The 72,089-nt window shown below is 41.3% G+C and overlaps 1 protein-coding gene across 1 annotated transcript; it reads right to left on the bottom strand.

Annotated features, from left to right (window-relative positions):
• Positions 1 to 27,162: 27,162 nt before the first annotated feature.
• On the bottom strand, positions 27,163 to 52,222 carry IBSP (integrin binding sialoprotein). Its single transcript, XM_070948824.1, has 7 exons — positions 52,202 to 52,222; positions 48,629 to 48,693; positions 41,171 to 41,221; positions 40,996 to 41,067; positions 33,862 to 33,930; positions 29,316 to 29,432; positions 27,163 to 27,736 (listed from the first exon to the last, which is right to left on the bottom strand). Exons 2-7 carry the CDS (start codon positions 48,680 to 48,682, stop codon positions 27,182 to 27,184), a joined length of 918 nt encoding a protein of 305 aa, XP_070804925.1. The 5' UTR covers positions 48,683 to 48,693; positions 52,202 to 52,222; the 3' UTR covers positions 27,163 to 27,181.
• Between the last annotated feature and the right edge of the window lie 19,867 nt (positions 52,223 to 72,089).

A 72,089-nucleotide genomic window follows, 5' to 3' on the forward strand; every position in this document is an offset into this window, starting at 1 on the left:
GGCCCTCCTGAGCTCAGTTTTCATTAGCAGAGGCACCGTGGGCCGGGCCTTTGCTGATTCCACGGTGGCACCGCGGGCCAGATCTAAGCATCCCAGGCCTTGAGTTTGATACCTCTGATCTAAAAAGTCAAACCAGCAGGCATAGAAAGGCAGAAGAAACAACCTTAAGAAAGAAGCAAAGGAAAGAGCCTGAGTGGCGTAGGAGGCTAATGCCTCCTACTAAGGCAGCATTTAACATCCAGCTGCCTGCAATTACTGCGAGTTCAATTCTCACCAGGCTCAAGGTCGACTCAGCCTTCCATCCTTTCTAAGGTGGGTAAAATGAGGACCCGGTTTGGGGGGGCAATAAACTGACTTTGTATAAAATATACAAAAGTATGAAGGCTATTGCTTAACACATTGTAAGCCGCCCTGAGTCTTTGGAGAAGGGCGGCATATAAAAATAAATAAATTAATTAATTAAAAAAAGAATCATTTGAAATCATTTCAAAGAGTGAAAACAATAACAACGAGAAAAGGTTTAACAGTCTAGTCCAAATTAAAGATAAGTGTTTTTAATCTTGGAATACAGAAATCAGCGGTCAGCTATAAGTGCATTGGAAAAACCAATTAGCTTGTAGTTCATTAGCTCACATTCCAAATTACAAGTGAATGAACTTCATCCCACTTTACATTTTACAGGTAAAAGCAACCAAGCATTATTAAACTTACGCTTTATAGTAAAAACTACACATGGTTACTGGACAGGAATTGGCTAAACATAACCCAGAAAGTACCAGTCTGGGGAAGATCGAGTAACAGCCATTAAATAAGGGCCCACTTTTACCGCCAATGAGAAGGGATATTGATTTCCCTTTCAAAGCATCGTAGTTTTATGGCTGATGAATCATTTTGTTGGCTGACTGATTCCAGATTCATCAGGTGAATGTTTTCCTTAGCTTGCACAACATAATTTTCACCACCTACTAGAACAACATTTGCACATTCCAGGTCAATAGTGCTTCCTTGAAAAGGCATGTTGTGTTCCGTACAAGAATATTGGGTAACATTCATATCTGAAACTGTAATTAATGGCAGTAAAATATCCACTCCACCACCCCCCTCTCTTTAGTATATTCATTACCTTAAAGCTCCTAAATAACAGAACAATAAGAATTTTATATTTGTGTAAATGTAATTTTATTGAAATAATATATTGTACCAAACCTGTGAAGATAGGGTAACAGATAATCTATATGGCTAGATTTAATATTATGTTAAGAGACTGAGCAAGCTCTATGTTAACATTCTATGGAAATATTTTTAGTTTCTACAAATGCCACTCATTTATTCATTATTCTACATATTCTTTTCCGATTTTCTTAGCACTATTATATCTTTGATTGCATTTTATCATATTTTCTGGTTGTTATACTTACAAATAATACATATACATTATCGGCAGTGTGTGAAAATCTGGCATTGAATGGAATGCCTAGGAAATCTATTGAATGTGCGACGTTTTTAGGTCAAGTATGAAATGGCTGTGTTATTTTAATATGCTATATACTGTACTTTCCCTAGGCAGTGTATATAATAACTAGACATTATGCAGAATGACAATAACTATTTAGGTGAGATATGAAAAGAGAGTTGTGAAGAGGATTAGGGTGAGGGTGAGGGTTAGAATTAGGGTTTGGCTAACCCTAACCCTAACCCTAACCCTAACCCTAACCCTAACCCTAACCCTCACCCTCACCCTCACCCTCACCCTCACCCTATCCCTATCCCTATCCCTCACCCTCACCCCTCACTCTCACCCTAACCCTAACCCTAACCCTAACCCTATCCTTATTCCTCACTCTCACCCCTGACCCTAACCCCTACACTCACTCTCACCCTAACTCTTTATTGAAAAGACATATATGAAAATGAAAGAAGAACTGCAAAATAAAGTACAGACTTTCTTACTAATAATAATAATAAAAAAACAAGCAAAAAAGACCAGTATTGATTGACTTGTTGCAAGTAGAAAGGCCAGAATGGTATTTTTGTGGGAATATTTCACACTTCGCCAGTTTGTCTTTTGACATTGTGTAGAATGTTTAGGAAACGTGTAAAATATTAAGCATTTCATACTTTGATGTCCCATTTTTGGCATTCCATAGGTTTCCTAGGCATTCTATAAAATGCCTAATTTCACACATCGACGGTAACATACTGTATATATTAAAGAAAAAATTAAAAATGCTGACCTCACATAATATATCTGGAATGAACCCTGAGGAAAGTTCACAAGACCCAAAGCATGAAACCATTCCCCAAACACCTCCGGTCTTGGAGGAAATGAAATGTGGCATGATCCAAAGCCACATATGAGAGCAATTTAGGGTGTGTGTGTCTGTGTCTGTTTGTGTGTGTGACTGTCTAAGAACATGCTGGCAATATTTATCTAGACATCCTCATCATGGGAGTGTTTTTGCTGTTGCTTTTAAATTTAAATTTAGGATGAACTGTTTGCCCTGATCTTCGTGTATTGATACACATAATTGTCCTTTCCAAAATCTGCCGTTATCTATTTGTAGCTAAGATGGAGATAATTTCTTCACCAATCCCAAAAATAGAAATACAGACAGGGCATCTTTAGTTAAGTGAGTGTATCTAAATATCTAGTTTTAAGGATCTACAAAAGATATGAGTTGGGAACACCAAGAACCTGTGAGCCCTTAAGATAGTAACAAGTAGACCCTGAAAAGTTATTTTCCTTTTTTGTTCTAGGAAATATCTCAGTGGCAAAAGTCTCATCACCAGTTTGACGTTTGCAACAAGGTTATCTTGGGTTATTTTAGTTTTTTGCCAAACCAAACTCTGCATAGACAGGAGCATAAACAAGAAATTAAGGATGGAAGGTTTAATTAAGGCGTGTATTCTGAAACACAATTTAGAGTTCTGGGTAGAGCTTCAAATTATTATTTTAGCCCACCATTGTAACCATTCCATAGAAAAACATGGAAGGGTTTGGTCTATATATCAGTGAACATCTGAGCTGGCTAAATGCACATTAGTGACAGCTCATTAGACACCTCAGCAATTTCACTAGATCTGGCTGTTTGTCTCTGCCATTTCTTAGGGTTTCAATTACCGTTAGGCCTAATAAAGCCATCACTAGGATGTTCTTCAATTAATTAAGATAAGGAAATTTGCTTGATGAAAAACCCTTTCATAAAGTGCACCGCATGCAATTTGATCTTTGCCCGTATGTAATTATAGGTCAAGTTTGTACAGCTGATATAATATAAGAGCTATGTACTATTTATGTAAGTAATTGTGAATTGTAATCTTTTGTTCAGAAAGTCCTAATGGATTGAAAGTATATTAGTCAATTACATGATTTATTCCATCAATCCAAAGTACCAAGGAAAGTTGTGGCAAGAGCTGTTGGCTATAATTAATGTCTTCTATTCTTTTTCCTCAAGAGACAGTATATTGTATAGTAGTATACACTACATGGCTCAGGGCCAGGCTATCTTCAAGACCATCTTCTACCGCATAGCTCCCAGCGACCGGTAAGCTCCCACAGAGTTGGTCTCCTCCGGGTCCCGTCAGCTAAACAATGCCGGCTAGCGGGCCCATGAGGGAGGATATTTCCACCAAAACAAAGGAAAGCAAAGCAATCTCATCAGAGGTGGGTTGTACTTATCTTTACTACGGGTTTGCAATGGGGCCACTCTCTCTCTCTCTCTTCACTCACACTCACCACCCCTGATGACGACAGGGTTGGTGGGCAGAGCCTCCCACCAGTTTTACTACTGGTTCTTGCGAACCGGTCCGAACTGGGGGCAACCCACCACAAAATCTCATGGTGTCCAAAGAAAAGTCACCTGACAGCCGTGACCAGGAGGGCCTTTGCACAGCTTCGCCTTGTGCACCAGTTGCGCCCTTTCCTAGACAGAGATGCCCTTCGTATAGTCACCCACGCTCTTGTCATCTCTCGCCTGGATTACTGCAATGCCCTCTACATGGGGCTGCCCTTGGGGTGCACCCGGAGGCTCCAACTGGTCCAAAATGCAGCTGCGCGGGTTGTTACGGGAGCTTCCTGTTACTCCTGTGTTACACCTCTCCTGCGCGAGTTGTACTGGTTACCAGTGGTCCTCTGGATCCGCTTCAAGGTGCTGGTGCTTACCTATAAAGCCCTTCATGGCATGGGCCCGGGGTACTTGCAGGAGCACCTACTGTCAGCCTCTCACCGACCAGCGCACTCGCATAGGGCAGCCCTCCTCTGGGTGCCGACGGCCAGGCAATGTTGGCTGATGGCGCCCAGGATGAGGGCGTTCTCTGTGAGCATGCTGACCCTCTGGAATGGTTTACCCACCGGGCTCCGCACGGCTCCCGACCTCCGGTCCTTCCTCAAGGACCTAAAGATGTGGCTTTTTAAACAAATCACCTGACCTGCGGGGTGTTTTTAGTTTTGGTTTTAATATGGGTTTTAATTGTTGTATTTTTAATTAATCTAAATTAATTTATTTTTACTGTTCTACAATTTTAATCCTTTGTGAGCCACCCCGAGTCCTTCAGGAGAAGGGCGGCATATAAATTTGACCAAATAAATAAATAAATAAATAAAATATTCAGTCAGAGTCTGTCACCTATCTGAAGTCCCACCATGAAGTAATTATCTCCAGCAATCAAAACTAAGGTGGATCTTCTTGCACACCTTTATTATTACTTAATATATTTTATTCAATTTCAATGACCTTGGATAAAAATAGGATATGCCTGCCCTCTAGTGGAGATTTAAATTGCACTGATTTATTTGAATAGTTCTCAACACATGGCTGCTTCCAGGATTTGTCCATGAATACATTATGTGTTCTCTGCCTGGCTGGGACTATAAGAATTGGATGATTTTACTGAATTCTTCAAAGAATGAGCTTTCCCACCAGTCCCAGAAAGGCCCCGATTTAACAAAAGAATACAACTTTTAAAACACGATGTTCCAGATTTGATCTTGGCGCTTCCAGCTGGGACAGAGAAAGAAGCCCCTAGGCCTGTGATGGTGAACCTATGGCACGCATGCCACAGGTGGCACACGTACCCATATCAGTGGGCACGCGAGCTCAGCTCCGGCAGCTGATTTTCAGGCTTTCTGGGCCCACTAGAAGTAGAGAAACAGGTTGTTTCCTGCCTCCGGAGTGCCTCAGGGGGTGGTGGGGAAGGCCCATTTTTCTCTCTCACCTGGCTCCAGAGCCCTTCTAGGAGTCTGGGGAGGGCAAAAACAGCCTTCCCCACCCACCTGGAGGTCCTCCGGAGGCCGAAAACAGCCCGTTTGCCAACTTCCTGTTTCTGGCCTCTGGAGGGCCTCGGGGGGCGGGGGCGGCTGTTTATTTATTTATTTATTTATTTTGTCGCATTTCTATGCCGCCCAACTCCCAAGGGACTGGAGAGGCTCTGGAGCCAAGTGAGAGAGAAAAACGGGCCTATTGGGCCATCGCGTGCCAGGAGCAGGGAGAATGGGGGAGGGTCACACGCACATGTGTGGGGGCGGGGCGCATAGAATTATGGGTTTGGGCACGCGCACACGCAACCCCCCCACCCCACCCCTCCTGGCACGTGATGGCAAAAAGGTTAGCCATCACTGCCCTAGGCAGATCATGTGGAGATCTCTGAGCTTTCATGACTGTAGACCTAGCTTGGTCTAAGGCAGGGGTCTCAGAATTTGGCAACTTTAAGACTTGTGGTTTTCAACTCCCAAAATTCCCAGCCAACCATGCTATGTAAATTGAAACCAGAACAAAATGATCAGATATACTTTGCCTTTAACCTTGGGGTCCCCGCTGTAGCATAGGGAGAAACCATGTGCCATGAATCCCCTTGGTTACCCACTAAACATCTTGCCCCCACACAATTCTTCACTTTTTTTGGGGGGGAAAGGGGAAGTTGTCCTGCTGCTAAGCAAAAGAATCAGCCTCTAGCACTGCCTTCAGGGGTGAAATCCGGCAGGTTCTGACAGGTTCTGGAGAACCGGTAGCGGAAATTTTGAGTAGTTCAGAGAACCGGCAAATACCACTTCTGGCTGGCCCCAGAGTGGGGTGGGAATGGAGATTTTGCAGTATCCGTCCCACAGGAGTGGGGAAGGAATGGGGATTTTGCAGTATCCTTCCCCTGCCATGCCCACCAAGCCACGCCCACCAAGCCACACCACACCCACCAAGCCACACCCACAGAACCAGTAGTAAAACAAATTGGATTTCACCACTGGCTGCCTTGGTTTCGAAATATATCTTTGAGAACTAAATAGGCCCCATCCACTTAATGATGGGCAGTCATGGTCCCTCCTTTTATATGTATGACCACCTATTCAGCAAAAGAAAAGCAGGGGGAGGCAAACAGATTAATAAAACTGAACACGTTCAGCAGGCTGATAGGAGTGAAGTTCATTGCTTTCCTCTCTTAGATTGGTAGAGATTAACTAAAACTATTTACCCTTGGTTTAGTACTGAAAGATGGGACAGTACAATGGGTGTAGAAACTGAAGTAGGATGTCCCCGTTTCAAATATCTTTCATGTAATTAACTTTCTATAAATTTAATTTGTCATGCTGACAACTTTCCAGCAGAGGGAACAAGATTGAAATAGAAAAGCTAGCAATAGCACTCAGATTTATATACAGCTCCATAATGCTTTGCAGCATTCTCTGGGTGGGCTTACAATGTCAGCATTGTTTGCATATTGCATCCAACAATCTGGGTCATCATTTTACCGATCTCAGAAAGATGGAAGACTGAGTCAACCTCGAACCCCATCAGGATCAAACTTCAGGCTGTGGTTTGCTTAGTTTGCTGTATACTAACCTCTGCACCATCAGGACTCCTAAAGCTGATATCTAGCTACTAAATTCTATCCTGTTATCAAAAAACTAACTAACAAAAATTTTCATAATAAAGCTGCTGGAATGTGTCTGTCTGTCTGTCTATCTATAGTCTACAACTTAAAACCATTCATTTTGCAACTGTTTGAAGTTATCACAGTGCTGAAAAAAGTGGTGTATGACTGGTCCTCACACTTATGACTAGTCCTCACACTTATGATCCTCATAGCATCCCTTCAGTCACATGACAGCAATTCCGACGCTTGGCACTCTATTTTCAACTTTTTGTAACCACATAAGATTCCTCGGATTATTCATACAGATATGGCCATAGGACCGTCTACTGAAGTCAATGGAGAAATGCAACTTATTATTTTCAAAAATGACAAAAAGTTGGTATTCTTAAATACTTTATTGGTATGCAATAGCACCGAAATATCAGTTGTTAAGAAATTGACAGATATCTAATGTTTCATAATATAGTTTTATTGGTAGAAAATTAGAATGTCTGTCGTATGATTAAGATTACGTTGGTATCCTGATATCCAGTCAAAGAACATAAATGCATAGCTATTTTATTATATTTACAAGTTGGGATGAATAGATTTCATCCATGGTTTTAAAGGATTTGATGGAGTGGAAATGCTTCAACCAGACGTGTAATTTCGCCCTCCCCCCAAGAAGTCATTTCTCCTGGGTGACTATTAGGTTACTAATCTCTATCCATCCATGTACTTGTCAACTTCTTTTGTCCTGGATCATGGGAATCTGCTGACGTGATCATGGCCTTATGGTCTAAATCCCACCTCTTCTGTGAGGACATAGGTCAATTTATATGAACAAGCCAATTTGTTTTGACGCTCCTTCCTTCAACTAATCTCTATTGGGGTTTTTTTTTTTTTAAAAAAAGAAGGCATCTCACTAAATATTTATGACTTTTAATAATGGCTTTTAGACAGCCGTCATATACATCCAAACCTGATTGAAAGCCCCATTGAACTCAATAGGAAAACTATATCTAGGTTAGAGTTATGGTTATGTGCAGTCAAGTTAGAGTTCACTGTTAATTGACCATAAAACAGACTTTGTCTGAATGATCTGTCCCCAACCTCACCTTTTATTTATTTTATTTATTTTATTTTATTTTATTAAATTTCTATACCGCCCTTCTCCCGAAGGACTCAGGGCGGTGTACAGCCAGAAATAAAACCATGACAGTAGAAAATTTTAAAACAATTTAAAACAATTAAATCAATTGGCCGAAAATTCTAATAAAACAACCCATTAAAATAGTAAAAATATTATTATTATTTAGGCCAGCCCTGCTTGTTGGAATGTTTTTAGGGCACGGCGAAAGGTACGCAGGTTGGGAATCCTATGAATCTCCAGGGGCAGCTCATTCCAGAGGGTGGGGGCCCCCACAGAGAATGCTCTCCCCCTGGGGGTCGTCAGCCAACATTGTCTAGCTGACAGCACCCGGAGGAGCCCCTCTCTGTGGGAGCGTACCGGTCGATGGGAGGCTATCGGTGGCAGCCGATGTCTTATAACTATGTATTGTGAGACTTTGGGTAGTACCTGGGTAGGAGACAACCATTGGAAGTCAGACTGGGTAGTCCAAACACATTCTGGAAGGAGGCAGGGGCAACTGTATTATTGCCAAAACCCTATCATGAAATGACTATGAAGTGACTAGAACTTAAGCTTGACCTGAAAAAACATAGATGCAGTGGTGGGTTTCAAATAATTTAACAACCAGCTTGCCCAGGGTCAGGTTGGCTATCATGGGAGCCATGGCCCATTCCCGTCCTCCAGCTCCGCCACACATGTGGGACGAGCCTCATGCGACGGCCAACCTGACCCTGGGCAAACCGGTTGTTAAATTACACACACACCCCCGCGCTATCAAAGTGGATCCTGGGCACTGCAATGGAGAAACGGGCAACGGAGCAGCCGCCACGAGGGAAGGAGGAGGAGCAGGGAGAAGAAAGAGGGAAAGCGGCCTTCTCCTTCCCTCATGCTGGCTGCTCCATTGCCCGTTTCTTCATTGCAGTGCAGTGCATCGCCCAGGATCCACTTTGAAAGCGGGGTGATGGTGGTGATAATTTAACAACCGGTTTATGTGAACTGGTGCGAACCGGCTGAATCCCACCACTGTTTGGATGTATATCTTTTTCACGTCAAGCTGAAATCCTAGCCACTTCATAGTCATTACTTCATATATTATATGTGTGTGTGTGTGTGTGTGTGTGTGTGTGTGTGTGCGTGCGTGTGTTTGTGTATATATATGTATTAAATTTAATTAATTAATTGAATTTATTAAGTTTATTTGCTGCTGATCTCACCACAAGGATAGATAGATATTTATCAAATGTAATTGGTAGTTTTTTAAAACAACAACAACAACAAATTTAATCGCTACTTCTGAGCTCCTTGGAATTTTCTTGAGAGGCAGTCATTGATTCTTCCACGTGGCTATGATGGTCACTCAGATCCCTCTCAGCTGACCGGTCAATTTCAACACTTTCGGATGACTGATAACTATCCGGCTGGTCATTCTGATAATCTTTGGACTGGCGACTGTCATTCCGGCTATTTTCTTTACTCTCAGAGGATTGGCTGCTGTCACTTACATGGACTTTCCTCCCTGAGGGCGGCTTTTTATTATGCTCACTGTTCTTTTTCCTCAAAATCTCATGTCTGCGATGTTGCTTAGCTGCATAGCTTCTGTATATTCCAGTACTAACTTTAGCAGATTTTTTGCCTGCCTTTGGAACTTTTTTCTTCACGGTGGACAAAAAATGTCCTTGAGCTGCGAGGTGACCATTCTTTGGAATATGAGCAGTGTGTTGTATATTGCTATGAGATCCACGAGATAAAGACAGGGCAGCTTTCCCCCCGTGATATTCTGCCTCTGTGTTGGAAGATTCAATAGTATTTCTCTTCTTGAGTTCTGCAACAATTCCAGTGCCTACCTGGAAATGGATATTTTCTTTGTTATCGTTATCCATGTCTTGAAACGTAACACCAAATCTCTCTCGACTTTTCTTGTTCAATTCTGGATCGTTCAGCGTGACTCTATAATTTTTTTGGCTGATCTTTTCACGATTGGCAAGCTCTTTTTGAAAAGCTTTGGGGAAACCAACATCTCCTTTAGACTTTTCATTGGTGAAATCAACTTTAAGGGTAATTTTCTTGCTTTGTTCTTTTGCGTTAGGCTCTGATCTTCCATTGTCAGGAATTCTTGTAAGGAAAGTAGCTTCACCCTTCAGAGGTGGTTTGGCGATCACTTCAAATCTACCCACAAGACTGTTGAGCTTTCCATTCAACGTAACTTGATTTTTGTTTGTCGTATCTGGACTAACCTCTTGATTTATTAGCCTTCCTCTGACATCAACATTCCCATAATCCTTTTTATGTTTTCTGGAAGAGACAGCTACTTCCATATGCTTGTTGGACATGGAAGTAATTACATCTTCAGTTGTTCCATCTTTCTTATGTTCCTTGTTAACATTAGTTTCTTGCATACGGCTGATACTAATGATGTCGACGTTCGCTTCCACCTTTTCATGTGGCTTGCTAATTTTAGATGTATTCATTGGCCTATCCAATTTCCTAATGACAAGAGTGTCTTCATCTCCCTCTTTCTTGTACACTGTTGCATTGCTCATACTTTTTTCATGAGATGCTTTAATTCCACTAGACTTTGAAACATTAATGTAATTGTCTCCGGTTCTTATGGGTTCAATTTTCTCCAGGAACTCGGTAGAAAGATTGCTTTGTGCATCAAGATGACTAGCTAATTGGGAAGTTTCTCTGCCCTTTTTGCCCTTGTATAACAGATCGACGGAATTGCTTTCACCTTTGTCTGGCTGCTTGTTGGGAGCATCAGTTGACTCTTTCAGAAAGACCTTTGAGTAATATTTCCTTTGAGGGGCCTTAGTTTTCTTAGGCATGGAAATGTTTATTTCTGGAGAGATTATGACATCGTTTTCTTTTACTCCAATTTTGATATCGCTATGTTTTAATGGCTTGTTATTGTTGGCTACCCCAGAATGATTATCTTTCTCTTTCACTAGGACTGGGTAGTCTTTATCTTCCTCGTGGTCCTTATTACCAATAGTGACAGCATGATGGAAGTCAACTGGATCATGGAAATGATGCCCGCTTCCTTCTATTTCACCAGTCATATATCCAGTAGAAAATTCATTCCTTCTTTTATCTTCAAAAAATTCTACAGGACGCTGGTCCAAATCCCACTTTCTAATGTTCCCATGATGTCCAATCAAATCCTGATTGTTTTCAGGAGTACTTTCCAGACTGTTATTTTCTATTTCAGTTAAATACTTTTGCTTGTCATTTGTCACTTGTTCAATTTCAGTATGATTGTCAACCAGATCTCTGGATTCCGGCACAGGATCAGGAATAGGATTGGAAATATGCACATTGTCTTCCTTCTAAGTTGGATTTCCCCAAAAAGTAAAAAAATAAATAAATTAAAAACTGGTTATTTTGGCAAGAGAATACTATTATCTGGCTCATTGTTAACAGTGAACAAAGGCATTATTAATCATTAAGGCTAAGATAAGTAGAGGTGGTATTCAGCCGGTTATGACCGGTTCTGGAGAACTGATAGTGGAAATTTTGAGTAGTTTGGAGAACCGGCAAATACCACCTCTGACTGGCTCCGCCCTCATCTATTTTCTGCCTCCCGAGTCCCAACTGATTGAGTCCCAGCAAATCGTCTGGGTCTTCTTTTGTTGCCCTGCACACGGAGCTGGAAAGCAGGTTAGTGGGGTGGGGTGGAAATGGAGATTTTACAGTATCCTTCCCCTGGAGTGGGGTGGAAATGGAGATTTTGCAGTATCCTTCCCCTGCCACGCCCACCAAGCCACACCCACCAAACTGTAAAATCTCCATTCCCTCCCCACTCCTGGGGGAAGGTTACTGCAAAATCCCCATTTCCTCCTGATCAGATGGGACTTGGGAGGCAGAGAATAGATGGGGGTGGGGCCAGTCAGAGGTGGTATTTACCGGTTCTCTGAACTACTCAAAATTTCCGCTACCGGTTCTCCAGAACTGCTGAATACCACCTCCGTTACAGATTTGCAAAATTCTGTTAATGAAAGTTTGCAATAAAGTAGAATTAAGTCATCTAGTTATGTTTCCAGTGTGGTCAGTCTGGGAAGGCTGACATCTGACTGAAAATTCCCTTGGCAACATCTCTTTGCCCAGTTGACCCCGTCCCCCAAGTCCATTCCCACACACCATTATAGCAATGGATAATGGCTCCTTTCCATCCCTGACTCCCAAGCTCCCCACAGACTTTTTTAAAAAAATCCTGAATGCAACATGGGGATGTGGTAGCAGTGGGAAGCACTGGTTGGGAAGTGTAGGAATTTAGCATCCACCCCTCTCCTAGAAAAATGAAATATTGTAGGAAATATTAAAAGGGCAGAATATTTTCCCCAAAAGGGACGCAGAAACTCAGTGCCCCCACCTTTGTCAATGGGCCATTAAGGCCTGGGCCAGTCTATTCTACATAACAAAGATCTACCTCCTTCAGGCAGAGCCATAATAGGAATCCCAAAGCCTTTTCATTACATCATCACCCAGCAAGAGTCAACCAAGCTTGGGACTCAGGACAGCCTACAGAGTTGCCCCTGCATGGTCCCATGGAAGTCTGACAACCAATCAGAATACAAGTTCAAATTCAAAAGCCCAGAGAGGGTATAAAACTCAGGCACTTTCAGCATCTCTTCCTTTTTTTTTTCTTCACCTAAGATCTTCAAGGCATGTGATCCTGTCTACCATTAAAAACTATCTTTCCAAGCAGCCACCATGTTTCCAGTGTCTTTCTTCCCCATTTGGAACTGAACCCAGATGGACATTTCTTCCAACAGAAGAAAGAACATTACCTATCCTTATTAAATAAGATAACCCCCCATTTTTTGCTGGGATCAATTTTAAAATATTTTCCTTGCAAGATTTTACACTTTAGAAGCGACAGTTGCTACCTTGCCAGTCAAGCCTGCTTTACAGATAGTAGATGTAGCATCTACAGTACATAGAAATTCTTGAATGAAATTATACAGCGTATACACGCGATGATAAAAATGGAGTTAAAGAAAAAAAATGCACAAATTAAAACATTATTTTACCTTAATCTGTGTTTGATTGTTTGGCTTTGAAAAGGAATACATATAATTGAATATGTAAAACCCATGCTTGGAATGACGACTTTTGACTGTTATCTGTGGACAAGAGAAATCAAGTGTTAGAAGCATTTTTTTGAACATTTAAGAATAGAAGAGGTCAACTTACACCCTACGATACTTTTGACTTGAAAGCATCAAGTCACTTTCCTGAACTTTGATTTCTATTTATTTCAGCCATGGGCAGGAGGAAAAATAAAACAGAAACCAAAGTTGCATTATCAACAGTATTGGTGATGATCATAAATAAACACATTCAAGTTTCCACCCTAAGATCGTAGTTTGTATCAATTTTTTACAGATTTAACTTTTCTCTGATTTTCTGGAAATTATTAGCACCACTAGAGGGCAGACTTAATCCTTTTTCCCATCCAAACTTGATTTTGTTGTTATAGAAATATGTAAAATAGAGTTCCTAGTGTAGGCACCAAAACAATGTTTTTAAATGCTGTAAATCTCAGGGGTTTCTCAAATCTGTTAAGATTTTAGTGAACTCAATGAAAATAATCTCAGATTTTAGGAAAGAACATTACTGCTGGGTTTTTTTAATTATAGCCTCATTGTTTCATTAAAATAAATGAATTTTTAAAAATCCAAGAAACTTGCAAATAAATACAGATTGCATTATTAGAACCACTTGAAATACTTGAAATGAATTTTGAACTCTTCAACATTCCAGCGGCCAAAGTAGCAGAATTGCTTCTTTTTTGGAGAAGACCTGGCCTCACTTTCTCCATCACTTAAAAATCTATTCTCATTGAGATAACTCAGAAGAGATACACACATGACTCCATCTTGACGTGGTGGTGCGGTGGTTAAAATGCAGTATTGCAGGTTAATTCTGCCGAATGCCAGCAGTTCGATTCTAACCAGTCAAAGTTGATTCAGCCTTCCATCATTCCGAGGTCGGTAAAATGAAGACCCAAATTGTTGGGGCCAATATGCTGACTCTGTAAACCGCTTAGAGAAGGCTTTAAATCAATGTGAAGCAGGATATAAGTCTAAGTGCTATTGCTATTGCTATTGACATGGAATTGTTTGATTCAATTAACAAATGCCTTGAATTGAATTAGCTTTTAGTGAACTGAGATTCAGAAAGTAGGACATTTCATATTGTGGAAATGTATATTTAATAAATCTTGAAATGTATATTTTTCTCTCTCTTCTTTGCTTGCACAGACTTGTAAAGATTTGTACGAGTTGTACAGAATGTACAGCAGCGCCTCTGAAAGCTAATTATGATTTTGTCCTGAGGTCATGGCTGCTGCAGTATCCCTGTGGTTGTTCATCCATATGACCTACTGCGAGGATGCTGCAGTGCCCCCCATCTCCCACCCCCATCCCCCACACTGGATTCCCACAGGCATTAGACCTGCTTTCCATTCCACTGGGCTCCACATCTTCCTCTTCAATTATCTTTCCTAGATGTCTGGGAAAGGGGAAAGCTGGCAGAGACCCTACGTAGGGAAAAGGAGGTTCAAGAACTATGGGGACCCCAAGGGGCAGAAAGTGAAGCAAGGGGTATCTCAGAGGTTGTGGGAGGCATTGGGAAGCCCAGAGCAGGTGGATGTGGGCCTCCCCCTGCCTCCCTGACCCTGAGGAACCCTGTGTTCCATTGAACAACCCAGCATGGTCATTTAACAACCGCATCAACCGCATCAGGGAGAGCAGGGAGTCAAGGGCAGTAAGTGAGGCCATCTCACTTAGCCATCACCTCTTGTGACTGTAATGGGCAGGCTCCAGTGGTGGTATTCAGCCGGTTCGGACCGGTTCGGGCGAACTGGTTCTTAAATTGCTGGATGGCCCCTCCACTCCCTGGCCCTTCCAGGAATCCCCACGTGCCCCATTTTGGCTCCCTAGTTGGCCCAAAACAGGGCACGGGGGTACAGCCTGGCCCCCGCAGCCCATTTTTGCTCCCAGGGGGGTTCAGAAGGCCGAGTGCTGCCTGGGCCATGCCCACCATGGCCACACCCACCCAGCTGGTCATTAGGGCAGAGAACCCTAATTGTTAAATTATTTGAATCCTACCACTGGCAGGCTCCATTACGGTTGTAAGTCACGGACTACCTGCATTTCTTTATTAGCAAGAAATACGGTAGGTGGAAACTATATTTTTGTCACAGCGATTGTTAAACTTACCTGATGTTCTCCAACACATTTCTGCTTTCCTTTTCTGTAATGGGTGTGAAGCTCCTGGAAGAAAATGGAGGAGACCGAGAATGACAAAATCATTCATCACCAAAGTTAATAATTTCATGTCTTGTTTCTCAAGGTAAGGTGCACAAATTTTGGAGGGGCTGAGATAATATGCTACAAAAGTTGGTTGTAACCAGGAGAAAGAATTGGATGGAGTCAGAATAAAAATGGAATTTGATTGAATTTCAGTGTAAATGAAGAAAGCTTCAATTCTATACTTTTTTATAATTACAATTTTTAAAAATAATTATAATTACAAATAATTCCCTCAACACTGTCAAACTAGTTACTAAGTCTGCATTACTATTAATCTTCTCATTGTTCCTATCACCCATCTCCTGCCACTTATGACTGTATGGCTGTAACCTTGTTGCTGGTATCCTTAAGATTTATATTGACTGTTTCCCTATGACTATCATTAAGTGTTGTACCTTATGATTCTTGACGAATGTATCTTTTCTTTTATGTACACTGAGAGCGTATGCCCCAAGACAAATTCCTTGTGTGTCCAATCACACTTAGTGTTGTGGCCCACCAGCGGCCTGCGCGGATCGTGGCTGATCCCGACAACGAGGAGGCTGGTGTGGTGTCGCGCTAGCAGCCTGCACAGCCGGCGCTCACGTCGGACAGCGAGGAGGCTGAAGAGGATGTGGTGCCAGCCAGGGCCTTCAGAACTTCCAGAGGCTTCTTCAAGTGGAGAGAGCGAAGTGGAGGAGACTCTCCTCAATGCTCAAGCACACCAAAAGGCAGGAGTGGCTACTCAGGAGGATGGTGGTGTTATTAGCCATCAAACCTCAAAAATACACTTTTCCCAAAAGTTTTCCACAATTTTGGCCACTATTGTACCTATATGCAAGATTCTGGGTATTTCCCCTTCTTGCCCTAATCATTGCACAAATATTATTCCAGCCTTTTATCAGCCTTGATGTCTTTCAGATATATTACATTACAGCTGAACTATTGACTCTGTTAATGAATGGACACAGTGGAAGAGTTAGCATAGATGGACACAGGAATCTTAGCGTAATACATATAACAGTGTTTGGAGGACAGAGCTAAAGAAACCTACTGCATATAAACCATACAAACTCTTCAGAAGTAGGCTTACGACTGCAACTTAAAATTACTGATACTTACTGACTGTGCCCAAGCGAGGCTGCAGAAGCAAAAATACAGCAGGACAGCCTTCATGTTAAGAATTCTCTAAGGATAAAGCAGAACAACGCAATACCGTTTACTGTTCATGTTAGTCAGCTAGCTAGCTCCAGGATGTTTTTATTTTTATGTTTAAGTATCATTAGCATGCCATTTCTTCTTTTGATAAACTGGTTCAGTAAGGTAAGTGGAATCCACATGTAAAGAATAGAGTAGAGTAGAGTAGAGTAGAGTAGAATAGAATAGAATAGAATAGAATAGAATAGAATAGAATAGAATAGAATAGAAATTCAACATGTATTCATTGATTTGTTACATCTTTGATTGCCCTTTTCTGCATTTGTAGGTCCTTCCAACTTTTAACCTGTGCGTGGTGAGGTAAGTGAAGAAGTTATGGCTATCTGAAGGGTATCTGATAAGGATATTTTCCATAACTAAGTGGGGATTTGACACACACATCCCTGTCTCCAATTACTGGGTTTACAACAGCATACTAAGCCATAGTTCTCCATATGGACATAATTGTTCCACATCGCAAAAATTGCTGTGAACTATATGATTGGGTTATGGTTTGTTTTATGTCAGATAGCTTCCTATCTGATGTAGATTGAAAGTAAGATTTCTTACTCCATGGGTTGAATTCAGATGATAAGTATCTTTCAATTTATATTGTTTTAATTGTTTCCTAGTACGATTTGATAGCTTATTAGTAACCTTGACTATCGCTAAGTGTTGTATCTTTTTATTCTTGATGAATGTATTTTATTCTCCTTATATACACTGAGAGCATATGCACCAAGACAAATTCCTTGTGAGTCCAATCACACTTGGCCAATAAAGAATTCTATTCTATTCTATTCTATTCTATTCTATTCTATTCTATTCTATTCTATTCTTTTCGATTCGATTCTATGTTTTGGCTACCTACGTAGGTAGGCACACACAAAATTGCATAAGGTATATAACTCATAAATATTTGACAGAAATATTTGTCTACTTAGGGACCAAGCAGTCTGATATCTTCTAAAACCCATTGAATTTCAGTATCCATCCATGATGTCAGCCAGCATAGCTAACAGGGGGAGTTATAATCCAAAATGTCAAGGACATAAGATGGTCTTCCCCTGCTTCAGATTATTTAAATTCACAAAATTGCCTAATTGCAATTGTATAGCTGCAATAACAAATAATAAAAGTGCATAACTGCCGCCTTTCATAACAGAGAGAGAGAGAGAGAGAGAGAGAGAGAGAGAGAGAGAGAGAGAGAGAGAGAGAGAGAGAGAGAGAATTATGATTTTATGTCTTCTACACCTCCCAGATTTGCTCTGTGCATGGGATGGGCAGTTTCTAAATGTGATAAACAAACAAACAAACAAACAAATAAACATATAAAATACCCACTTGAATTACTTGATTGAGTTGGGTGACTATAGAAATTAAATGAATGAATGAATAAATAAATAATAAAATAGATAAATACATAAATAATATTGCAGAATTGTTGAAGAAGGAAATTATTCAGACTACAATCCTAAACATACTAATTTCGTAGTGAGGATTACTCACACTAGTTCTTTTTAATATGCCTTTTAAGGATTGTGTTCCTAATCTCATAAAACTTGCGCACATTAAACTGCATCCACTAACAGTTAGTTTGAACATATCTTAGTAAAATGTTAACAACATTTTAAGTTAATAAAAATCTAATATATCACAAACCCTCCAATATAAATCATACCAACAATAAAATAAATAAATAAATACTTAATCAATACTAATACTAGCAGTTAGATTCATTATGCCAGCATAGTTCAAAATATCTTTTCCCAAACTCCAGATGCAACAATTAACAAATACAACAAATGATTTATGAAATGTTGATAGATGTTTATTGACCTTTATATAATACTATAAAGAGTAACATATTTGCCCAGATTCTGTTTATCCTTCTATTTATCCTTTTAATTAACCTATTCACAACATACTCCTTATGCTTTGGAGTTCAAATCTCTTCATTTTTAATAAACACAATTAATATCGGCTTGGACTTGGTGATAATTATAGTCCAAGGCATGATTGTGTTTAAGAGGAAGGTTATGATCCAAACAGTGACCTGGGTTTGTTTTAAAGGTAATTCAGCTCCTTCTAGCAAAATACCCATTTAACCAATCTGAGTAATTCAATCAGCTTAATGCCTAGTTCAAGTTCCTTTTAAACAGCATTCAAGATAGTCATACAGACGATTTGTGCTTAGCCTAATCAGAGGGGAAGGAAGATTTTTGTAGGACAGAAGAAACAAAGGGGTTACCTCCTCTCTTTCTGAAGACCAGATACCTCCAGCAGTTGTCTGCAATCCTTCACACACCTTGTTGAAGTTTAAATTATAACAGCCATGCTCAATCTGGCTACTTTTAGGACTTGCCCACAGATAACTGGGGGAGGGTCAATTTTTAACCTAAAAATGGTTTTGTGGTGGAAGACAACCACCTAATGTTCCAGCTAGTTGAATAAACAAAAGGTAGTTTATAAATATCTATTGTACAGCTTAAGAGGCTTTATTGTAAGAATGGCAGTCAGGGTAGAATTTAATATCATGTCAGATAAGGTAAAGGTAAGGGTTCCCCTCGCACATATGTGCTAGTCATTCCCAACTCTAGGGGACGGTGCTCATCTCCGTTTCAAAAGCCGAAGAGCCAGCGCTGTCCGAAGACGTCTGTCCTTTCACGTTCCTTGATCTAAGTGGTTTATTTATTTTAAGTTTAATAATAATTAATCAGAAAAGCTGGGATACTGCAAAACAGAATGCCAGCTTCAAGTCTCATGATTTTATTTAGCTGTTTGGGGACGTGGTAGTTATTTTACTAATGTTCATGATTTTTAAAAAGTAACATTGGTTGAAAGCTAAAGGCAAAGGTTCCCCTCTCACATATGTGCTAGTCGTTCCTGACTCTAGGGGGTGGTGTTCATCTCCGTTTCATAGCCAAGGAGCCAGCACTGTTCAAAGATGTCTCCGTGGTCATGTGGCTGGCATGACTAAACGCTAAAGGCACACGGAACTCTGTTACCTTCCCACCAAAGGTGGTCCCTATTTTTCTACTTGCATTTTTTTTATGTGCTTTTGAATTGCTAGGTTGGCAAAAGCTGGGACAAGTAATGGGAACTCACCCCATTATGCGGCACTAGGGATTCGAACCGCTGAACTGCTGACCTTCTGATTGACAAGCTCAGCATCTTAGCCACTGAGCCACCGCGTCCCTTGTTTAAAAGAGCAGAGAGGGATGCCAGTAAAAAAAGGTAAACCTGTATCATGACTTTAGACCAGTCATCTTCCCTCACCTCAAAGGTGTTGTTGTTATGGGGGGAAAAGGAGGAGGAAGGAATATTAAGTAGGTTTGCTGTCGCGCGCAAAGTGCGAGTGCGAAGAGAACCGGTGGTAACACCGGTAGGAACCCACCAGTGGCACCGGCGCGATGCGAACCGGTAATAAGTAGAACCCACCCCTGGTATGTATGTATGTATGTATAGAAGAAGCGATAGATATCACGATCTCCGGAACGTTTAAAAGTTTTAAAATTTTTATTTTAAAACTTGTGCTAAGCTTTCGTCGGCCCCTACCAACTTCGTCAGAGTATAAAATCCCCATTGATCGCCTCTTCTATAACTATACCTGGAACTCGCATCTTTAGGACAATTCTTAATGTATGTATGTACGTATATACATACGTACGTACATACATACATACCTACGAGACCGCCTTCTGCCACCAATAGCCTCCCACCGGCCAGTACACTCACACAGAGTGGGCCTCCTCAGGGTGCCGTCTGCCAGACAATGTCGGCTGGCGACCCCCAGGGAGAGAGCCTTCTCTGTGGCGGCGCCCACCCTCTGGAACAACCTCCCCCCAGAGATACGTACAATAACAGACCTCCGGATTTTTTGTCGGGCCCTGAAAACCTATTTATTTCAACTAGCTGGGCTGGCTTGAGTTAAATTTTAAATTGATTTTAAATTGGGTTGTTTTAATTTACGGCCAAAATATTTAATTATTTTATTACATTTTGTATGTCCTGTTTTTTACTTTGGCTGTTCACCGCCCTGAGTCCTATTTGGAGAAGGGCGGTATAGAAATTGAAACAAATAAATAAATAAAATAAATAAATAAATATATGTATGTATGTATGTTTGTACATCTTCCACTTACAACAGTTCATTTAGTGACTGTTCAAAGTTACAACGGCACTGAAAAAAGTGACTTATGACCATTTTTCACACTTAAGACCTTTGTGGCATCCTCCTGATCATGTGATCAAAATTCAGGTGCTAGGCACCTGTCTCATACTTATGACGATTGCTGTGTCCCAAAGTCATCCTTTTGCAACTTTTTGACAAGCAAAGTCAGTAGAGATGCCAGATTCACTTAACAACCAGGTTACTAACTTAACAACTGCAGTGATTCACTGCAACAACTGTGGCAAGAAAGTGGGGCATAACACAAAATGGGGCAAAACTCGCTTAACAAATGTTTCATTTAACAACAGAAATGTTGGGTTCAATTGTGGTCCTATGTTGAGGACTGTATGTATGTATTATGTATGTATGTATGTATGTATTGGTCTGATAGATGTAATTAAACTGAATATGTCAGAACTATTATAACATGTTTTCTCAACCTTGGCAACTGGCTGGGGAATTCTGGGAGTTGAAGTCCACCCATCTTAAAGTTGCCAAGGTTGAGAAACTCTTGAGTTATAAGGATGTGTTTTGACTTCCAAGGAAGGCTTTTTTCCCCCCTTCGTGCTTGTGTTACTAAACATACAAAAATAGCTATTGTGGAAACTTTTAGACACTAATTGGTCTGCAGTAGTCTCTTTTGTCAGATGCACACGGATCAGACAGAGTTGAAATGAGATAATGGAGGCCATTGGGTAAAAGAAATGACAACTCACTGGGTGAAAAGAAGAAAAATATTGTTTAAAATAAAAATGGAACATTGGTAAATGAGGGGTGAGATGCCTTTTATTGTGAAAGTACCATCCATCATCTCAGACTTTATGAAATACCGGCAGTTTCTTTTTTTAATGTTAAGTGGTTCTGTAGCCGTACTTTCACTGAAAGATTTACCGGCATATTGTTTTTTAGCAGCAGAAAGAATTCCCTCAGCTATTACTAAGAAATATAAGACAGTGACCAAATGTTAAATGAAAAATGTTCAGATCCATTGTTATTCAGGCATAACTATAGGTACATATACTCACATATATTCATTCCTAATATTTTTAGGAGGGAGAAACTGCAAACCATCTCAGTGTCAGAGATGCTTTGCAAGTTGACACTGAGCTGGATTGATTAATTTCTGTCAGGCGCTCCTACATCGGGGTGTCAAACTCAAGGCCCAAAGGCTGGATGTGGCCTGTGGGGTGGTTAGATCTGGCCCACAGGGCTGCCCTGGAAATAGCGAAGGATCAGCCCACGGTGCTTCAGCCAGCGAAAATGGAGCTTGGGTGGGCTGCATGCGGCCCCCCAAGCTCCGTTTTCACTGGCAGAGGGTTGCAGGAGACTGTCGCAGCTGAAAACGGAGCTCGGGAACCCGTTTCTGCTGGCAGTGCGCTCGGGCCACCACAGGAGCCCCCGACACGAACAACATTGAGCAGGCCACACCCACCCTGGCCACGCGCACCCCAGCCCCCAAAGTCAAACACAACCCTGATGCGGCCCTCAGTGAAATTGAGTTTGACACCCATGTCCTAGGTCAAACACATAGAAACTTTTGCAGCCTAAATTCCAATAATCGGATCGTTTTGGGGTAGGTGGATGAGATTAAAAAATGTAAAGCATATGGAGCTTTCCAGCTAAGGTGTCCTGGGTCTGAAACCAGATTGAACAAGGGAAGGATCAACTAAAGCAAATCCACAAGCAGGGAAGAAAGTACCTTATTAAAAAAAAATTAAAGTATTCTTGTTCTTGTTCTTACTCTTCATGTTCTTGTACATGTATTTGTTTTGAGTTTATAACCAAAGCTTTCTAGGTCAGGGGTCTCCAACCTTGACAACTTTAAGACTGGTGGACTTCAACTCCCAGAATTCCTCAGCCAGCTTTGCTGGAATTCTGGGAGTTAATTTAATTTAATTTAATTTCCAATTTATATACCGCCCTTCTCCCTGAGGACTCAGGGTGGTGTACAGCCAAGATAAAAAACATAGAATACAAATATTAAAACATTTAAAATATATATAAATTTTGGCCCGAAGTTAAGAATCACAAACTAATTAAAAGAATTTAAAAATTTGTTCTAAGCCAACCCGGCTTGCTGAAAAAGATAGGTTTTCAGGGAACGACGGAAGGCATTGAGGTCATGGATTCTTCTTATCTCCGGGGGCAACTGATTCCAGAGGGTGGGAGCCCCCACAGAGAAGGCCCTCCCCCTGGGGGCCACCAGCCTACATTGTTTGGCTGATGGCACCCTGAGGAGGCCCTCTCTGTGGGAGCGCACGGGTCGATGGGAGGTCATCGGTAGCAGCAGGCGGTCTCGGAGATAGTTAGTTGAAGTCCACAAGTGCTTAGATCTAGCCCGTGGGGCCACCCTGGAAACAGTGAAGGACTGGCCCACAGTGCCTCTGTCAGCGAAAACGGAGGGTTGCAGGAGACCAGTGCAGCCGAAAATGGAGCTCGCGTGGGCCGCGTGTAGCCCTCCCGAGCTCTGTTTTCGCTGGCAGAGGGTTGCAGGAGGCCGTCACAGCTGAAAACGGAGTTCGGAATCCCGTTTTAGCTGGCAGAGCGCTCGGGCCACCACAGGTGCACCCGACACAAGTGACAAGTTGGCGACATCTACCCTGGCCATGCCCACTCCAACCCCCCCGAGGTCAAACACAACCCCAATGAAATCGAGTTTGACATCCATGATTAAGACTAAGAGCTACCCTTGAGATATTTGACTGCTATTCTTAGTCATATTGATTCCATCTGTGCTTGAGGAATTAGAAGCTGCAGCTATCACTTCTTCCATTGAACTCTGCTGTTTCGCCAGATCTCTGTTCTTCCACTGCTAGCATTGCCTGCTAATTATGATCTAATTTAGGCTATCTCGTTCTATATAAAAAAATGCTTCAGATCTAATCCAATATGTTTCTTCCACAGAAGCCTTGGTGCTGACCCCAAAGTACTTATTGCTAAATTGTTATTTTAAATGAGACAGACAGAAAAAGAATTCATTATATTAATTATAATAATCATATATAGGTAGTCGTCGCCTTACAACAGTTCGCTTAGTGACTGTTTGAGGTTATAATGGCACTGAAAAAAGTGACTTATGATCATTTTTCACATTTATGACCATTGCAACATCCCCATGGTCACATGATTTACATTCGGATGCTTGACAACCGACTCACATTTGTGACGGTTTCAGTGTCCTGGGGTCATGCAAGCCCCTTTTGCAAACTTGTGACAAGCAAAGTCCATGGGAAAACCAGATTCACTTAACAACCATGTTGCTAATTTAACAACTGCAGTGATTCACTTAAACCAATGTGGCAAGAAAACTTGTAAAATGAGGCAAAACTCATTTAGCACATTTTTCACTTAGCAACATAAATTTTGGGCTCAATTGTTGCCATAAGTTGAGGACTACCTTTACATTATGATCTATGGGAGGGGTGGGCAACTGTGGCCCTTTTACAATCTGTGGACTTCAACTCCCAGAATTCCTGAGACAGCTGGCTCAGGAATTCTGGGAGTTGAAGTCCACAGATTGTAAAAGGGCCACAGTTGCCCACCCCTGATCTATGGTAAAAAATATTCCTGAGAATAAAAAGATGGGCCAATATTCTGAACAATGAGTGAGGTCTAGTAACTTCTTCTGTTTTTTGGTTATGCCTATGGCTCGGGGTGAAATCCAGCAGGTTCTGACAGGTTCTGGAGAACAGGTGGTGGAAATTTTGAGCAGTTTGGAGAACTGGCAAATACCACCTCTGGCTGGCCCCAGAATGGGGTGGGAATGGAGATTTTGCAATACCCTTCCCCCAGGAGTGGGCAGGGAATGGGGATTTTGCAGTATCCTTCCCCTGGAGTGGGGTGGGAATGGAGATTTTGCAGTATCCTTCTGCCACGCCCACCAAGCCACGCCCACAGAACCAGTAGTAAAAAAAATTGGATTTCACCACTGCTATGGCTTCCATCCTTGGAAGCTTTGGGTGGTTGTGTGGTCTTCTGGTTATTAAGATAACTTACTTTCCTTTGATGTTCCGAGAGCAACTTTCATTAAAAAATAACAACAACATAATCTTTACTACTGTCTTAATTATTTCCTGAATGTTTTCCTGAATTTTCATCTCCTTGGTGATCCTCTTGCTTTCATTCATGCTGTCATTTTTCTTTATAAATACCCACCACATTTGTGCCAGATAGTGATAATCCATTTCCAGTCATTTGAAAGCATTGTACTGATCAAAAAAGCCATTTACATGCCTTCCTAGGGCCTTTAGGGAAGAGGAAATAATAAAAATTTCAAATGATTATCTGAAAACTAAAGCCTGAGGTGTATTGTTACAAGGTATGTAAATTTACTGTCAGCCATATTGTACATCTAGGAAATAAATGTTAGAGACTATGTCCAGATTGCTCCATTAGGAACGTGTAGGAAATAGAGAAGGGGATACGGTGGCTCAGTGGCTAAGACGCTGAGCTTGTTGATCAGAAAGGTCTGCAGTTCAGTGGTTCAAATCCCTAGTGCCGTGTAACGGTGTGAGCTCCCGTTACTTGTCCCAGCTTCTGCCAACGTAGCAGTTTGAAAGCATGTAAAAAATGCAAGTAGAAAAATAGGGACCACCTTGGTGGAAAGGTAACAGCGTTCCGTGTGCCTTCAGCGTTTAGTCATGCCAGCCACATGACCACAGAATTGTCATCACACAGTGCTGGCTCTTCGGCTTAGAAACGGAGATGAGCAATCGGGAATGACTAGCATGTATGTGCGAGGGGAACCTTTGCCTTTAGGAAATAGAGATACTTGGCAGAGTCCAAATGGTTACAATTAGACAATATTTTGCATGAAAGGTATGGTTGCCATTGAGGTAGATCTGTGGACACCTGATTTCCCTGAATTTCAGATGGTATTCTTAAAACATGGCTAAATAATACAAAGCATCTCTTTTATATATCAGTCCCAACTACTTCCCAGAAAGTCAATAGCAGTTTTGGGGCTAGTAATCTTTGCAAATGTTAGATAAATCTGTGCAACAATGCAGGTGTCTCCTGTAAATATTGTATAAATATTATATCAATATTTTAAACCAAATCTCATGAAGTGACAAATCTTATGGAATTTTAGCAGGTTCACTTTGGAGGTTTTGCTGAAATCTCAGCAAAGCATCTGTAGATCCAGGGGTGAAATGCTACTGGTTTGGACCGGTAGCAATGGCAGCTCAAGCCTCCGCCCACCAACCCGCCTGGTCATCGTTACTTCCTGGTTAAAATTTGTTTTTTACCCCCTGCGCATGCGCAGAGGGTCCATCTGTGCATGTGACATGCGTGTGTGCGCTTCTGAACCGGTAGGGAAGGTAAGTAGATTTCACCCCTGTGTAGATCCCAAGCATAGACTTAATGAACTAATTGGTATCCAGCTAATTCATTCAGTGCTAATGAACTAATAATCTAACAAAATAAGACAGTGGTCTCTACTTTATATTCAACTATCTATATTCTATATTGTCCAAAAGTTGTACAAGTGTGTCTGTGCAAGTTTTCAACAATTTTTAGATCTAAATTTTTTTAAACAATGTTGCCTAGCGAATCTTTAAATGGAACTATCCCTCAAGGTTCATAAGGGACAGTTAATTTCTCTTAAGCCATAAAATTATATCTATATAATTTGAATTTTTACATTGTTTTCGTATTGCTAAACATGAACTGTTTCCGGAAATTTTTCATGTGTGCAGTTGAATTGACCTTGTTCAGGTCTATGATCAAAAAGAGTATATATATGCCAGAAATATTATGAAAAATGTATGAAAGGTGGATATATTCAGTCACCCTCTTCCTTTTGTAGAACTGTCCTTGGTTTTAAAAATATTCTAGGGATCATGATTTGAGGTTTCCACAGATAACATGAGGATGGAAATCATACTGTTTAAGTAGATTTGAACCAGAGTCAACATTCGAATGAGAATATCATCTAGATACCCTATAGATGGTAGTCTGAGCTTTCAATGCAATGTAGTAGTAGGAATGATTTTATTTTTCATCTGTGACTAATGTAAACATAATTATAATCTTTATCAGTACAAGATAATCAGAACAAAATGAAATTAGTCTGATAAATTTAACTTATTTCCTCATGTTTACTTTGAGTTAATCTGGTTGGTATATCTCAAAACTCAGTTGTAATATAAATATAAGAATGGGCCATCTATTTTATACAACAAACTTCAGTCTGATAATATTTTCATCTGACAAAGAAGTGGCTAATATGGAACCTAGTTGTCCAAGTTCAGCACCATCCAAAGAAAAACTGATGTTGAGCAAAATAATATCCATCGTCAATGTGATTATTTCTTTAAAATAAATCATTTTATAAATCCATGATGGGTACATGAATATTGATCAAAGGCAAACCTTTAAAAACAGCATATTTTCATAGTTAGCACTAATACCAGATATCAACTGTTTGTCTTGTTTTACAAGCACCATTCTATTGTGATGCATTTTCCTGAGTAGATTTTGTGAACACTTGACATGCCAAAATATATGATCAACATGTCAAGGGATGGCTAATTTTTTTCACTGATTATAGTAGTAATCTTGGCCATATACATCATATCCATGCCCTTTGTAGTAACTATACTCATCCTCATATGTTCTGAAAGTATCTCCTCGTGGGTACCCATTCTCACTGGCATAATAATCAGTTTGGGCTTCATATCCATGTTCATAACCATTTGTGGTGGAGGCATCATGCACCCATGGATCTTCAGTGGTAGTGTCATACTGGCTCTGATCTGAAGCAGTGGTTCCATCTTGCCACTGTTCACCTGTACTACTTTCAGTAGGGTTGACAGTTGTCACCAAGGTGGTTAGACTGATGGTCGTTGCTTCGTTTTCTTCCTCTTCTTCCTCCTCTCCTCCATTTCCAGTTTCTTCTAGGGTGCTGTTTGTGCTGGTGGCGTTAGCACCGCTTCCATTTTCATCTACTTTCTCTTCTTCTTCCTCTTCATTCTCCTCTTCCTCATTTTCATCACTGTCTTCTTCCTCTGCGTCTTTTTTGGGAGCATTTTCAACCTTTTTATCGCCTGCTTCTTTGCCGGGTTTCTGAAGAGGCTCTTTTACTCCTGGCACCTATATTGATGCAAATTTTTTAAAAAAGAAGGGGGGGGGATAGATTAGGAAGCTATTTTTTTTTATCATTTAATTGCAAGCTTTAATCATAATTTCATTGATATTCAAGGACCAACGCTGTAATTTGTATGTACTTGCTTAATTTTATTCCACTGTGCTCCTGTGGATTCCTGACCATTTACAATAGAAATGTGAGGTCTCCTGCCATTCCTAGCATTTCGACTATACTTTTCATTTTTTAAAAAAATAATTTATTGAAATTTATTAAAATACAATACAATACAATACAATATTAGGAAGCTAATTATGATCTGCAAAGGCACCCATTCCCAGTATGTATGATCTGGTTTTAACCTTCACCAATATGGATTGTATAAAAGTTATAGGAATCTTAAATTCATAAAGTTGAAAGACCCACTTATACCACTGAATTCTTATTCAATTCATATATACTATTGCAAGCCCAAAAAATTCCTTCTGGGTTTAGAACTACAATTCAGTCTAGATCAGATACTCAGTTTCTGTATGATTCCAATTATGTTTGATGGGAGAATCATTGTCTCTTTATCCACTGATCTACTCTAAATATCAAAGGCATGTGCACTTTACAAGATATGTCAGAATGCCCTTCCTTCTGGGCTTCCCCAGGCCAACTATCACAAAACTGCTATAACACATTGCGTGTGCTTTTGTGGCATGAAAGAAATTGAAATGGGTACATATCTCCTTCTTCAGTGAAGATCTGATTTGGGCCTTATACCAAAATATGATGATAATGTTGATGATGATGATTTTCAAGTGCCGGGGAAATCAAGAGATTCAGGCAGTTCAAATGAATATAAAGATTTATTGCAAGGTTAAGCTTTCTACAAGAATCTGAACTACTAGCAGCCAAGGGAAATGAGTGGGAGTTAAGAAAGGAATTCAAGGTAGACTGTACTTAGATCTCGTATGGGTGCACAGGGACTCATGGCTGATGACACGTTTGACTCCTCCCTCAGGCTCAGCTTGGTTATCTCCTACAATGATGACATTAGCCATTCAATTGTGTCCAACTCTTGGCAATTCTATGAGCCAGGTTTTGCATTACTTCTTTGACTTGTTCTATGCTCTGGTCAGCCTTGATGGTGTCCAGCCACCATGTTATTTGGCACCCTGCCTTCCTTTTATCTCTAACTCTTCCAAACATAATTGCTTTCCCCAGTGAATTCTCCGGCATGACAGGACCAAAATAAGTGAGATGCAGTTTTGTGATCCCCCCCCCCTTCCAGTGACATGTCTGTCTAGTGTTAATATCAAAACTTAATATTGCCTTCTTTTCGGTGATATTGCCAGGACAGTCAGATGGTTATTATATAGCTTCTTATTAGCCAACGAGAACTTTCAAGTACTGTTTAGCAACACCAAATTCTGTTCTCTAGCCAAGAATGTGGCAGATGATGATGCATTCTAAAGCCCAGCTTCATCCTACGCCCTTTTGTTGGTTTGTCTGTCTGTCTGTCTGCTTGTTTTACAGCTCTTCGCCATGACAATGTTTTTATTTGATTTGACATATTCCAAATTTCCATAACTTGCTTACCTTTGTGGGAGGTTCAGCGTTTCCATCAGTCTTCTTATCTCCAGCTGCAGGTGTAGTGGGAGCCACCGTGGTCTCTTCACTTCCCTTTCCACCTTCATTTTCTTCATTTGATTGTCCCTGTTGGGGCGTTAAACAATACGAATATCACACTGCGTATTATTTCAAAAGATACGCATAAATGAAATCATTTTCATGATCATATTTACTATCAATATTTTCATGGTACTAATGCCTATAAAGCTACTGATACAAGGCGGTACATGCCTCAACTTGAAAAAAGTCCCATCATCTCAAATCCACTCAAGCCACTAAACAACAACAATAAATATTTGAATCTAAGGTAAAAATGGGCTTGATACCTTTCCTAAAATTAGAACACGGTTCATTCATAGATATCAAAACAACAAATCCCATTCTTGGCAGAGATGGGGGTGGGTGGGTTGATGGATCATTTTTCCCATATGTCAGGGGTGTCAAATTTGATTTCATTGAGGGCCGCATCAAGGTTCTGTTTGACTTCGGGGGCTGGGGTGGGCATGGCCAGGGTTTGATGTCACTTCTGTTGGGGGCGTCTGTGGTGGCCCAAGCACTCTGCCAGAGAAAACAGGCTCCCGAGCTCCTGCTCAGCCTCCTGCCACCCTCTGCCAGTGAAATTGGAGCCTGGATGGGCCACAGGCAGCCCTCCCAAGCTCCGTTTTCGCTGGCAGAGGCACCACAGGCCGGTCTTTTGTTGTTTCTAGGACAGCCCCATGGACCAGATCTAAGCACCCTGCAGGTCAGATCCAGCCCTTGGGCCTTGAGTTTGAGCTATATGTCAAGCTCATGGAATTCTTATCTAGTGATATGTAGAAAAGGGCCTCTCATACAAATCTTAGTCCCTAGATAACTGGCTAAGCAATGAAGTTAGAAGTTTCTAGAAAGGGCAATTCACAGTGGTTTTCTTACACTTTAGGTGCTAATGATCATGACTGGTGTGGAGAACAGAATATTTTCTTTAGTTGTCCTGTGGAATCCCTGCCTTTATAAACAAGACTCTAAAATGGCAGCATTCCAATTTTCAGTGGAAATTTCAAACTACTCCCCAAAGCTTATATTAATACTTAATTGTATTTTTGGAGGGATATAATCAGAGGTGGTATTCAGCAGGTTCTGACCAGTTCTGGAGAACCGGTAGCAGAAATTTTGAGTAGTTCAGAGAACCGGTAAATACCATCTCTTACTGGCCCCACCCCCATCTATTCTCTGCCTCCCGAGTCCCAGCTGATTGGGAGGAAATGGGGATTTTGCAGTATCCTTCCCCTGGAGTGAGGAGGGAATGGAGATTTTACAGTATCCTTCCCCTGCCACACCCACCAAGCCATGCCATGCCATGCCATGCCACGCCCACCAAGCCACGCCCACAAAACCAGTAGTAATTTTTTTTGAATCCCACCACTGGATATAATGTAGGACACATGCAGAGGTGGGTTTCGGCAGGTTCTAACCAGTTCTGGAGAACTGGTAGCGGAAATTTTGAGTAGTTTGGAGAACTGGTAGTAAAAATTCCAACTGGCCCCACCCCCATCTATTCTCTGCCTCCCGAGTCCCAGCTGATCGGGAGGAAATGGGGATTTTGCCCCATTTGCTCCCCTGGATTGGGGAGGCAATGGAGATTTTACAGTATCCTTCCCATGCCATGCCCACCAAGCCATGCCACACCCACCAAGCCACACCCACAGGACCAGTAGTAAAAAAATTTGAAACCCACCACTGGACACATGGTATTAAGTCCATCAATCCATGACTTGATGTTTGTAGGATACACTGAAAAAAATTTAGTCTAAAATTTCTGGATGAAATTGAATCTCAAGCACTCGGGCAATTGCCCGGAACTCTGATAATATCTTTCTACAAAATTGGCAGAATGTCATGTTTTGCAATATTGTTCTAGCACGCTGCTGGTCAGACCAACCTAAATATTTATATGCCAGTGTAGCTGTACTTAAGATCAGATGGTTAAAATGCTTAAAAATAAGTCGAAATGTGATACCATGAAAAATGGAAGTTATTTTCCTCTCCATTGAAAGGACTTGCAAAATTGCAGGGTGTGGCTAACTATCTGGATAGCTACCAGAGGTCTCCATGACCCCCCATATAACAGCAATTATAGGACTATTTATTTAAATGTTGTTGAGGTTCGGCCTATGTCAAGAAAGGGCATAGCCTGGAATAAAACAACTGAAATGGATCTGAGAAAGATAATAGCTCCATGGAGTCATGTATCTGAAGGTGTTGAAAACTCAAAGTTGGACTAACTATTGCCCCATTGCAGGGGTGCTATTCAACAGATTCTGGAAAACCAGTAGCGGAAATTTTCAGTAGTTCGGAGAACCAGCAAATACCACCTCTGGCTGGCCCCAGAGTGGGGTGGGAATCAGTGGTGGGTTTCAAAATTTTTTACTACAGGTTCTGTGAGTGTGGCTTCTTGGGCGTGGCATGGCTTGGTGGGCATGGCTTGGTGGGTGTGGCAGGGGAAGGATACTGTAAAATGTCCACTCCAGGGTAAGGATACTGCAAAATCCCCATTTCCTCCCGATCAGCTGGGACTTGGGAGGCAGAGAATAGATGGGGGCGGGGCCAGTCAGAATTTTTACTACCGGTTCTCTGAACTACTCAAAATTTCCGCTACCGGTTCTCCAGAACTGATCAGAACCTGCTGAAACCCACCTCTGGTGGGAATGGAGATTTTGCAATATCCTTCCCCCAGGAATGGGGAGGAAATGGGGATTTTACAGTATCCTTCCCCCAGGAGTGGGGAGGAAATGGAGATTTTGCAGTATCCTTCCCCTGCCATGCCCACCAAGCCATGCCCACAGAACCGGTAGTAAAAAAAAAAATTGGATTTCACCACTGCCCCATTGATGTCTCTCCCCAACCTCTACATGTTTAGGCAAGAAATCGGAATGGATTATGTACATAAACGTGTGTATGTATTTTAGATTTTTTTTAATAAAATTCTGCCTTTATACTTTCATAGATAATTAAAGATTGCAAACATATTTAATATTCCTTCTTCCTCCTATTTTCCTCACAACAACAACATCATGAGGTAGGTTGGGGTGAGAGAAAGTGACAGCCCCAAAGTCATCCTGCCAGCTTTTATGCCTAGGTTGGGACTGGAATTCATGGTCTCCTTGTTTCTAGCCTGGTGTCCTAACCACTAGACTGGACCGTGTCTCATAAACTCAACTTCCCTTCGTACAAACTGGCTCTCATGCAGTGACGAAGTTACCTTTCTTGGTAATGATCTGCAACGAGAAAACAAACTCAGAGAACACCAGAAATCCCACAATTCAACTCTCTGAACTACATATATTCTCCACCATTTTATGATAATAAAGTCTCTTTGAATCCACAGTGGCTTGATAGCAACACCATCAAGCAAAACCAAAACCACACTCAATAGCATTGATGATGTTACCTAGTCAGGTAATGAAATGTTTTGCATGAAAACAACCTAGCTCAGAAAGCATCAAGGACCCCACAGTTCAACCCTGAGCTACAAATATTCTCTTCTATTGGTATTGTGTCTACCTATCAGGATCTGTCTGGACTCACTGGAGAAGAACCTAATGTTGGGAAAGATTGAGGGCAAAAGAAGAAGGGGATGACAGAGAACGAGGTGGCTGGATGGAGTCTGAAGCAGTAGGCATGAAGTCTGAAGCAGTAGGCATGAGTTTAAATGGACTCCAGAGGATGATAGAGGACAGGAAGGCCTGGAGGAATGTTGTCCATGGGGTCGCGATGGGTCGGACATAACTTCACAACTAACAACAATAACAAGGGCCTGGTGGCTCAGCAGACTGATAGCATTGTGATTAACACCAGCTGTCTGCAATTACTGTAAGTTCAAATCTCACCAGGCTCAAGGTTGACTCAGCCTTCCATCCTTTCTAAGGTAGGTTAAATGAGGACCCAGTTTGTGGGGGCAATAAGATGACTTTGTATAAATATACAAAAGTATGAAGGCTATTGCTTAACGTATTATAAGCTGCCCTGAGTCTCCGGAGAAGGGCGGCATATAAATCAAATTTAAACAACAACAACAACAACAACAACAACAACAACAACAACAACAACAACAACAACAACAACAACAACCAGGATCTGTCTGTCTGTCTGTCTACCATTAATCTCCTTAATTCAGGCCAGTTTCTTGCCATACAACCAAGCAGAATACTTATTCCTCATTTTTGATGGCCCATCCAGAATTTTGTTGCTTGCAAGTCATGACAAAAATAGAAAGGCTTCCATGGACCTGCAAGCAACCCCGGCAATTGTTCTTGAATAAATGGACAAAAAAAAAAATTGTTTTGTCTCCAAATTTGTGGGTTCCAATAGCTTTTACTGTATCTGCAAGGTTGCTGCTTGTTTAGATGACAAACATCAAACCAGAATAGAAACTTGTGGTCAGTTACTAATCTTCACCATAAGCATTCGCAGAGTATAGGGTTTAAAAACAATGCTCTTTGGTTTTGTTTTGAATAAAACCAGACACATTCCTTACCCCTTCTTCTTCCTCTTCCTCCTCTGAACTATTGCCACCAAAACCTTCTTCAGATGAGTCACTGTTAAACTGAAAAGAGAGACAGTTCTGAGGCATTGGCTCCCAAACAACATGAATGCTTATTTACAGAAAAGCAAAAAACTTTTGCTCTCCCATATGTATACAGTGGCCTTCAAGTCTGTGTAATTTTTCCAGTACTTCAGAGCCCAGACTTCAGATGTTTTGTTGCTGGATTAAGAAAAATAAAATAGAGACAATATGGAAATACAGGTAGTTGTTGACTTGCAGTTCATTTAATGATTGTTCAAAGTTACAACAGCACTGAAAAAAGTGACTTATGTATATGTATTTGATTATATATATTTGATACATATTTGATTATACATATAATAACAGCGACTAGAATAGTATTTGCACAAAGCTGGAAAGCAGAAAAAAATCCCTTTAGAAGGAGAGATAATAAAGAAAATTTTAGAATGTGCAGAAATGAACACGTTAACATTAAGAATAAAAGATAAAGAGGAATTGGTGTACTTCAAGACATGGGGACATTTTTATGATTGGCTAGAAAAGGAATATGAATAAAAATAAATGAGAGAAAAGACCCCAAAAAAATAGAAATCCAGATGATACCTGGGTAAATGAAAAAGAGGGAAGGAGGGGGAAAATGAAAAAAGAGGTACTATATAAATGTACTTTAAGGATGATATATGTCTAACCAGCAAAATAGAAAAGAAATTGAAAGGAAAATGTGGGTAAATATAAGATTAGGGTTGCTAAAATACCATCTTGATAAAATATTGAATTGAAAATGGGCACAACAACAGAGAGGGAAGGGAGAGATGAGTAGATGGACAGGTAGGAAGGAGAGAGGAGAAGGGAAGAAAAGAGAGTGAGAGAAGAAAAGGAAAAGGAGAGGAAGAAAGGGAGGGGAAATAAGAGTAGGAGAGAGGGTTAGAAAGGGAAGAAGAGGGGAGGAGTGGGGGAAAGGAAGGGGATGGAGAGGAGGAAAGAAGAAAGTTGAAAAGAATAGAAGAAGGGAGGGAAGGGTAAGACGGGAGAAGGAGAGGAATGGTTGTTGTGGAAGAAGGGAGATATGGAATGGCAGAAGAGCAACTCCGAATATATTTTAAAGTTTTAGGATGAAGAATGAACCAATATGGAAACCAAAAGATAACATGTGCGATAAGAATGGTTAAAGAGATTGTACATTTATATATGTTTTATGAGAAATAAAAATAAAAAACTTTTATAAAAAAAAGTGACTTATGACCAATACAATACAATTTATTATTACATTCTTAGACCAGCACAAATAAAGGCGCTTAGTATATATATATACACTTAAAAATTCTAGTATAAAATAATAAATAACATCTATATAAAATCTATAATAAAATTCAGTGTCAATTATACATGGTCTGACTATACGATAGTTGCAATCCCTCAACTGTGTGGCCCGTTGTAGGTTCAATGCTAAAAGGGAAACGACTAAACAGCGCAAAGCAGTGGTGGGTTGCCCCCGGTTCAGATCGGTTCGCAGGAACCGGTAGTAAAACCAGCAGGAAGTCCCGCCCACCACCTCGGATGTCATCATTGGCGATCTGCGCATGCGATCCCATTGCAAACCGGTAGTAAAGGTAAGTAGAACCCACCCCTGGTGCAAAGGGTTAGCCACAATTGCTATATAACATCGCTATGGTGGAGGAAGACACGCATTTGCGATGAATCCCCAGTGGTGCTGCGCAGAATCTGACCACCTGTGCTGTAGTTATGGACTGTTCATCCTTAAGCAGCCACTGAAGATAGGTAGTGTTGGAACTGTTAGGAAATGGTCTAACTAGTTGGTCAGGCAATATATAAACCAACAATTTATGTTTGCAGTCAGAAAGGTATTATATTGCTTTAAGACTGTATTGCATCATCCTGTATCCTGATTGGCTAAGCTCTGTAGCCAATGTACTTAAGGGAAGTCAGGATCATGGCTTGTGTGGATACTACACCATTTTACCTGCTTATTTGCTATAACTCTCTACCTGATCTCTCTGTATGATCACTGTTTGATCATAGCTACATGTTGTTTTCTACTATTTATTGAATGTTTTGATATTGAACTTGTTCCTGTTTTGAAACTCAAGAAGAACTGTTTTAATGTGTATGACTACAACCGGTAAGAAGACTTTGTACTTGAAATATCCCTGAATTGATCTTTTAACTCTCGTCTTATCTGTGTATGACTTGGATTGTTTTTGGACTTTGCTTTACTTTTTCTAAAAGTAAAAGACTACAACAACTCAGTGTGTTTGTATGTTGACTGTGATTGTTCACAACCACTCCCAGTCGCTTTTCATGCGTTTACTCAAAGGGTACTCTGCTCAATAACCCACAACATCGGTTATGAGCCAAGAATACCCTTAACAGGAACGGCCAGAATACCTAGCAGTACACTCATTTCTCTGGTACTTATGACCAATTTTCACACCTGCGACTGTTGCAGCGTCCCCATGGGCACGTGATCAAAATTCAGATGCTTGGCGTATTTATGATGGTTGCAGTGTCCCATGGCCTCACCTTTCACGACCTTCTTACAAGCAAAGATAATGGGAAAACCCTTTTCATTGAATGACCATGTTAGTACCTTAACAACCGCAGTGATTCACTTAAAACTGTGGCAGAAAAGGGCGTAAAACGGGGCAAAACTCGTTTCACAATGGTTTCACTTAGCAACAGAAATGTTGGGCTCAGTTGTGGTTGTAAGTCAAGAACTACCTGTATACCTTGTAGCGAGGTAGGCAACCAATGATTGCAAGTTTCTGAATCCTTTACCATCATGTAAACTGGCATATATATATTCCAAGTTCTAATTTGTATCTAAAGAACAAGTGGTGTATATATTGGTTCAGCAGTTAGCTTTCAAAGTTCACATAGGAAACTAGCAAGCCTGGAGACTTGATTTAATTGTAGAATCTCTGGATTCTACAGTAATCCTTGCATCTCCATTTTGCCCTAGAATAGGGATGGCTAACCTTTTCTGGACCGAGTGCCCAAAGCGTGCATGCGTGAATGTACGTATGCACCAAAACCCCCAAAATGCAATGTGCGCGTGCCTGAACCCCCCAAATGCAATGCACGCATGGACCCCGCACCCCTACGCATGCGGGGCAAACACCCAAAGACCAGCTGGCTGGCGGGAGGCACGCACGCATGCCCAGCAGAGCTGAACTGGGGTGACTGCTTGCGTGCCATCAGAGAGGGCGCTGCATGCCACCTCTGGCACACGTGCCATAGGTTTGCCATCACGGCCCTAGAACCATGATGGCGAACCTATGGCACACGTGCCGAAAGTGGCACACAAAGTCATGTTGCCCAGCACACGCGGCCTTCCCTGCTTGTCTTCCGGGTTTCTGGCATGCATGTGCGCATGATGATCAGTTGTCCTTCACTCGTGTGGCAGTGCCGAAAACCAGTGTGCTCATATACGCCAGCCAGCTGATTGTCGGGTGCGCATGCGTGCCAGAACCCGGACGTTCGGCTTTTCTGGAGTGTGATCCCTTCGTGCGTGTGGCAGTGCTGAAAACTGGCCTACCCATGCACACCAGCCAGCTGATCGTCGGGTGCGCATGCGCGCTAGAACCCAGAAGTTCAGCTTTTCCGGAGCATGGCCCCGACGTGTGTGCATGCATGTATGCAACATTTCCATGTGACCTACCGTATTTTTTGGAGTATAAGACGCACCGGAGTATAAGACGTAACTTAGTTTTTGGGGAGGAAAATAGGGGGGGAAAAAATCTGCCTATCTGGTGTTCATCTGGCTAGGATCCTTAGTCTGGTCAGCTTCAGCACATTAGTTTGCTGGTTTTGTATCCTCTGCTTGGGGATAAAAAACAGCTTCTAAGGCACAGCTGAGAGGAAGCAGCAATAAGAAAAGCAGGCAAAGCATGGGGAGATCGCTTCCCTCAGCTAGCACCTTGTTAGGGCTGCAAAAAAGCTTCTAAAGAACAGCTGAGAGTTGGAGCAAAGCATGGAGATCGCTTGCTATCACCTCGTTAAAGCACAGTGGAGAGTCGAGGGAGCAGGCAAAGCTGGGAAGATCGCTTCAGTCGCTGCTGCCTTGTTAGCACCTTGTTAGGGCTGGAAAAAAGCTTCTAAAGAACAGCTGAGAGTCGGAGCAAAGCGTGGAGATCGTTTCATCAGTAGCGCCTCGTTAAAGCACAGCAGAGAGTCGAGGGAGCAGGCAAAGCTGGGAAGATTGCTCGCTAGTGCCTCGTTAACGCCTCGTTAGGGCTGAAAAAAAGCTTCGAAAAAGCTACATTTGGAGTAGAAGACGCACGCAAATTTTCAGCCTCTTTTGGGGGGGGGAAAGGTGCGTCTTATACTCTGAAAAATACGGTATTCAGCACTTGTGCCGAAAAGGTTCTCCATCACTGCCCTAGAAGGATTCCTGTTTGAAACCCTGCAGCTCAGTGTAGATTGCATTGTATAAAAAACTAGCTTATTTTACTAAAAAGGCCTTTGAAAGGCAATTTTTCCAGTTTAAACATGGCTTAGCAGCTTTGTAGTGCTCTGAAGAAGCCACCTTAGATTATGTCAATTTCTTTCATGCTGCCGTAAAAGACAGAAAATATTATTTCTTTCCAAAAGTGGGGCTGAATAGGCCATGACTTCAAGCTCTTCCAGGTTTTTAAGAAAACTATTGATGTTTTAGGGTTAATCTTTGTATTATCCATAAGGAATAATAAGACAAGTATGTTGTCCAAAGCTGCAAAGTCACTGATCAATATAAAAATATCTCTGTTGTCCCTCACAGAGATGCCAAACCACTGTTCTGTTGAGGCAACATTCCCAGAAGACCATTTTTAGTTCCTTACATGACCCATATTTGAAAACATATAATTAACAGGCCCCTGCATTACTCCCAACTTGTCCATAAGAAGCCACTTCTTTATGGATGTTCTTTAACATCCCACTTGTCTCCTTAACAATGGAAGAAAGAAATCCTTCCAGAAATACATTATTTTCATGGATTAACAGTATTGTCCATCAGTGGTTCTATACAAGTTACTTCCTTTTCGGTGATTTTACTTCTGATATTTGACTATTTGTGCAAGAATTAGCACATAATCAAGTTTTCTGCACACTGCCTATTTGTCAGGTGCAAAAGAGTGAAAATAATAGTAAAAATATTACTCTCCATGGGATTTTTACCTCTGTGAAGTTGACTATACTGTATCTGGATGTCTGTACATAAGTAAAATATGCCAGGTATTTTGGGCATTTTATAGAATTACAGGTAGTTCTTAACTTATGACTACAACTGAGCCCCAAATTTCTGTTGCTAAGTGAGAAGAGTTGTTAATTGAATTTTGCAACATTTTACAACCTTTCTTGCCACCGTTGTTAAGTGAATCGTTGCAGCTGTTAAATTAGTAACACAGTTATTAAATGACTTTGGCTTCCCCATTGACTTTGCTTGTCAGAAGGTCACAAAAAGGGATCACCTGACCCTGGGACACTGCAATCGTCATAAATATGAGTCAGTTGCTAAGTGTACAAATTTTGATCACGTGACCATGGGGAAGGCGCAACGGTTGTAAGTGTGTACAACAGGCATAAGTCACTTTTTTCAGTGCTGTTGTAACTTTGAATGGTCACTAGCTGTGTTCCAATATCTAAGCGGTTGTCCCAAAGGTGTTTTTTCAGGAGGCAATTGGACTTTCTTCCAAGAAGCTTCTTCAGCTCTGACAGGATAGTGGGGAATGGATGAGAAGCGAAACGTCTTCAAAGAAAGAACAAGGAAGTCCAGTTGCCTCCTGAAAAAGCACCTTTGGGACAACCATGACCTGGATGACTGAGAATCTCTACAGACTTTTACATCTAAGAGGTTGCCACCAAGAAGAGGGAGTCCAGCTATTCTCCAAAGCCCCTGAAGGCAGGACAAGAAACAATGGATGGAAACTAATCATGGAGAGAACCAACCTAGAACTAAGGAGAATTTTTTTGACAGTTAGAACAATTAATCAATGGAATGACTTGCCTCCAAAACTTCTGGATGCTCCAACTCTGGAAGTTTTTAAGAAGAGATTGGACAACCATTTGTCTGAAATGCTATAGGCCTTCCTGCCTGAGCAGTGCGTTGGACTAGAAAACCTCCAAAGTCCCTTCCAACTTTGTTATTCTTTAAACTAAACAAACTATTGTAAGTTGACTATCTGTATTTGCGGGAAATATACAGCTTACGTAGCTTCAATTTTCATCTTTGTATTGTGCCTCAATAATCAGCACTAATGCTTTTAAAGATTTGAATCTGGAGCACGTCTGCCTACAGCGAGGGCAACAAAAAGTTAAGATGGCAGCCATGATTGTGCAATCAAAGACCTGCTTCTCTTTGTGTGTCGAGTCCCGATCCGGGGCTCGCCATACCTGGGAGTGGTGGGGATGAGAAGCACATATCGGAGACGGAGATCACAACAATGGATGAGGCCGCGATGGCGGGACACGTTGGGCCAGTGCTGACCAGCCGCTTGTCAGCAGGCTACTCTCCTGGCCAGGTCTACACAAGTGGCACTGGGCAGCAGGCAACGGGGCAGGTGCCCGGCGTGAAGAGCAAGGAGGTGACAGCAGCAACAGGACTTCCAGTGGCAGCACCACCACAGCTGCTCACCAGCTGATTGCCCCTGTGTCCATGCAAGCACCTCCGGTCAGGATTCACAGGGCCCTGAAGCAGCTCGCCGGCCTGGCCATGCCGCTTTGATCAGATGTTAGCCACAGGCGAACAGATGCTGGGTGACCAGCGGGTGTGTGAGGCCGACTGGAGGGTGTGGCCCTGGACTATAAAGTGCACTGGGAGGTGAAAGTTCTCAGAGCTGACTTTGCCCAGAACTGTGTGTTATACTCATCATGTACCAAGGCTCCGGCCTACTGTTGGGGATTAAAATCTGGGTTACTAAACTGCTTGGTTTCCTGTGTGAGCCTCCCCGGTCCGGGCCTGGACCTTTAAGATTGTGCATGTGTTGCATATAAAAAAGGGGAAGGCTTCGATTGTACTATTGGAGTTGCCATTTTGCCTTTTTTTGATTCCTCCTTCTGTGGAAACTCCTGTCTGGAGTTTAAGTTCTTTCAAAAAACTGTATTTACCTGGAATCTTTTCATAGGTGGGTAGAAGTGAGGATATCTATAAAGAAAATGCCTGTATCTGTTCTTGAACACCTGCCAGAATAAAAGAAAGACATTTTAATCATTAAATCTAAGGGGGGGGGGAAATTGCTCTGCTTAATAGCAAACTAAAAATTCAAGGATGTTGCCAACATACCGCATTTTCTTCTGAATCTTCTGACTTAAATCGTCTTCGGAAGTGCTTTGCCTACAACAGAAGGGGAGATAACTTTAGAAAGGGAGTGCTTTCATTTTATTGTATTGCTAACTTAATCTTGGTGTCAGCCTCTATACTTTTTTTCCTGAAATGTGGTCTGGATTTCCAACCCCCCAAAACTATTAAATTTCAAAAAAAATATAAAAAACAAAAAACAAAGAAAAAGAGTTAAAAGGAGGAATGAAGTAACAATCAATCAATCAAACAAACAAACAAACAAACAAAATCCTGAAGAAACAGCAGACTAAAAGGGGAAAAAAGCTAAGGAACAAAGTAACTTCAGTCTTTCTTCAATACAGATAAGAACTTAAACATCAACAATCTTTTGAACTAGAATAAAGCATAACAAACAGCACTTCTATCATCACAAACAGATCTAATAATCAAAACCCAAAGTTAAAATTTCTTTTTTTCCTCCAGTTTCAATAAACAAATCCAGAAGTAGTACAGTAGGAGTGCTATCCTGTACCTAAATGAAATGAAACTATTAGTCTGAAATGGTATAGGGCAGTGATGGCTAACCTTTTTGCCATCACATGCCAAAAGTGGGTGGAGTGCAGGGGGGGTCACACACATGCGTGCCCACACCCATAATTCTATGCGACCCACCCCCTGCGCATGCGCGCATAACCCCTCCATGCTCCCCCCGCTTTTGGCACGTAATGGTACAGTGGGCCTGGTAGACTCGTTTTTCACTCTTCCCCAGGCTCCAGAGCCTTTCTAGGAGCCTGGGGAGGGCGAAAACAGTCTCCCCACCCCTGGAGGCACTCCAGAGGCAGGAAATGGCCCGTTGGCTGACTGGTGGGCCCAGAAGGCCCGAAAATCAGCGCTGAGCTCGCATGCCCACCGATATGGCTATGCATGCCACCTGTGGCACGCGTGCCATAGGTTCGCCATCACAGGTATAGGGTTTCCTGCGTGAGCAGAGGATTGGAGTAGAAGACCTCCAAGGTCCCGTCCAACTCTATTGTTATTTTGGTATTCTGTTGTAGAAACAGCAAGTAGCATTAAAGGAATATTAACCTGGCTATCATAGAGCCTAGTAATGATATGCTGAGCATGAAAAGAGGATGTTAAAAGCTATCTATAGGATCTGAATTTGCTTTTTAAAATATTTCTTGCAAAAGTAGGACCGAGATAGTCAGGACCAAAATGAAGTTCCAGGCTGGGATCACATACGGCTAGAACCAGCAAAGGTACTTCTGGGTAGAATTAGCAGTACTTGGTTAAAGGGATGGGTGATCTAACTTAATGATATCTTCCGTAATAATTTAGAAGCATATGAATTTGCTTTATATGAGACAGACTGTTATAACTGGACTATTTCAAGCAGGAATATTTTTAGCTCTTCCAGGAAAGGTTGTGAACTGAACTTAACCTCTTACTCTAAAACAGAACTACTATTCATCCATACTAAGCATGTAATGAAGTTGAGACGGAATGTGCAAAATTCATCCATTTGTTCCCAAATTGTTTCTGAATTGATCCATTTTGCACATGCCTAAAATGAACTGATGGAGAAAAGGAACAACAGTCTTATAGCCTAAATATATGCATTTGTTGTGTATGTTTATCATAGCTTAAGTCAGATGCCCAGAAATAATGAGTGACTACTGTATTATTCCAAGGAATTGTTAGGATGCTAATTTGCATTTACTGTATATTATATAGCAGATAGCTTTGAATATAAGGAAGAGTTGCTAATCAAAAAGTTGTGCAATTTCCTGATGAAATATTAGTATTTATGTAATGCTGGTGTGGATTAGGCGATCTAGTGAGATAGACAATACATAGAATTCAATACATAGAATTCTTTTTCTTACAATTTTCCACTAGATGGCATAGCTAACTGACAAAAAAATTCAGTTGCTGGATTGAATAGGATTTCTTCCTTTACCATGGAAGTATAAAATATGATCACTACTTTTTGGGATATGAATAATTGCGCTCCACTGCTTTATCATTATCATTCAGTTATATCCTAAATATAGTGTAACAACAAGTGTGTTTTTAAAAATAAATGTGTGGATGTTCCTATAACTGCCTTAGGTCATAGATGTACTACTTACAGAACATTAAACTTAAATGATAGTTTATTCTTGGGATAGCATGAAAATTAATAAATTTCTATGCTATCAATGAGAAGCCAGCTTGACTTGTCCAATGTCAACTTGCAAAGCATCCCTGGCCTGCTCTTGAGTTGCCATAAGCAAAGCGGGATGAGAAACCGACGAAACGGCATGACAGCCAAAGACAGATGCACATTCCAGACTTATCTCTCTCAAGGCTGTATCCCAGGGTTACCCACAGTGGCCAGAGGGGAGTGGTCCCTATAACCTGTGAAATTGCTCCATTGGCGAATGTGATTGATGACACACCCTGGGGGGAGGGGGGAAACAGGGTCATATTGGGGCGTAAATTATGTAGGGTCAGAGCTGGCTTCACTTGGGAATGTGCCGACATGAAGATCCTAATAAATAACTGGACTTCTTTTGAAGCTTGGCTTGAGGCTCATGATTTAATTAGGGCATCTGTCGGAACCCTGACAGCAAGCCAGCTCTTTATCAAACCATGTCAAGTTGGCAAAGTTTGAGAAGCTAAGTGAAGTACGTCTTCCAAAGAACATATATGTATCACACCATCCAGATTCAGAATTTCCCATCTCCTTTCAGTGCAAAGTGCAAAAGGAAGCAGGATAGATCACACTTGCTCTGATGAAGTTCTTGGCTAATATTACCTCTGTACTTCATTTGTCTTCAGTTCAACATACCATGGAATTGTGGGATTTGGGCAAAGATGTTGGTTATCTAACAGGCTTACGTGAAATATTTGGTTTTGCCTTGGCAAAATGGTTTGTGCTGTGTAGGAAAAAAAACAGTTCGCCTAGTTCAGGCAAAGCAGCAACATCAATAGTTCCTGTTAGCTTGAATTGTCAACCAGCCCTTGAAAAGGCTGTTAGAACGATCAGAAGATCCTCAGATGAGAGACGCAGAAACAAGGAGGAGCTTCGTTTTTAGATGTGAATGGACTACATCATTCCATAAAGCAGCCTTAAGAGGTGCTTTTCTCAAATCTCTCTCAAAATGAAGCATCCCCTTAAAGATCTGCATAATTGCACTCTGTTTCAATCTCACTGTCTCGGATCATTCATGGCGAAGGTGTTCCTCGGTATCTGTTTGAAAACTTACAGGAAGAGTACATTTCTACAAATACTTAGATGAAGTCTGCAAAGGTGGGATTCACAAAATTTACCTACTGGTTCGCCCAGCACCGAAAATGTGAGAGCATGTGCGCACACACATTTTTCTCGCACGTGCGGCGAGAAAATGGGATAGATAACATCAGGGATTGGTTCTACTTATCTTTACTACAGGTTCGCAACTGGATCGCGTGTGCACGCTCACTTCACTCATGCGAGCGCCTTGCTTCTGCGCATGCAGATGACATCGCTTCTGGTGATGTCAGGGTCAGTGGGCAGAGCCTCCCGCCAATTTTACTACCGGTTCTATAGAACCGGTCCAAACCGGGGGCAACCCACCACTGGATAACATATCTAAATGGGATAGCATAGTGCTGGGGTGGATGGGCATGCCCATCCACAGGTCACTACTACCGGTTCACCTGAACCGGTCCGAACCGGTTGAATACCATCTCTGGAAGTCTGATCTCAGATAAAGAAGGTCCACTAGGTATCTTCTCTCTGCAATAGGTTCTCCTGTCCTCTCTCCCATCCGTCCATCCATCCATCCATCCATCCATCTGTATAACATTTCCCATAGGGTCCCTCGAAAGTATTAAGTAATCAAGTAATATTTTTACGACATTAAACCCACATAGTTCCTCCACGTTTTTCCCTATTACATTTTTTTTCCATTTTTTTTAAAAATTTTAATTTAATTTGTATACCGCCCTTCTCCAAAAAGGAACTCAGGGTGGTGAACAGCCAAAATTAAAATACATACAATTACAAAAGTTAAGATAATTAAAAGAGATTAAATCAATTGACCTCCCAATTTAAAACCCCAAGTCTATAAAATTTAAAATTCCCATTAAAAACCATTTAGGCTAGGCCGGCTTGCTGGAATAAATAAGTCTTCAGGGCCTTCCATGGCTTGGATCCTGTACCAAATTAATCCACAGCTTTTTTGTAGTATAGCACATGGGACAGGGCAGTATATCGAGGTATAAGGTTTTAATAATATGGAATAAAGCCAATCTATTATATGTAGTGACTTGGAAATTATGGCTCTTCAAACAGAACTTGCTACAAAAAGATTCACAGAACAACGTCTTATTAAGAATTCATGCTTGCTGTGGCCTTCTGTAGGATTCTCCATCCCATTCATCAGGTTCAACTAGTTTTGTCCTTCCCATCGGATGACTCAATGAGCAAAACGTCCACCAGGGGGTGACTTCAGGGTGGGGTCAAAAAGTCAAGATGGCAGCTAGGTACTTTGAAATCAAACTTCTGCCTGTATTTTTCCATGTGTGTCCATGTGCAATGCATTTTGAAAAAGTTGCACTTTGATCACACCGTTGCAGCCATGGTCTTGAATTTTGGCCATACCATACCTTGATGCCTGTTGTGAACAAACTGAGCCTACATTGGGTGGTTTAGGTTTCTATTTTCTTCTTTCTCCTTCTACCTATTTGTCTACATATTTTTTTCGTAGCTCTGCAAATCTCTAAATTACCTTAAATATGCTTGTATTTTCTTCCTGTGTGTGGGTAGAATTTTGGCCAAATGATTACTGGCATTTATAGGTGTGAGTTTTATTATAATTGTTCTACGATGAATATATACTTATGATTCATGTTTCCTAATACAATATTAGGCTCTTTGCAAGCATACAGATCGGTGGTGGGTTGCCACCGGTTCGCCCCGGATCGGCCGAGCCAACGCGCGCATGTGTCCATGAGCGAACCGGTAGCGACGGATTTTGAAACCCTCCCCTGATACAGATCAAGTTGTTGATTCATGTTTAGACTCACAGGACCAAAAATTCCATAGCCAACATCCTATCAATTTACTGTGCTTAGTTGATGATAAAGATAATAGTAATAGTAAATATTTTTAAATTAAAATTAAATTAAATCTATATGCTGCCTGACTCCTGGGGATGCTGAGTGATTTACAAATTGATAGACATTTAAAAACAAGGAGCAACACAATACAGAAAAAACAACACAAAAGCAAAGAGCAGAGATACAGTAGCAGAGAAAAGAAACCCAAATGGGAACAAGGAAAGGAAAGAAAGAGGCACCAACAATCCTCACCAAAAGTCTCAGCAAAGAGCTTTCAAAATACCAGGAGGGTGGGGACCATCCTAATCTTGGGAGGTACCTCATTCCAGAGGCAGGCACCGCTATACAGAAGAAATGCTTCCAAACTCTCGATAGGTGGCATCGTTCAATCAATGGGACTTGGAGCATGTCAATCTGCTAGATCAAATCAGCCAAGCAGCTACTATGTGTGACAGGTGATTCCCCCAAGTAACAACACCCTATCATATAATGTCCTCTACAGGTAGCAACCATCATCTTGAATCATACTTGGAAGCAAACTGGCAGCCAGTACAACTCATGAAGCAGAGGTTTTATATGGGCATACCCAGGCATGCGTGTCCCTGCCCATGCTGTTGTGGTCTGGACCAACCGAAGCATCTGAGTGGTCTTCAAGGGCAGCCCCACATAGAGTGCATTGTAGTAAGCTAGCCATCTGATGACCAGGGATGGGCTTCAAAAATTTTATAAAGGGGTTCTCTGCTTGGTTGCTGGGTGGGCATGGGCCTGGTGGGCGTGGCCTAGTCGGCCTCCTGCACCATGGCGGCAGGGAGGTGTTTTTGCCCTCCCCGGGCTCCAGAGGCTTTTCTCGAGTCTCTGGGCGGGCGAAAACAGCCTCCCCAGGCTCCAGAGGCCTCTGGAGGTTGGAAACGGACTCCTGGGAGGGGAGGGATGGGCTGAACCCCTGTGAACCCCCAGCAGCCCACCCCAGGACATAATGAAATTGGGCAAAACTTCATTTTTAAAAAATGAAAACAGACTGATATATATATATATATATATATATATATATATATATATATATATATATATATATATATATATAATTTGATTTATATGCCGCCCTTCTCTGGAGACTCAGGGCAGCTTACAATGCGCTAAGCAATAGTCTTCATCCTTTTGTATATTTATACAAAGTCAGCTTATTGCCCCCACAACTGGGTCCTCAATTTACCTACCTTAGAAAGGATGGAAGGCTGAGTCAACCTTGAGCCTGGCGAGATTCGAATCTGCAGTAATTGCAGGCAGCTGTTCTTAATAAGAGGGTGCTTTAGACCAGTGGTCCCCAACCTTTTTATCGCCGCGGACCAATCAGCCTTTGATAATTTTACCGTGGCCCGCTGAGCGCGCGCAGGGGTGGGGGCTTTGGGCCACACGTGCGTACCTGCGCGGGGCTCTCTTCCCTGGAGCCTTTGCGCACGGCCCAGGAGCTTTTGCGCACAGCCCAGGAGCTTTTGCGCACGGCCCAGGAGCCTTTGCGCTGCAGCGTTCATGTCCCACGGCCGCTGCGCGGCCCGGTGCCAGGTACTCCACGGCCCGGCACCGGTCCGCGGACCGGGGGTTGGGGACCACTGCTTTAGACCACTGTACTACCAAGGCTCTATATTACTATATTACTATCAGTTAGTTTGAAATAGTTCTTTAGGGGGCTGTCTTGCTTTTTAAAATATATTTGTTCTAAAGGATACCATATAGTTGTGCAGTTGGGGTATAAATATGAATAATATAAAGGAAATGCTTTATGAGATCAAATGCCTACTCTGGATAATTGTTAATTGCTCCAGCAAAAGCACCATGCACCATGTACCAAAAGCACCAAACAGTTTTCGGCAAACATAACCAACATGGATCAAGATGTTCACCTCAAGTATTCAAAAATCTGAATTCATAGATAAATATCCAGAATCATCAGTTGCAGCCAGTAGATTAGTAGTGTTAATTGCTGAGATAAAAGTTGATTGAAGCAAATGTAAAGAAGGCTATTTGTAACGTATAAAGGGATAGAAAGAAGAAAAACAGAAAACAGGTGAATAAACAGGTGAATTAAAAAAAAACAGAACAAAGTCAATGGGAAATAATTTATCCCAAAAGAACTGAACCTAAAAATGATTTTATTTTATATTATTTTATATTAGCATGATAAATACTGGTTAACTGGTAGATTTTTAAAATCAAAATATTATAATGGATTTGAAATCTGATAAGTTGTGGAAAAACCTCTCTAATTAATAACGATAATATAGTACTAGTAATAACACAATGAATGGACATTAAAATGAATATTCACAATACAATATATCCTAGCCAAGATAAAATATTGTTATTTTTACTCACAGAGAAGGCACAAGTGATTCCTATAATACAGAGGAAGATCAGGGCTGTCTTCATTTTTCTGGTGTCTGAAAAAGAAAGAAAGGAAAAGAAAATATATTTCCAAATAGGAAGATAAATAAAATTGGAACATATTAAAGATAGACAATTTCTACAGTTCTGTTCAAATAATACCAGAAATATATCTGTTGGGCCTCATTGTAGGATTTTGACAAATGATTGATTGATTTCATCAGTAAAGTATACAGACCTTCAATTAGTGACAGGGTAAGTTTTTTAACATTGGTCATTCTATAGTTATATTTAAGTGACTTTGATGCAGTAGTTAAGATGTTAGCCTAGAAACCAGAAACCTGAGAGTTGTGGTTATACCTTAGGCATGAAAGCCAGCTGGGTGACTTTGGGCCAGTTACTCTCTCTTGGCCTAACCCTCTTCACAGGGTTGTTGTACGGAATATAGTAGGCTGGCCCTCGGAGTTTTATATATGTAAAGTAAGATAAAAATCTAATAATAAATTGTCCATTCTCCCAGGAATTTAGAAATATTCTAAGTTGAATTTAGAAATATTAAATTTAATATAAAGATTTAAATACAGATTTATACTAGCAGTTTATGTATCATAAGATCTAGATTTCCATGGCTCTCATAGAATAGAATAACAGAGTTGGAAGGAACCTTGGAGGTCTTCTAGTCCAATTCCCTGCCTTGGCAGGAAACCCTACACCACTTCAGACAAATGGTTATCCAACATCTTAAAAACTTCCAGTGTTGGAGCATTTACAACTTCTGGAGGCAGGTTGTTCCACTGATTAATTGTTCTAACTGTCAGGAAATTTCTCCTTAGTTCTAAGTTGCTTCTCTCCTTGATTAGTTTCCACCCATTGCTTCTTGTTCTACCCTCAGGTACTTTGGAGAGCAGTTAGACTCCCTCTTCTTTGTGGCAACGCCTGAGAAATCAGAACACTGCTATCATGTCTCCTCTAGTCCTTCTTTTCATAAGACTAGACACATCCAGTTACCGTTCATATATGTTTTATCCTCGAGTCCCCTAATCATCTTTGTTGTTCTTCTCTGCATTCTTTCTAGAGTCTCAACATCTTTTTTACATCGTGGTGACCAAAATTGGATGCAGTATTCCAAGTATGACCTTAGCAAGGCATTATAAACACTTCACGTGATCTTGATTCTATCCCTCTGTTTATGCAGCCTAGAACTTGTGTTGACTTTTTGGCAGCTGCTGCACACTGCTGGCTCATATTTAAGTGATTGTCCATTAGGACTCCAAGATCCCTCTCACAGTCACCACTATTGAGCAAGGTACCGCATATACTGTACCTGTGCATTTTGTTTTTCTTGCCTAAATGTAGAACCTTACTACATGCTAACTAAATTGTATTAAAAATGGTGGATGAGGGAGACAAATCATGTCACATCATGAATTCCGAGTTTCCTTCATTCACTGATTGAGCTAATTCTCTGAATATTGGAGGTGATGAATATGGCAATGAGAGAGTTATGGGATAGAAAATGGGGGGTCCCCATTTTCTATCCTAGAGAGACAGTCCCAATCTCTCTAAGTGACACATTCAGTTTCTCCTCGTGATTGCTTTTTGGTGTACCTCCTTATGTCTACCTCAGAGCCAGCTTTCAGGCTGTGGCAGTGCCTTGAATGAAGGAAGAAATTCATAGATAACTTTATGCTTGGAACTCTTTCATGCTTATTTCTTTCTGCCCAGATGTGGAAGTATGTGAGAGCCTTACTGGAAGAAAGAATGGGCTGAGGAAGCAGGAGCAACTCTATGAACAGCATCAAAAGGCCACCATTATAACCTCTCTAGAATGTTCCATAGTCATGCAATGCTGCTTCAAGGACCTGAGGGCAAGCTCAATGATTTCCAAAAATTGGGGGGGGGAGGGAGATGAGGCCTGAGCTCATTATCTATCAGCAATTCTAAAATTTTTGCTGGGAGTTGATTTCTGACTTACAAATGTTGCAGTCCTCACATTTACGTATTTATTGATATGTTCATTGCATTTCTGGCTAATCTCTTTCGGGTCATCATAGTTGTAATTTCAGAACAATCAGCATGCATTTAATCATTTTATCAACAATGCTCAGCTAAAAGGTATATTTCTTTGAACCCAAGGAAACTAAAAAGCTAAGGAGGTATTATGGAATATATATTTTTGGAGATGGACTACCAAGTTTTGTTTTATATGAAATAACAGGTTTTTAAAATTGTGGAATAGACTTTCACAACCAGATTATACCCAGATGTTTCCAATCAGCATTTTGAAAGTTGGACACCAAAACATCTGCAGAGTTCCAAATTGAGAAAGGGTATTCCAGATCTCAGAGTCTTAAAAAACACAAGAGATGCATAATTGCATATCATTTCTCTGTTGCTAAAAACTATTCATTAAATTTCAGAATTTATCCAGGACGCTGCCCTGGAACAATTTCACCAGCTTCATTAAGGTTGGTGTCCTTCATCTACATGCCTTAAAACAAACTTCCAAGTTTGGAAAGCCAACAGAAGATGACAGCATTATTTAATTGAAAGTATCAGTAAGTGGAATAAACCTTGTTAAAAGAGTGCCATGTTAATCCATACCTAATGTGCTTTGTTACAATTTGCATTTAAACCACCATTTGAAAGAAACAAAATTCAGTGAAGCATAGCCTACAAAGGGTTATGAACATGTATAAGTAAATACAAGGATTAGTTTTACATATATTCAACCCTTCTAGAAAATATTCCAAGGCCTAACATAACAATATATTTAATTGGTGACATCCATATTTATACTTTTGTTTCTACAACACGAACAGTAAGCTACAAATTCCATGTTATGTGCATTATCTTTGGGTAGCAGACAAATGATCTTGCTTAGGTCCTTTAATAATTTCATGACTGATGAACATTTGAACATTAATTTTGTGGACTATGAAATGTGTTAAGTTCGTCTCTATCTGCATTATAGAGAATTATGTTTAGGAGTTTATTAGTCAAAGGTGATGGAGGGAAGGCAAAATTTGACCCTCCAGATGGAAAGCAATTCCTATTATTATCATCATGGACTGTGCCAACTTTTGGAGCTGGAAAACTACAACTTGCCTCATCCCTGGGACTTAGTTAATTCAGGAGAAGTGCCATAAAAACAGTGTATTGACCAAACACCAAGTTTCTTTGTTATAATAATGTTGATTCTATAAAATCATCTCTCTGTCTCTTGGCTTTCCATCACCGTGCCCTCTCCCCAATTCCTGCAAGAAATCATCTTAAATTAAATCCAGCTAAGCGTTTTTAAGAAAACTAGGCTGTCTCTGTGTTATAGTTGGTACAGTGTAAAAGCCCAGCCTTATTAATCTAACAGAAATCAAAGCAAGGAAAATATAGTGACTCATTTAAATCACTGATTTAAATCACAGAAGTAATGTGCACGAGAAAGTCATATCTGCAAAGCGAAATATTATCTTAAAAACAGAGTTCAAAAATTGAGAATTGTACGGATTAAGCAACGTCAGAAACCTCATTGCTTGCAAAGAACCAATATAACTGCCCGTCACTTACCAAGCTGCAGTCTTGCAGGATGGAGAGCGGTCTCCAAGGAGTCAGGGAACAGAGATTTAACAGAGCATCTGTTTGTTCTTGGCCAACCTACTGGGATACGCACACTATTTTTACCCTCTGCCAGCCAATCAGCGCTTTCCTTGCATGATGTCAGCAAGTGGACTCTTACCAGAAAAATCTCCAAACTTCAACCATTTCCCTAGTCACAGATGTCACTTTCAAACATAAAGAGCTGTTTTAGTGCCCAAAGTTTTGGATCATTCCACCTAATTGAAGGGTTGAGCTAGAGATGAATAGGTTTGGATGCTGAACTCTATAATGATGGTCTGGGTTTGAATTGAACTCAATATTGGGATCATTAGTTTTGTGTGTGTGTCTGTGTGTGTGTGTGTTTCTTCTGTGGGAGAGGGGTAGACTAGGCAACAAGTACAGAAGGAATGTTCACTGCGTTATAAAACTGCAAATAAAAGCAAGTGAAAAGGCTGAGGGACAATTCATCTGAACATGGATTACAGCTGACTTTGTTCTTGAAAGGTCATTTTACCCTGTATTTGTCTTACTTGGGGTTCTTCAAATAAACATAAATGACGACAAACGAATAAATGCATGTGATTATTGTTCAACTGGCAGTTTATTGCGTATTTCGTACTCACTGTTTTTCTGAGGCTAATGCATTTCATACCGTATATATCAGTGGTGGGTTTCAAATTTTTTTACTACCGGTTCTGTGGATGTGGCTTAGTGAGTGTGGCAGGGGAAGGATACTGTAAAATCTCCATTCCCACCCCACTCTGGGGGGAAGGTTACTGCAAAATCCCCATTTCCTGCCGATCAGCTAGGACTTGGGAGGCAGAGAATAGATGGGGGCGGGGCCAATCAGAATTTTTACTACCGGTTCTCCGAACTAGTCAAAATTTCTGCTACCGGTTCTCCAGAACTGGTCAAAATCTGCTGAAACCCACCTCTGGTACATATATTCCCAGAGCAAAAGAAACTTAAGCCCACAAAAATGTAGCAAAAATGTTTTGAAGCAAACATTCCCAGACGTTCCTAATAAGCATTCATAGTAAGAATATTTAAAATAATAAGAGGTTGAACTGGATCGATATTGGGTTGCTTATTTTTGTTTATTTATTCCTAACTATATGGCCCCTCATCTCACCAAAGCAACTCTGGGCAGCAGAGTTTCAATAACAATAGTATAAATAATTGTAAAAATATCACACGTAATCAAGATAAAAAGGAAAAATGGTAGTCAGGAGTAAAAGCAGGAGTGGACTTGCTGGGGGTTCGCAGGGGTTTGGGAGAACCTTTAGCTAAGATTCTGTGCAGTTCGGAGAACCCCCAAATCCCACTCCTGGCTGGCCCCACCCACCTCTCCCAGGAGTCCCCACATGGCCTGTTTTGGATGCAGATAAGTGCAGGTTGCACGCAGAGGCTCGGGGAGAGTGAAAAACGGGCCTACCAGAAGTTCGGGAAGGCCGGAAATGGGCCCGTTTCCAGCCTCCACAGGGCCTCCGGAGCTTGGGGAGCCCGTTTTCGCCCTCCTGAATGCTTGAGGAAAACCTCCGGAGCCCAGGGAGGGCAAAAATGCCTCCCCCCATAGTGCAGGAGGCCGACTAGGCCATGTCCACCATGCCCACGCCCATCCAGCAACTGGGCAGAGAACCCCTTGCTAAAATTTTTGAACACCCCCCCACCTCAAATAGCAAACCCTTCCTTAATTATGTGATTCAAATGCCTTAGGAAAAGTCAGCAGATTCAGGTCATTCTGACCTCTGATGGTAAATTGTTCCATGACAGAAAAGGCACAAGTTCTTGGGTCCTTCAGGTTGGCATTCTTTATTTGACAGAACCTCCAGCAGACTTAATAAGGATAGAGCAGGGACAGGTAGAGACAGTGAGTCTTTCGAGTATTTTGGCCCCAGGCCATGAAGGGCTGTATAGGTGAGAATCAGCACTTTGAAATGTACCTGATTGCAGTTCATGAAGCAAATGGAGTCAACATGAATTAAGAAACAGACATGTTTCTCAGTACTATCACATTTTGGACCAATTACCATCTTCCAAATGTTCTTCAAGGGCAACCCCAAGTACAGTGGATTTTAGTAGCCAATTCAAAAGACAATCTAAGTGACCATGCAGTGCCTCCTAATCTAGGAAATGATACAAGTAATACCCAACACAATGTTCTGAAAAAGCTCCCCTGATCATGGCTATTGTCATAGTTTGCCACAGGCCAATAGCATCCTTTTACTCATAGTGTCAACCAGTAGTGGGTTCCACTTACCTTCGCTATCGGTTCGGAATTGGGAGCGCATGCGTTTGCGTGCTTGCTTTGCTTGCGCACAGCGCTTCTGGGCATGTGCAGAGCATCCGTTGATGTCCAGGCAGGTGGGCGGAGCCTCCCGCTGCCGCCACTACCAATTCACCCGAACTGGGGCCAACCAGTAGAAACCAATGGTGGGATTCAGCCAGTTCGCACCACTTCGGGAGAACCGGTTGTGAACTGGTTGTTCAAAGAAATCATTAGGGCAGAGAACCGGTTGTTAAATTATTTGAATCCCACCACTGGTAGAAACCCACCACTGGCGTCATCTCAGATGTCTACAAGAAACTAAATTAAACACAAAGTGAGTTAGCATAGACATCTCTATACTCTATACTGTTCCAGTAGGGCTGGAACAATTTCTATCTGAAACAATGGAGAGCTATCTTTTGTCAGTGTTAACTATATAAAGTTACACGGGCCTATATTGGATTCCATATATTATAATGTCATATATAAAACTGCTCTTGTCTTTATTTTCCCCCGGAAAGTAGAAGTCAGCAGTATAGTGACTCAAAACTTCGATGTTTCATGTACTCAGACATAAACTTCTCCGTTAAAATAAAACTTGCCATTTTCAAAGCATCACTCCAAACTATCTATCATCAGTACACCCTATGACAGCTCCAGTTCTCTTTGTGAATTATATCTTGGGTAAAGAAATATTTCCTTTTGATGAAAAATGATCCCCAAGATGCTTCAACATCTTCTTTATGTCTTTTAATTCATTTAGAATTCTTTGGAATCGTTGAAAGTATTTATTGTCTCCATCTTCACAAAAGGGTGATAATTTTGGGCAAAGCCTTGGACAGAATGATCAAGCAGCAGGTTTGAAATCATAACCTTGTTATCAACAAATTATGCCAGATTTAATTTACTTCCCTATTTGATTTATTTTAGTAGATTAGGGGTATGCAATAAAGCTCAGAAATGTCATTTCTAGATTTGGAAAGCATAAAAGAAATTTCCTTAAAATCATCAGCTTTGTTACAGGTTCTTTTTTATTCCTAACATTGAGTGTATTTTGAAAAAAATATTAAAAAGGCTGGCAACCCAAAGGACACTTCTCTTTGCTAGATTTCAGCTAGAGTCTTCAACTTTGCCTCTTATTCTTCAGAGACATTAATCTCTCAGAGCAGAAAACAAACATAAAAACCCACACATTGTTAAACGTGGAACACCAGAAAAACGTGGTGCATTGGAGAACTTTAAATTTTAAAAGGTCTTATTCAAAAGAACAAGGCAATCAGACAGTGTGAAGCCCCAGTGTTTGGAAAATTTACCTTATTAATAGTGTTATTAATAACAGGAAAAAAAATCCACAGAAAAATGTGTAACATTTAGCGTAGGTTGAGCAATAGTGTTCCCTTAAATTGCAGCGTTTGAATGTTCTAGGTGGTTTTGGTTAGGATACCAAGGGTTAGTAGTCACTGATCTTGAAAAAAATACATTTGACCACAAGAGGACTTTGGTTTTTCTGACTCCTTTGAAAAAAAGCCATCTTCTCGAACTGTGTTCTTCAACACTATTCTAGGTTTGAGACCCCATGCTGATTCAAACAAAATGGCCACCTATATTCAGTGTAACTTTCATCAGCATTCCTTGGTGGTCTGACACTTGACTGAACTGCTAGGGAGAAGCATGTGGATGTCTGAGATTGTGGTTTAGGATCAATCCAAAATTATTAACATGCACTGTATATGCTTTTCCGTTTAGTCTTCTGTCCTGTGGCTCAACATAGCCAGTTCCTTTAATCAATCCTTGTAGGCCTTGATTTCTAGTCCATCATCTTAGTAAACCCCCCTCCTCTATGGTTTCATTGCATTCTCAATACAGATAGTCCTCCACTTACAACAGTTCATTTAGTGACCGTTCAAAGTTATAATGTGGATGAGGATCTCAACCTATAATTTCCTGGGTTATCCTTACTTCCAGTTTTGAAGACAGAGTTAACACTGATGTCTTCCAGTCTTTTGGAAACACAAAGTTTCTTCTTAGACTCAGTGATTCTGTGGTCATCTTCACCATTTCCTTCGGTATCCTAGCATGTAAACCATGAGGGACACATGACACGGACCTTGCAATTTGTTAACTAACATAGTTACTTTATATTTTACTTTGTATTTTAAACATAATTATTTTATATTTTGATTTGACTTACTTTTGTTTGCCATCCGTCTGGTAAACTTGCAAGTTTTGTTTCTCTCACCATGTATATCAGAGTGGTATTCAGCCGGTTCGTACCAGTTCGGGTGAACTGGTAGCAGAGATCACGGGTGGGCCCGCCCAACCGCCCTACCGCCCTACTGCCCTACCGTCCTGGCTCTATGACATCATATTTAGGCACATTTTTGAGGCATGCGAGTGAGCAAAGGTGCATGAAAGTGGTGGGTTTCAAAATGTTTTAATACCAGTTCTGTGGGAGTGGCTTGGTGGGCGTGGCTTTTGTGGACGTAGCAGGGGAAGGATACTGTAAAATCTTCATTCCCACCCCACTCCAGGGGAAGGGTATGTAAAATCTCCATGCCCTCCCCACTCCAGGGGAAGGTTACTGCAAAATCTCTATTTCCTCCCGATCAGTTGGGACTTGGGAGGCAGAGAATAGATGGGGGCGGGGCCAGTCAGAGGTGATATTTACTGGTTCTCCGAATTACTCAAAATTTCTGCTACCGGTTCTTCAGAATTGGTCAGAACCTGCTGAAACCCACCTCTGGTGCATGAGTGAGCAAAGCGCATGCGTGGAAGGCCGGGTGCATGCACCGAAGGCGCGCGCGGAGAACCGATAATAAGAATATTGGAAACCCGCTGCTGATGTACATGTATATATCCGAACTAGACTGTGTTGTTTCTCCGTGTCATATAATATATGTGGGTACATGCATAATTTTGTATTTATTTGTTTATTTATTCATTTATTTATTTAATCTTGTCATGTTTATGTTTATATTAGAGGTGGAGACCATTTGAGAGCTGTATGCAACGTAATTTCATTTTAATGTATGCTGATTAGTGTACATTCAAAGCAGGGTGGGTTCTATTTACCTTTACTACCGGTTTGCAACGGGGCTGCGCGCACGCTCTTCTGCGCATGTGCAGAAGCGTTCTGATGACGTCGGGGTTGGTGGGTCTGTTTTACTACCAGTTCTATAGAACCGGTGTGAACCAGGGACAAACCACCACTGATTCAAAGTGACAATAAAGTTTATTTATTTATTTATTTATTTATTTATTTATTTATTTATTTATTTATTTTTCAAATTTCTATACCGCCCTTCTCCTTTTGGACTCAGGGCGGTGAACAGCCAAGTAAAACACTTTATATACAAAAGTTAAAATAGATTTAAAATAATTAAATAATTTGGCCCATAATTTAAAACATTTCAATTTAAAACCAATTTCAAATTTTAAAAACCCCATCATAAAATCATTTCATAAACATAAACATAAAGTTATTCTAAATAACTGATTTATGATTATGTTTATTTCATAAACATAATCATAAAGTTATTCTAAGTCTAAGTCTTTTCTCTCTTTTAAAATGGTGACAAGGTTTTATAAAAAAAACTATTAGGCTGGAATGTAGGAAAACATATCCTACAGCTGTATAGGTTGATTAGATAGCTTCTAACATCCCTACAACTGAAAAAATAAGTTAGAGAATGATGACTGGATACTATCTCCTGATCAGGAAAAGTTCCTTAGTGTCAACGCGCATTTGATTATCTAACTTCAAACAACCTTTGTAGTTGATTTACTCTGCAAATGAGGGGTTGCTTTTATCTTGTCCAACCAACTTTCCCCTTTCATATATTTTTTTTTGTTATGTTAACTATAAGCTAAGGATTCTCTTTGAATGAGAGGAATCCCTTTTATCTGAATATTCTGATAAATTGTAATAAAATTATCTTCCTGCCTTGGTCTGTCTTGTTGGAAAATATGCATGCCAAGGCACAAGGCTGAAACAGCCATATTTAGCCTTCACGAGCTTTGGAGACTTCAATGCATTTAAATTAACTTAAGTATTCTTACTTAATTCTTATTCTTTCCCTGTCTACCCTGAGCTGCAGTTCTTTCCTTTTACTACAGACAAAATAATAGCCAACTCATACCCCCTTTTAAAGTACAGACATTCTGCTTTCTAAGCATTACATTGCACAAGCTTATTCTGTACATTTATTTTTTCTAAAGTATCCTTCTTAGGTTATATAACTCTACTTCTGTTTTCAGTAGATACCCCATTTTCATTTTAGCCTTTTAGCAAGCTTATGTGTACATTGATAACTTTAGATAATCTACTTTTCTTTCCAGTAGGAAAGACTTCCCATGCTTCCTAGATATTTTTTTTCCTTCTCAATTTCAATCCACTAGATCTGACCCAGCTTTCTTCCCTATTCATTTCAATCTGCATTCATTCATTCAAGCATGTATTAAATAACAGATATAAGTATAGACATAATTATGAATACATGAGATGGATACAAATAAAAGGGAACATTAAGACAGGGACAGTAGGCACACTGGTGCGCTTATGCACACCCTGTACAGCAGGGGTGGGTTCTAAATATTTTTACTACCAGTTCTGTGGGCGTGGCTTATTTTGTGGGTGTGGCTTGGAGGACATGTGACTAAGTAGGCGTGGCTAGCTGGTCAGAGTCATTTCTGGAAGGTCCTCGCACTTAGGACTAGTCCTCGCACTTACGACCCGACTCATTTGTTTGCTTTTAACACTGATCAGCTGTAGGACGGCCCTTTGAAGCCCCGCGGCAAGAGTTTAAACAGTTTTTTTCCCTCTAGTCATCAGCTGGGACTCAGGAGGCAGCAATAGATTGGGGGTGGGACCAAATAAAAGGTAAGAATAATGTGGGGGGGTGGGAGGGTAGGGGGGGAAGAACCAGTTCGGTGACGTCATATCATCACCGCTACCAGCTCGGCCAAACCGGACCAAACCGGGAGGAACCCACCACTGCCATACAGACCCCTTAGAAATGGGGTGAGGCCGACAGTAGACAGTCTAAGGTTAAAGTTTTGGAGGTTTGGGGGAGAAACCACAGAGTCAGGTAGTGCATACCAGGCATTGATCACTCTGTTGTTGAAGTCATATTTTCTGCAATTGAGTTTGGAGCGGTTTACCTTAAGTTTGTATCTATTGTGTGCTCATGTATTGTTGTTGAAGTTGAAGTAGTCATTGACAGGTAGGACATTGTAGCAGATAATTTTATGTACTATGCTTAGGTCAGACCGAAGGCGGTGTAGTTCTAAATTGTCTAAGCCCAAACTTTCAAGTCTGGTGGCATAAGGGATTCTATTGCGGGTAGAGGAATGGGGGACTCTTCTCGTGAAATATCTCTGGACACTCTCGATTGTATTAATGTCCGTTATGCAGTTCAGGTTCCAGATCGATGAGCTGTATTCGAGAATTGGTCTAGCAAATGTTTTGTATGCTCTAGTTAGTAGTGTAATATTACCAGAGGAGAAGCTTCATAGTTTTAATAAAAGTAAAGTCTGACTTTTCTCTATTCCTCTTGATGTAATGAATTCATGGATCACACAGTCTCTTATCTCCATATCCCTTGCACATTTTAACCCGATTCCTCTTACTTAGTAAGGATCAGATCAGTGTTTCTCAAGCTTGGCAACTTTAAAATGTTCAACTACCAGAATTGCCTACTACATTATACTAATCTCTCCCTCTTTGTTAAATCTGCTCCTTATAAACTAATTGTAGACTTTCAGAGTCATGTTCTAGGTGTGTGTCATCTTATCAAGTCACAGTGATGTTTAAGTTCTGTTTCGCAAACTCTGTGCCCTGGCATAGAAAGACATAAAAAAAACCCCTTGGGAATGTGAATAATATAACTACTACTTTTGCTGTTGTAATTTATTGCTAATATATGTCCTGACTTCCCCTTTTGCTTCTTTCTTTGCCTTCAATAATTATGGCCCCAATTCCTGGTGGTACATCAGTTCTGGGCATTTGTCACACTTCCCCTTTTTCTCTAGTTTAATGTCCTGATGAGATTGGGAAACATCCAATCTTCCTAATCTTCATGAGATGGGGCTTCTCTGTTTCCACGAAACTTTTATGTAAGTAGTACAGGTCCATGGTAAATGGGTCCCTTGTACCCATTTTGTGGGTACATAATCATTTTGTTCAAGTCCAGGAACCTCTACATTCCAAAGCTTGGTTGTTTCCTTGAAGACATTTCATTACCCAAACTGTTGTGGCTCCATTACCTGAGCCTGTGTTATCGGCAGGAGAGGACTCCCAGAGTGAAGGAGAGGAGTTGGCAAGGCCTCCCTCTCCAGGACCCTCCTCTCTGGCAATGCCTCCGGTGTCCTCCGAAGGGCAAGAGATAGGGCCGGGGCCAAGCACTTCCACGCAGCCGTAGGTGGACAGTAATGATGATGATGATGAGTCTTGGCTGGACCCTCGCCAGCGTCGCAGAGATAAGCGCGCACAGGAGAGGAAGAGGCGTGCCAGGGATTAGGCTGAGTCACTGGACCACACCCCACAGGGTATAAAAGAGGGTGTGGTGGCCGGTTCAGCTCTGTGACAAGCAAAAAACGGATATCGGATGACCTTCTTTGTATTTACTGGACTTTGTTGATTATTATGTATTGGCTTTGTTCCCGGACGAAGGGAGAAACTCCCCCCTCGTGAGTAAAGAATACCTGGCAGCCAGCCACTGGGTTGCTGCCAATTCTGATACCGAATAAACTGTTGTCGGCTGAGTTCTTTAACTGTTGCCTGTCTGTGGGGGTGCGTGTGTGAGACGGGGACAGAACACAAACTAGGTAACATCATCATGCTAGACCTGTTTCAGTTTCAGTTTATTTAAATTTATATACCGCCCTACTCCCGAAGGACTCAGGGCGGTGAACAGCCATAAATAAAACAAATATAATATAAAATTTAAAAAACAAGTTAAAAGACATATTAAATAGATTTGGCCCACTAATTAAAACACCCCTATTTTTAAGAACAGATCCGAATTAAAATTAAACAATTAAAAAGGATTAGGATGGCCCCGCTTGATGGAATAAAAAGGTAGGTTCGTGATGGTGAACCTATGGCATGCATGCCCCAGGTGGCATGCAGAGCCATATCTGTGGGCACGTGAGTGTTGCCCTATCTCAGCTCCAGCGCGCATGGCCAGCTGATTTTTGGGCCTTCCGGGCCCACCGGAAGTCGGGAAATGGGCCGTTTCTGGCATCTGGAGGGCCTCCGGGTGTATGTGGGGAAAGCCGTTTTCACCCTCCCCAGGCTCCAAGAAAGCCTCTGAAGCCTGGGGAGAGCAAAAAATGGGCCTTCTGGTCCTACTGGAAGTCGGGAAACGAGCCATTTCCAGCATCCGGAGAGCCTCCAAGGGTGTGTGGGGAAGGCTGTTTTCACCCTCCCCAGGCATAGGGAAACAGGCTGTTTCCATATCCTTTTTGCCATCATGTGCCAAAAGCGGGGGAAGTGTGGGGGAGGTCGTGTGCACATGCATGGGGAAGGGAGGGATGCAGGGAGGCATTGAATTATGGTTGTAGGCATGTGCACAACCCCCCTCCCCGTGCTCCCCTTGTGCTCCCCCCACTTTTGACATGCGACGGCAAAAAGGTTAACCATCACTGTGCTAGACTAACACTGATGATGTTATTTAGTGTGGGTAGTGAAACATCTGCAAGAAAACAACCAAGCTCATAAAGCACCAAGGATCCCTTATGTCAACCCTGAACTACAAATATTCTCCTTTAATGGTACCTGTACACTCCTTCTATACAATGACCCCCAACTGGAAAAAGTGATAAAAGTAGTATTTGTGTTCCATTTCCTTCACCTTCCTACCCGGTGCATGATGATCAGGAAACATTTGAAGTATGTTCTGGCAGTGTCATTTATCCCCATGTGAATCTGTAGGAATGAAGTAGGAACTAATCAAGGAGAGAAGCAACTAGAACTAAGGAGAAATTTCCTGACAGTTAGAACAATTAATCAGTGAAACAACTTGCCTCCAGAAGTTGTGAATGCTCCAACACTGAAGTTTTTAAAAAGAGATTGGATAACCATTTCTCTGAAATGCTATAGGGTTTCCTGCCTAAGCAGGGGGTTGGACTAGAAGACCTCCAAGGTCCCTTCCAACTCTGCTATTTTAAGGCAGGGGCGTCAAACGGATTTGGCCCATGGGGTGTTTAGATCTGGCCCGCAGGACTGCCCTGGAAACAGTGAAGGTTTGGCCCGTGGTGTCTCGGCCAGTCAAAACGGACCTTGGGAGGTCTGCACGTGGCCCTCATGAGCTCCGTTTTCACTGGCAGAGGATTGCAGAAGGCCGTTGCAGCCGAAAATGGAGCTCGGGAGCCCGTTTTCTCAGGCCACCACAGGTGCTACCGAAACGAGTGATGTCAAGCTGGCCACACCTACCCTGGCCACGCCACCCTGGCTCCCCAAAGTCAAACACAACCCTGATGCGGCCCTCAATGAAATCAGTTTGACACCCCTGTTCTAAGGGGATGGTTACCATTTGGTGGTAGTCAATCCCTCACACCTAGATTTGGTTATCTGGAAGACAATCTAGTTACTACAGTGCAGTGGTGAAATCCAATTTTTTTTACTACCGGTTCTGTGGGCGTGGCTTGGTGGGCATGGTGTGGCCTGGTGGGCATGGCCTGGTGGGTATGGCAGGGGAAGGATACTGCAAAATCTCCATTCCCTCCCCACTCCTGGGGGAAAGATATTGCAAAATCTCCATTCCCACCCCACTCTGGGGCCAGCCAGAGGTGGTATTTGCCGGTTCTCCAAACTACTCAAAATTTCCACTACCGGTTCTCCGAACTGCTCAAAATTTCCGCTACCAGTTCTCCAGAACCTGTCAGAACCTGCTGGATTTCACCCCTGCTACAGTGTCATTTGAGGACTGCACGCTGCATCTTTGGTTTCTCTTGGAAGAAACTCACTTTAAATATCTTGATCTTAAATGTACTACCCTGTCTGCAAAATCCATTTGGGAAAGTCATGACCTGCCAAAGTCTTCACAGTAACCTCTAGTTATACTTATTACAGAGCCCGCTCTATAAAATATTTCTAAAAATATTGTGTTTCTAAAAATAGATCTCTGTTTTTTTATAGCGAGCCCAGGATAAAGGAAAGCAGTTGCAATGGATGCTAAAAATATGACTTTCTTTCTTTCTTCCTTGGGATTTAGTGTCCAGTTGGAATAAAAGAATCTTTATAATAGGATCTTTCCTAAGCATTTTTATCTTGGGTGTTCTTCTCTGAACTAGATATAAAAGGGAGAGCAAGAATGATTTGTTTCTATTGTTAAGTTCCAGAGCTAGTTTTCAGACTAATAAGCAATTCCTCAAACAAATCACAGCTCTGGTTTACTCCTCCTTCATAGATGCAGGCAAAAAGAAACCCAAACTAACCTCCATCCTCTTTATCTAGAAAGCATGTGCCCCAAAAGAGGCAGAATTGTCCCATATTAATTTTCCTATACCATTTACATTTATTGATTGATTAGCGCTTGGGGCATATCAAAGTGCAGAGCTCCAGAAACAAATTATTACTATAATTTGAAAAAAGCAATTTAAAATGGAATTGGAATAAAATACAATTTAAAATGAAATTGGAATAAAATACAGTAATTTAAGATATAGATAAAATATGATAAAATTATATTTCGGTGCCCCAATCTACCCCAATCAGTCCCACATATGCAGATCTCAACCGAACCATTTTGCTGAAGTACTGTGATGTGTTAAATATTAGTCTAAATATTATTAGACTCAGGACTCAGCTGCCCTGAGTCTTCAGAGAGGAGCGGCATATAAACTAAACTAAATTAAATTAAATTAAATTAAATTAAATTAAATTAAATTAAATTAAATTAAATTAAATTAAATTAAATTAAATTAAATTAAATTAAATTAAATTAAATTAAATTAAATTAAATTAAATTAAATTAAATTAAATTATTTTCAGATTCTGGCCTCATATCAGGGAAGCATAGTTAATATTGACCCAGCTCCAACATCAAGTTGACATCTGGCATTCTTACCACCTAGCCAATCAACCAAGCCAGACCACCTTGCTTCCGGGAATCCCGTACAGATGGTGATTTGGAACGTGACTGGCTGGAGAGGGATGGATGATAGTGGACTAATGAACTTTCTCTCTAGATTCAATATAATAGATTAACCTGGTTAATGGAAGTGGATGAACCAGTACAACTGCCAGGCTGTACCAAGGTTTCTCATTTGAGAATAGAATACTCGCCGAAATTGTGCTGTTTGACCTTAATAGATACGGTATTATAATCAGACCTCTTGGGTTAACTCAGTGGTGGGACTTGAATAACTTAATAACTGGTTCTCTGGCTGGGTAGGCATGGCCGGTTGGTCCTGTGACTGGGTGGGTGATGTCACTCATCACACCCAGCCCTGCTTCCTGACCATTCGTGTCAAAGGCAGGTAGGATTCAGCCAGTTGGGGCTAATCCCACCACTGGCTGGTCCCACTTTCACCTGTTTTTTGGCCGTTTTCAGGCCATTTTTGGGCCATTTTCAGTCCATTTTTCAGTTCTTTTTCAGGCTATTTTCCAGGCTGTTTTCAGTCCATTTTTCAGGCCTTTTTCAAGCCATTTTCCAGGCTGTTTTCTGGCCATTTTGGGGTCTATTTCAGGCCATTTTCTGGGCCATTTTTGGGTCTATTTCAGGCCGTTTTTTGGGCTGTTTTCAGGCCGTTTTTGGGCCGTTTCCAGTCCATTTTCCAGGCCTTTTCCAGGCCTTTTCCAGTCCATTTTTCAGTCCATTTTCCAGGCCGTTTTCATGCCATTTTTGGCTTGAAAAATGGCCCAGAACGGGCCAAAAAACGAGCAGGGACTAGGCCAGCCAGTGGTGGGATTTGCGGGTTTGCCAAACTGTGCAGAATCTTAACTACCAGTTCACCCAAACCCAAATAGCACAATGAGAAAAATACATATTCAAAACTTTTTAGGCATATGGAACTGGTCACATTATCTGTTAGATCCTGGCTAATGTTCAGTTTAATGGGAGTGTTGTGGACCTGCCCTCTGAGCCTGTCCCATCGGAGGAAGAAAGCTCCGAGCATGAGGAAGAGGAGTCAGCCAGGCCTCCCTCTCCAGGCCCCTCCCCTCTGGCATTGTCTCAAGTGCCAGCCGAGGGAGAGGAGACAGCTGATTCGAATCAGAGTGATGAAGAAACATCATTCCTGGACGCACGCCTCCGAAGGCGTGATAAACGTTTGCAGCAGCTTAGGAGGCGTGCTAGGGATTAGAACTGAGTCACTGGACCACACCCCAGAGACTATATAATAGAGGGTGGTGGTCAAGGATCCTTGTGACGAACAAAGCAAACCCTGGATAGTCACTAAAGCCTCGTCCGGAACTGCTGAGAGAAAGATTTAAAGTGTCGGACATTTGGACTCTTGAGTATTTATCTCTCTGTTTTACTTTGAAAATAAAGTCACTTGGCAGACGGTGTGTCTATCGCTGCCAAGTGGGAGATAAGACCTGGGTGCGTTCCAAAGTGTTTCCTTAACCCTCGACTGGCTGTGTTGGTGTGTGTGTGGGTACGGGGACAGATCAGGGAGATACAAAGTCAAATGTTCTACATCTAGTGAAATGGAGAAAATGATGTAAAAGCTGACCCTGAAACAACCAAATGACCCAACAAAATATTAGAAAGAGAGGAAAAATTACAATTTCCCTTTATTGTTATTATGTAGATCCAGGTGCTGGCAATGGGATGGGTTTGTTTGTTTGATAGACCAAGGTTTTCTTTGCTTTTTATATTTCTTGCAAAGAGAAACATGAATAAAAAAAATAATTCTCTACACTTTCTTTTAGTCTTCATAGTAAGAAACATCTTGTTGCCTTTTGTAGAAACCTACTTTGAGTAATCTAATTTTGTCAGCTGTAAACCAATCTGAAGGCAGATGCTAAATGCTAAATAGTCTTCATATAAAGCAGCTACTAATTTACATTAGAATATCAGCTAATATTTTCAAGCACATCCAAGGATAGTTTAAGAGCTTTTAAAATGTCTTTTACGGTTATTGGGATTATTTATGAAGTGACTTCATTATAATCTCTGCTTTACAAGAATCAAAAATGTATTTGACTTGCATCTAATTCCTCCAACCTCCAATTCTTAATTATTGACAGCATTTCCAGTACTGGTTGTCCTCATTTAAGGATGACAATTGGGACTGGCAACTCAGTCTTTAAGTGAATCAGTCACTAAGTAAAACTAGATGGTTGTTATGATCTTACTTCAGTTTTTCTTTGTTTTACAGAACTGCAAAGGTTGTATGGGCAAAAACTGATTGCAAAGTTACTATTTCATCACTATTGTAACTGGGAATGATCACTAAAAGAGTCAGTCATTAAATGAAGACTAGGAATAGCAATAAGCACTTAGATTTATATACCACTTTCATAGTGCTTTGCAGTCCTCTCTAAGCGGTTTATAGAGTCAGCACATTGCCCCCACCAATCTGGGTCCTCAAAATATATTACCTGTATTTTACCAATTATTTCTTTAAACTACATTCTCCTTATTTGCAAATTTGTAAAATAAGTGATGGAAGACTGCAATTATACAATATAATTTACAATTTTGGCTAGTGTATTTCTGAAGCCTCCAGTAAATTACTTTGACAAAAGAACTGCAGTATGACATGTGTATCAATGTATTAATCATTTCAAGTACTGGCAACTATTCTAGAATCAAATTACTTATCCACACGTCCTACCAGAATCCCTTTGTTGCCGATTCAGAAGGATGGGACCCAGTAGAGCAGTGATGACGAACCTTTTTGCCATTGCGTGCCAAAAGCATGGGGAGCGTGGCAGGGGGTTACGCACGTGTGTGCCCACACCCATAATTCAATGTGCCCCGCCCCCATGTGCATGTGCGCACAACTCCCACGCACTCCCCCCTCTTTTGGCACGCGATGGGACGGTGGACCCAGTAGGCCTGTTTTTTCGCCCTCCCTTGGCTTCAGAGGCTTTCTTGGAGCCTGGGGAGGGCGAAAATTGCCTCCCCCCCTCAGGCCCTCTGGAGGCTGGAAATGGCCTGTTTCCCAATTTCTCTTGGGACTGGAAGTTAGCTGGCTGGTGCGCGCATGCGCGCTGGAGCTGAACTAGGGCAACGCTCACGTCCCCACAGATATGGCTCTGTATGCCACTTGTGGCCTGTGTGCCATAGGTTTGCCATCACGGCAGTAGAGGATTCCAGGGACTAAAGAGTCCTCTTTTCAGAAGCCTAAACATCCATTTCACATGTATGATCCATGACCTAAGGGAGGCTGTGCATCTTGTCAATTGAGTATTTGCTTGCTTATTCATTTTTGGTTGCCACTTATTTGCAAGGAAGGCATCATTTCTTATCTTTCCCACCAAAATATTAATCTCTTAGTTTAGGTAAAAGTGTGGTTGTTTCCTTAAGATAATTTGCAATGGCGTTTCCCCATAGTTTCAAAGCTTTATTTTAAAAGACAAAGACAAATTTTATAATCTGGGTCAGGGTTGCTCATTGCAATGCACACAAATCCAAGGCCTGATTCCTTTTCAGAACCCTCTGCCAAGCTGTCTTTGCCATGCTAGTGTTAACAGTGATATAAAGCTAAACCACTTGGGTTTGCCAAGGCATTAACTTCAAAGCTCCTTATGTTCTTGTGGTGAAGTTTAATTACAAAGAAGGCCTGAAGCTCAGTTTGGATTTCAAATGAAGCTTCAGGGCAAAAATACCCAACCAAATCAAAAGTTGACATAGTCATATGATGCCAGCTCAGCACACTTAAATGAAGGTATGAAGTGAATGAAGTTTCAAATTTATGTTGTTTGTTATTTAGAACATTGAACAAAGTTTATCGCTTTGACAAATGCCCAGATGATTGTAACTGTGTTGTTTTAGGACCTTTGTCCACTTGTACTTAGTCACAAAACAAACACAACCTGGCAATCTCTTTTTTGTACCTTATAAGACTGCACTTGAAATATTCCATCCAGTTTTCCTGCCGCAATGTAAAAAAAGATGTTGAGACTCTATAAAGAGTGCAGAGAAGAGCAACAAAGATGATTAGGGGACTGGAGGCTAAATAAAATATATGAAGAATTGTTGCAGGAATTGAGTATATCTAGTTTAATGAAAAGAATGACTAGCGGTGACATGATAGCAGTGTTCCAATATCTAAGCGGTTGCCACAAAGAAGGGGGAGTCAACCTATTCTCCAAAACTGTTGTGGCCCGCCAGTGGCCTGTGCAGATTGTGGCTGATCCCGACAACGAGGAGGCTGGTGTGGGGTCCCACCAGCAGTCTGTGCAGCCGGCGCTCGTGTCGGACAGCAAGGAGGCTGAAGAGGATGCGGTGCCAGAGGCAGAGACTCAGCCTGGGCCTTCAGAACCTCCAGAGGCTCCTTCAAGTGGAGAGAGCGAAGTGGAGGAGCCTCTCCTCAATGCTCGAGCACCCAGGGCTGCCAAAAGGCAGGAGTGGCTACTCAGGAGGAGGAGGTCTCCTCGAGAGTAAGGATTGAGGATAATTGGCCACTCCCTTAGCCTATTTAAGTCGCACGCAGTTAGTAATTTCTTGCTGGAAACAACTTGTAATTATCATCAGAGCATTTTTGGAAAAGTCTTATCGTATCTTGTTTTCTGGGCTGGTTGCCAACCTTTGCCGGACTTTGGTTTATTCTTGCTACCTAATAAATTTGATAAGGACTGTTGCTGTGTGTCAATACCCTCGGGAATCCGGAGCTGGGGCAGAACAAAAACTCCTAAAGGCAGAACATGAAATAATGGATAGAAACAAATCAAGGAGGGAAGCAACCTAGAACTAAAGAAATTTCCTGACAAGTAGAACAATTAATCAGTAGAATGACTTGGTTCCAGAAGTTGTGGGTGCTCCAACACTGGAGGTTTTTTAAAAAAGATTGGACAACCATTTGTCTGAAATGGTATAGGGTTTTCTACTTGAGTAAGGGGTTGGACTAGAAGATCTCCAAGGTCCCTTCCAACTCTGTTATTCTGTTGTCTTCATATCCTCCCCATTCAACAAGGGTGAAACAGTTTATTCTGTTGCTGTACTTTAAATAGAGTTGCCCCAGATTCTGACACCATACAGGGGCAGCTTTAAAACATTTTAAATTGGCTAGATTTGTCACTTATTATCTTGGAGGGAAATCAGGTGACTAGCAATGCCTGAGGTGATAAAGTCAAAGAGAGCATCAAGGACGGGCAATTTCATAGGTGTATAGTTTTCTGCAAAATAAATGATGGGCCGGTAGCACTTTAATTTAGCAGTGGCAATTGGAGCTGAAATGAAAGTCCATTTCACTATCTTATCCAATGTTTTGCAGCATTTATGAATTTACAAGTGGCAGGGTTCTGTAAGCATCATGAGCTAGTATTTTGTTGCCTTTGGGATCTTAGCTGCTAAATTCAGATACTTCAGAAACATTGGCGAATAAGCAAGTTTATTGCACTGAGTTTTACTTACATCCAGCAAAACTTTCTTGTAACAACCCTATGTTAAAAGTCATCGTTACATAAAAGATTCACCAGTAAAGATAACATTAATAAAAATGTGGAAGCAACTTATCAATTTTGCAAGAACAAGACTACAGTGACTTATTTAACTTACTACATTTGATAATGAAAGAAACTAGTTCAAGCATATTACAGTCTATAATGAAACAAACTAGTCGCGGCCACAGTTACTGAAATGAAATAGTCTCATTGATTTTGCTGAGTTTAAATAATAAATGTACTCTTATAATACAAAAATGAAAAACCTGGGGACCTCCAGATGTTACTGGACTACATCTCCCAAAAATTATAACCACATTGCATTGGTGAGGATCTGCAGCCCTAATGTACCAACTTTTAGGCTCATTATTTTGATATGCTTCTGAGCCAGTTTTATTTTAATTAATTGCTTAATCCTAACAAAAACCTTGGGACTGGGAAGGGATGGATTATGAAGTGAAATGTACAGCAAAGCTAATAGTTAAGAGAAAAACCCAGACAAAAATCCAGCTTGGATGTTTCCAATAATAGTTAAGATCAGATGGTGCAAAAATATCTTTGGACTCGCAAAAGTTGCCAAACCATTGTGCCACTGGTGGCATTCCCAGAAATCAAACCATTTTTAGCTCCTACAGAATACATTCATGTACTCTGCATATATAGCTGCATTCCAGGCTGAAAATGTACAAATTCTGGTTAGCTTGAAGGTAAGCATTGTAGTGTGAATTTTAGGACAGGAAAGATAAGGAGTTAGCGTTCAAATGTCATTTTTCTGTACAAGATCAGCCTTCCCTAATTTAGTGCCCTCCGGATGCGTGAGATTGCAGTTCCCTCTGCAAAATCCAATTTAGAATCCTTCAGTGAGAATCAGCTCAAAATCTCTAGCAAATCAAGACTGTAATATCCCCAAGTTTGCAATATTGATGGTATTTGGTTTCTACAGTGTATTATGGATGGTTGGTTGTTGATGTATTTCCTCACAGGTTAAAGATTTTATTTTCCTACCACGGTTAATAATGAATGATGGACTTCTGATCCCCATTTAAAGATTTCTTGAGTCAAAGAATTTGTGCACCAGGTGATAAAATTATTTCTTTTCCACTAAGCATTTCCATTGGACGTTCTGTACTGGGAACAGAGACAGAAATGTCTTTTCTTCACGATTTTGCAGAAGTTTGTAATTTGGAAACCCTTCATCATGCCCTCTTTTAGTTCCCTTTTTTTAAAAAAAGGAATTTTGCCTCCACTCTGTCAACTTATCTGTGTCCTGGGTCATTTTTGTAGTCAAGTATCTTTTCTGCGTGTAGCTCCTGATTTGTTTTGATTTTTAAAGTGTTTCAGTATAGATCAGTTTGTGTTTCATCTTAGCTGGGATTTCACTATATAAGTAGCCCTCAACTTACAATGAGAATTAGGACTAGCATTTACGTCGTTAAGTGAGGCAGTCATTAAGTGAGCCTCACCCAGTTCTGCATCCTTTTATGCTGCACTCGTTAAGCGAATCACTGTAGTCACTTAATGTGACTTGCACAGTCAATAAGCAAATCTGGATTCCCCCATTGACTTTGCTGGTTGGAAACTGGCTGAAAAGATTGCAAATGGTGATCATGTGACCATCCAACGCCATACATACCAATTGTCAAATGCCCAAATTTTGATCACATGGCCACAGGGATACTGTGATGGTCGTAAGTGCGAGGACCAGTGGTAAGTCACTTTTTTCAATACTGTTGTGACTTTAAGCAGTGGTTAAATGAATGATTGTAATTCAAGAACTACTTGTAATGCAATGATTAGCAGGTACTTAAGATAGCTAGTTACTACTTATAGTCTATAACAGGGGTGTCAAACTCAAGGTCCGTGGGCCAGATCCGGCCCATGGGGTACTTAGATCTGGCCCATAGGACCACCCTGGAAACAGCAAAGGACCGGCCCGTGGTGCCTTTGCCAGTGAAAACAGAGCTCAGGAGGGCCGCGCAAAGCCCTCCCAGTCTCCGTTTTTGGCTGCAACGGCTTCCTGCAACACTCTG

This window comes from Pituophis catenifer, unplaced genomic scaffold (genome assembly GCF_029215685.1).
Source record: "Pituophis catenifer annectens isolate HBS135680 unplaced genomic scaffold, rPitCat1.0.hap2 SCAF_8, whole genome shotgun sequence".
Classification (NCBI taxonomy): domain Eukaryota; kingdom Metazoa; phylum Chordata; class Lepidosauria; order Squamata; family Colubridae; genus Pituophis; species Pituophis catenifer.

Coding starts and splice junctions, on each gene's coding strand:
- IBSP (XM_070948824.1), bottom strand. CDS start 48,682: ATGAAGACAGCCCTGATCTTCCTCTGTATTATAGGAATCACTTGTGCC. Junction 41,068..41,170: donor AAGATTCAGAAGAAAATGCG/GTATGTTGGCAA, acceptor TTATTCTGGCAG/GTGTTCAAGAACAGATACAG. Junction 29,433..33,861: donor AGGAAGAGGAAGAAGAAGGG/GTAAGGAATGTG, acceptor ACGCCCCAACAG/GGACAATCAAATGAAGAAAA.